This window comes from Lactuca sativa, chromosome 5 (genome assembly GCF_002870075.4).
Source record: "Lactuca sativa cultivar Salinas chromosome 5, Lsat_Salinas_v11, whole genome shotgun sequence".
Lineage (NCBI taxonomy): Eukaryota > Viridiplantae > Streptophyta > Magnoliopsida > Asterales > Asteraceae > Lactuca > Lactuca sativa.
Genome location: NC_056627.2, coordinates 269,666,739 through 269,737,416, shown reverse-complemented (window position 1 = coordinate 269,737,416; position 70,678 = coordinate 269,666,739). Strand labels below are relative to the sequence as shown.

Genomic DNA, 70,678 nt, shown 5'->3' with positions numbered 1-70,678 from the left:
TCAGATATGCTTAATAGTATCCGGTTGAAATACACCGAAGGGGTAAGTAAGCACCCATATATGCTTAATAGTATTCGGTTGAAATAGATTGAATGGGCAGGCAAGCACCCATATATGCTTGGCAGTATGTTTGTTTAGTATGTGGTATTTTGGGGGAACTCACTAATCTTCGTACTTACAGTTTTCAGTTTATGTTTCTGGTACTTCCAGTTCGAAGGGAAAGGGCCCGACCTAATCGCACCGCATCACCCTATGTTTTCCGCCATTTAGTGATTTTGGGAATTTGTACTCTGATATCATATTATTATGATACTCTTTTCCTATTTTGATATTAGTGTCGTGTGATTTGAATGAAACTAAAAAAAATTATCTGTATTTTTGGGATGTTACAATCACCCTATGATTTCCGCATTTTGAGATTTTGGGAATTTGTACTCTGATAACATGTTTTTTTATTGAAAGAGTACTCTGATAACATGTTAATATGATACACTTTTGACTGATTTGATATGAGTATTGTATGTTTCGAATGAATTCAAAAAAAAAGTTATATGTATTTTTGGGATGTTGCACCATTAGTACAACAAATCATCTCAAATGCCACCATCTTGTTCACGACTTTTGGAGTGAGCATCTGGATACTGTAACCATGCTTCTATAGAAGTTCATCCTGGAAATCCGTAAGAGGAAAACGGAGCCCGATGTCAAAGGTTTTTTCAGGTAAACACCAACTTTCCAGCGCGGAGGGGTGGGTGGGGGGGGGGGGATTGGAGGAGGATGTGGAGGAACAAGATCATTGCGTCAGAAACTGGGAACTCTACCCCATCAATCGATGAAAAGTCGTAGGATTCTTTAAGAGTTTTGAACTCATATGCAGTGGGAACGATGTCGGAATGATTAGCCATGAAAACAAGAGAAGTTGCAGAGAGAAGAGACCGGAAGGGCTTAGAAAATGCATGGGAAATAAAAGGAAATAGGAGAAGTTTTATAATAAAGAGAAGAGGCGGGATATTCAAAATCCCTGAAACGACTGACGTAACTGACACACGAAGTAGACGGTCACGTTGCCATAAAAACTGAAACGTCCAGCATACCCCAAAGCGACATGTGTATAAGCAGTTAAGTCCAGAATATCATAGGTAGCCTACTGCAGACGCTACGACTACTGGACTGGGGGACTTGATAATGTGTCCCCTGGCATGAGCCACGACTCACGACAGATACACCATAAGGCGGGTCACCGGGCCGGGATCTTCCCAGTCGGCCGCCCCAGCAAAGCCTTGCGCCCGCAGGCGTTTACTCAGTAGAATGCCCGTGCAGGAATCGAGTCCATAATACTCTTCGCTCCATAACAAGCCCAACGGATTCACAAAACAAGGAGTAAGCTCAAAACATTACCATCTGAACAAATCGTTAGCTCCGACAGAAAGAGAAGCATGATTAGTCAATCAGTGCGCCCGATCCTGTCGAGTCTGACGCCTTTGTCGTGTATGGACTAGCAGGAGGCCTCAGTATAAAAGGTCTCCTCCACTTCCCAGGAAGGCAAGTTATCTCTCTCAGACTCTTACTCTCATTCTCATATAAGATACTAACATGACCGTCAGAGTGTTTTCCCAGGATCACCTCCTAGAGAACGGCTGACGGCCTTGTTTCTTGTTGTGATCTTACATACTACATCAGAGCAGAAAGTATTCTCCACCAAGTGTCTTAGATCGAGGTCGCATCAGAAATCATACAAACCATGAGTCTGATTAAAAGGAAATCATATGTAGATGATTAATGATTGTTCCCGGAGGTGGTCATTGTGGACAGTGAAGGGTGAAGGTCTTAAATGGAGGTGGTCGTCGATGGCTAAGGACATTAAGGTGTGGGATAGTTGGACCTGCCTAATTTTTAAACAATTTTAATGGGGTCATAATAAATAAATGAAAATTTAAATAAATAAGGATAATATAGTCATTTCATTTCGGTAGGGATGAAGCGTATAACTTTTAAACTAACAAGGAACCGTCCAGGTTAATTTTTGAAAATAAAGACTAAACATTTTTTTGATACCTAGGGATGAGCAAAAACCGAACTGAAAATCGAAAAACCGAAAAAAAACCAAAATAATTGAAACCGAAAACCAAAACCAAAGCAATAGCCGACGGTTTAAGTTTGAATTTTACAAAAACCGAAAAATAACGGTTTGGTTTGGTTTTGACGTACAAACCCGCCCATAAAAACCAAACCGACCCACATATATATTAATTATTATGTTTTAAACTTTTAGTTTTAGACTTTAAACTTTATCCCTTTAGTACTTTATGTTTATTTTCAACAAAATATTAATGGTGTTAAACTTTGATCTTTTGAACACTTTTATGCTTTTAGAATACTAAAATTCATACTATTTATTTTAGTATATTTAAAGTAGATACAATACTATTTATCGCAATACTTTCACTGCGTTTGAACCAAAAACTAGAAACAAAAAAAAAAAACGGAGTACATAAATCCACGGTTTAAAACCGAACACCCATAAACCCAACCCGGAAAACCGAAAAACCATGTAAACACCGAACCTATATGACTTTAAAAACTGAAAAACCGACTTTTTATGGTTTGGTTTGATTTTAGCCAAAAGCCGACCCAAACCGACTCATGTTCATCCCTATTGATACCTACATGAAGATGAAGAATGATTCATGTAATATACTCTTATACTATATTTTATCACATTCTTTCAATAACATTTTAGCTTATTTTTTAATCACATTTTAAATTTAAATATATATTATTTAACTAATTAATACTATAGTTTACTAAAAATGCAATTAAACATTTCCACCGAAAAGTATTAATTAAAGAAAATATGTTTAAGTGGATTAAAATAACATTAAAAACATAGCAATCATATAATACTTTAATCATCTTCTTTTTGATCAAACACCACCACTGAATATGGCGGATGCTAAAAACCCACAGATCAGTACAAAGATTTCATAAAACATTTCATATAGAAAGGATGTTAAATTGAACACCATATCCCTTCTCCCTATATATTTATTTATCTTAAACTTCCAATAGCTACCAAATGTGTTATTGCTTATATCTTGACATATAAGTTTATATTCAGTAGATTTCTGATGGTTCCAACCTTTGGACTACATAGAACTTTATATTCCCCAACATCAGCTTCTGTATAGTACAAATATGTAGAAGACACACATAGCAAAAGGTAAAGATAGCAAGGAATATATCTGAAAATACAACTTTTTTTTATTTAGAGTTTTATACAGACAAACACATCCAAGTGTTTTCTGTCATGAAAGCCAAATTAGTTCAACAACATATTGGTAATTTATTAGCTCAAAGTTCTTCTACTCGTCAAGTCCCAATCTCTTCCTCGCCTGTTGAACAAAGCCAAGGACCTTTACCGACTCAGGAAGAACATTAGACACGCTCTCCTTCTGAATGCATCTTTTAACCCAACCAATCAATTTTGGGCACTCTTGTTCTATGTTCAATTTCCCATAGATTTCATAGGAATGAAACCATGTATAAAATGGGATCAAAGACACATCAAGGTACCCAAAACTCTCACCTCCGAAGTAAGGCTTCTCTCCAAGCTCTCCTTCAATCAGTTTAAGGGAATCGATGAACTCTTTCTTGGATGCCTCATGTTCTTCCCCTTCTGCTTTGAACAGCAAATTTCTCCCATTTAGGTATACCTGCATTTTCATAAACCAGGGTTTGACTTCTGGAAGTAATAAATAAAAGATTTAAGAATCACTACAAATCGCCACATAATCCTAAAACTTTTGTGCAACTACGATGAAATAGGTAGATCTGGCTTGAAACTATTCGAAACACAGTTTCAACTGATTTGAGACAACCAAAATCAAAATATTTCCAATTAATTTGGAGGGTAAATCAACAAGAATCCAAATCTGAACCATAAACCATTATCAAACCCCCGTAAATAGGATCGTAAAAATAAATCATACGAAAATCAAGAAAAGTCAAAGGTTACCTTTTTATCAATAAAGTCAGTCCAAAACCTCGCGCACGCTTTGGCATAAGTATCAGAAGGAAACAATGGAGCTTTATCGTTCCAGACTTCATCGATATATTCAACGATGATGCGAGACTCGCAGATCGGTTTGCCGTTGTGGATGAGAACTGGAATTTTCTTGTGAATCGGGTTCATCTCCAAGAGAAGCTGACTCTTGTTCTTCAAATCTTCTTCTCTGTATTCATATGAAACACCCTTTTCAGCAAGTGCTATCCTGGCCCTCATCCCAAACATGCTCGCCCAGAAATCAAGTAGAATCACCTCTTCTTCTTTCGCCATTGTTGGGTACTTGGTGATGTTCCCTACTCACTATATGTTTGTGTGGATGGAAGTGTGCAGATACATTAAGACTATTCCCGATTATAAATAGCACAAACTAGTCAACAGTGTCGTAAAAATTGAGTAATCAAACAATTTTTTTTGTTTTTTTAATTAAATATAATCAATTTTTTTTCTCTTTCGGAAAACTAACAATTTGGTCCATTCAGAATGGTTCATTTAGAACCCAAAAACCGGCTTACTGTAGCCCAACGGTATATATATGGGTCATCCACACAAAAAATCTGGAATACGTGTTTCGTGATTTGCAGATCCACGGTATGATCTATACACATTTCAGACCAAATTTTTAGTATGAATTCGTCAAACCAAGTGTTGTAAGTCAAACCAATAGACCTGCAAGGAAACCGATAAATGATATTGAAAATTATATATCGATTAGTTGCGAATAATAGATCAAATTATTATTAATATGATTACCAAGTTTCGTCCAGAAACCAGATTAATCATTCTCGATTAGATCTGATTATAAGAAAGGTAGAAGGAGAGTATCCTGTTATTGGACGAAATTAAAAGCAATACAATAATGTAAAACCGACATGTTGACGGCTGATCTTGAATTTTCAATAACTGCACGGATTAGAATCATGTCCTTAAAGGTTTTTAATTCGCTTATATTGGTTGTAAGCAACATAGTAAAACCCCAGGATTTAATGCAGATCTATCGATTTTCCAACAACACTAGAAAATGATAAACGCAAAGTGAATACTCGGAAACTGGAAGAAAAAATCGCAGAGAGAGGAGGAGAGCTTAAATTTTCGTGAGTGTCTAATACGGTACCTAGGGACCTGTATTTATAGGTATCGAAACCCTAGAATGCATGAAACGGGCCCTCATAGGCCGATCCCTAGAAACCCTAGGGCGACAGCTTGCTTGTTTTTTGGGCCTTCCAGAATATTCCGACTTGTCCTCCATAAAGTCAATGACGACCAACCATTTGACCGGATCGGTCAAACCGTCTTGACCCGAGCTCGTCAAAAATAAAATCTCCTCAGCTCCCAGCGACCAATGCTTCATGCGGAGTGCAAACTGCACCTAAATCGCACCGTTTCGCACACTTGCAACGTCTGCTAGTGCTAGGCTAGGCTAGGCGTGCACGTGGGCTTGGCCCATTCCTTTGATCCACTAAAGCCTTTGATGACCTGTCAAGGGAATAAACTTATAAACCCAAAAAGGTTTCTTCCTCCCACCATTGTGGGATACAAAGGAAATAAGCAACTTGCAATTCCTGTATATATATATATATATATATATATATATATATATATATATAAAGTTCCAACAATCACCCACCAAGTTGGAAAGTTTCCTTTCACTCATACAAATGATGTCACTTAGGTCTCACAAAGATTAAACCCTAGTTTAATAAGAACAAACAAGAAGAGACCGATTCGATGGTATCCTTATAGATTTAAACCACGAACCTTAATGACCTCTCCGATTTACCCCTACACATCACAATTTGTCTTTGCGTTCTTCCTGAGCGCTAATATGGACATGCACTATAAACCCTTTTCATGAACCTTTAGAAGATAAACCACTAATCGTCACTTAAGGCGGCGCCACCTCTAGATCTATAGGCAAAGTTTTACAATATCTTCGTTGCTTAGATGTCTCCAAAACTTTGTTAGGAGTTGTAACTCAACCTTGTTCTCGGCAATGACGTACTATCCTACCTCACATGGATCTATCATTAATGATAGTACCTTCTATCGTTAGTGACTTTGTTGTTACCCTTTAAACTTGAGAATTAGGAGCATTGATACCAAGTTGGGTTTCCATCACTAAGCAATTCTATTATGGTTTTAGACCCATGACTCTTGTGGTAGATGTAACCAAATCTCTCGTCAGAGGTTTGGTAAACGGATTTGCCAAGTTCCTACTTATCTTGACATAGACAACCTTGATGGTAACATTTTCAATTAGTTGTCTCACAAAATTGTGTCTCAGACCTACATGTATTGACTTCCCATTATATACCGCATTATATACTTTAGACAGTGTGGCCTCACTGTCACAGTACATGGGTATTGAAGGGATTGGAATATCCCACAAACGGATATCCATAAGTAGATCTCGAATCCACTCTGCCTATTTTCCCATCGATGCTAAGGCAATTAGCTTCACTTCCATCGTTGAATGAGCTATCCATGTCTATTTCTTGCTCGCCTAAGAAATTGCACCACCAGCTAGAGTATAAATCTAATCACTTGTTGATTTTGAATCACTGATGTGATCTATCCAGCTAGCATCAGAATAACCTTCAAGTATTCTGTTAGATGGTGAATACGTCAACTCAAAAGTACTTGTCCTTTTAAGGTATCCTAGTACTCTACCCACTGCCTTCTAGTGCTATGTCCGTGGATTAACAGTATACTCACTCAGTTTGCTTACATGGAATACGATGTCAGGTCGAGTGCAGTGAGTAACATACATCATGCTTCCAACTACACTAGCATATTCTAGTTGAGCCACTGCTCGACCAGAATTTACATTTAGTTTCACAATTGAATCACATTTAGTTTCACATTTAGTTGAGCCACTCGGGCCGCGGGCTGGCCGCGGTCACTGTTTGCTCCAAAAGTTTCCAAGTTGCTTCGAACATTCACGCGGGCAGGGCGCGGGTCGCGGGTTGGCCGCGTCTAGTTGCTGTGAAAACCTCTGAACCTTCTGATCTTTCACGCGGGCAAGGCTCGGGCCGCGGGCTAGCCGCTGGTGCTGAACTATAATGGATCAGTGAGCTACGCGGGCCGCGCAAACCTTAAGCCTACAAGCCACGCAGGCCACGGGGCATGCCTGCACATCAAAAATGAGATTTTTCCAAAAAAAAACTTGATTTTTAAGCCAAAACAATCCCCGTAAGGCCCAGTTTCAAAATTTGGAGTAAAACGGGGAACAAATGGTGAAACCTTTCAAAAAAAATTTATTTGAATCCCAAAAAAAACGCTTTGCAAATTGATTTATTTGAATTTGAAAAAGGGTGAAAGCACATTGCTTTCCAAAAATGCCCTTCTTTAACGTCTTTGGCGAGATGTCTTCCTGGATTGTTTCAACACATCGGGACATCCAAATGGATGAATTCAAGAGCATTAGCACTGAAACCTTCATAGAATGGCTTCAAGCGGTGCCCATTGGCTTTGAAAATTTGTCCCTTCTTTTCGCTTTCAATTTCTACCACCCCATGGTTAAAGGTCTTTATCACAACAAAAGGTCCAATCCATATTGACCTTAGCTTGCCTGGAAATAACTTCAATCGTGAATGGTATAGTAAGACCCTATGCCCCGGTTTAAAATGCTTCCGGGTGATGGATTTGTCGTGGAAGAGCTTCGTTTTCTCCTTATAAATCCTTGCGTTTTCATAGGAGTCATTTCTCAATTCTTCTAGCTCTTGGAGTTGAAGTTTCCTATGCCTTCCCGCCTCGTCAATGTTGAAGTTGCATTGCTTGACCGCCCAAAATGCGCGGTGCTCTAATTCGACGGGAAGATGACATGTTTTCCAAAAACCAATCTGAACGGTGACATTCCTATCGGGGTCTTATAAGCGGTCCGATAGGCCCATAAGGCATCGTCAAGTCTCAAACTCCAATCCTTCCTTGTCGGATTCACTGTTTTCTCTAGAATAGACTTCACTTCACGATTCGAGACCTCCGCTTGACCATTCGTTTGAGGGTAGTAGGCGGTAGAGACACGATGGGTCACGTTGTACTTCTTCAATAAAGCCTCCATCATTTTGTTGCAAAAGTGCGTCCCTCTATCACTAATCAAAGCCCCAGGCACACTAAATCTCACAAACACATTAGATTTTAAAAACTCGATAACTGTTTTGGCATCATCCGATCTTGTGGCTTTGACCTCAACCCACTTAGAAACATAGTCAACCGTGAGCAAGATGTAAATGTTGCCAAACGAAACAGGAAATGGTCCCATGAAATCCATCCCCCATACGTCAAAAATTTCACAAACAAGGATTGGAATTTGGGGCATTTGGCTCTTTTGCGAAATGTTTCCCGTCATTTGACACCGTTCATAACTTTTGCAGAACAAGTAACAGTCGTGTGACATGGTTGGCCAAAATAGTCCACATTCAAGAACCTTTCTCAAGGTTCGGCTAGGTCCGAAGTGTCCCCCACAAGCAAATTCATGACAGAATTGCAAAATAGATTGATGCTCTAGTTGGGGTACACATCGCCTAATGATTTGATCGGGACAATGTTTCCACAAATAAGGCTCATCCCACACATAGTGTTTTGCATCACTTTTGAGCTTGTCTTTTTGAGCATGTGTGAATGTGTCAGGATACCTTTTTATGACCAAAAAGTTAACCATATCGGCATACCAAGGAATAGATTGAGTAAGGGAAAAGAGATGCTCATCTAGAAACTCGTCCCGCAACGGGATAGGAGTTTCATTTGAAGTGATCCGGCTTAGATGATCGGCAACGAGGTTCCCACATCCGCTCTTGTCCCGAATTTGCAAGTCAACTTCTTGTAACAGTAGGATCCACAGGATAAGTCTCAGCTTTGCATCTTTCTTCGTCATCAGGTACTTAAGTGTTGCGTGATCCGAATACACTATGACCTTAGTACCAAGTAGGTATTGTCTAAATTTCTCCAAGGCGAACACTATGGCCAATAGCTCATTCTCCGTGGTAGAGTAGTTTCTTTGAGCATTGTCTAGTGTACTTGATGCATAATAGATCACATGGTAGGCCCTCCTATTCTTTTGACCCAAAATGGCGCCTATCGCATAGTTGCTTGCATCACACATGATTTCAAAGGGGAGATCCCAATTTGGTGCTTGCATGATGGGAGCGGATGTAAGCAACTCTTTGATCTTGTCAAAAGCTTCTTTGCACGACTCATTGAACTCGAAATCAACCTCCTTTTGCAAGAGTTGGCACATTGGTCTTGTTATCTTTGAAAAATCCTTGATGAACCTTCGGTAGAAACCTGCATGGCCCAGAAAAGAACGAACTTCCCGAACACAAGTCGGGTAAGGTAAGCTTTGAATAACATCTATCTTTGCCTTATCTACCTCAATTCCTTTTTTAGACACAATGTGACCTAAAATAAGACCTTGACTCACCATGAAATGACATTTCTCAAAATTCAAAACCAAGTTTGTTTCAATGCATCTTTTTAAAATTTTTGTGAGATTGGTCAAACATTCTTGAAAAGAGTTGTCATATACCGTGAAATCATCCATAAAAACCTCAATTATGTTTTCAACGTATTCCGAAAAGATACTAACCATACAACGTTGGAAAGTGGCCGGGGAATTACATAATCCGAATGGCATTCTACGGTATGCGAAAGTGCCAAATGGACATGTAAAAGTTGTCTTTTCTTGGTCTTCCGATGCCACCGGGATTTGGTGAAAACCGGAATACCCGTCTAGAGAACAATAATGGGATTTCCCTTCCAACCTTTCTAACATTTGGTCGATGAAAGGCAATGGAAAATGATCTTTTCGTGTGCTTGCATTGAGTTTGCGGTAGTCAATACATACTCTCCACCCATTTTGCACACGGGTGGGGTCCATCATACCTTTGTTGTTTTCGACCACCGTGATTCTCGTCTTCTTTGGAACGACTTGCCCCGGGCTCACCCACTTGCTATCCGAGATTGGAAAGATCATCCCCGCATCTAGGAGCTTCAAAATCTCTTTCTTGACCACTTCCATCATTGGCGGATTCAACCTTCTTTGCACGTCCCTACTTGGCTTGCATTCATCCTCCATTAAGATCTTGTGCATACAAGTGGAGGGACTCAATCCTTTAATATCTGCAATCGTCCAACCCTTGGCTTCTTTATGCTCCTTCAACACCTTGATGAGTTGTTCTTCTTCAAATTCGGTTAAGTGAGTTGAAATGATAACCGGAAGTGTTTCATTCTTTCCCAAGTAGGCGTACTTCAAGTGTTGAGGTAAGACCTTCAATTCCAATTCGGGTGGTTGAACAAGGGATGGAGGCAATTTTGTATGATTTGGGGGCAATTCAATTTGCTTGACATATAATCTTGTGGATTTCTTCATCTCCATTTTATTTACCAACTTCTCAACTTCCGGATCCAAAGAATAAAGCTTTAATTGCACGGCTAGCTTCCCACAATCGAATCCTTTGCTTAAGATCATCTCCAACATATCACCGTTAGATAACTCAAACAATTCTTGAGTAATTGGCTCAACAACATCAATAAAGTCTAAAGATGAAACATCACTAGGATATCTCATGGCATCATAAATATTAAAACTTATTGTTTCGCCATCAAACTCTATTGTCAAACTTCCCGCATACACATCGATCTTCATCCTAGCCGTCTTCAAAAACGGTCTCCCAAGCAATATTAGAGCTGATTTGGAGGATACTTGCTCATCTAGATCAATCACATAGAAATCCGCCGGGAAGACCAATTGGTTCACTTGCACTAGGACATCTTCCAAAACACCTCTAGGAAAGACACTTAATTTATCCACAAGAGAGATTATGACACCGGTTTAACTTAAGGGTCCGACATTCAATGATTCATACACCGAATAGGGCATGACATTGATAGATGCACCAAGATCAAGCATAGCACTACCAAAAGTGACATCTCCAATCTTGCAAGGAACCGTGAACATTCTTGGATCTTTGCATTTGGGTGGAAGTTTCCTTTGTAAAACCGCGGATGCGTTTTCATTCATCATAATTTTCTCATTTCCCTTCAACTTCCTCTTGTTGATACAAAGTTCTTTCAAGAACTTTGCATATCTCGGGATTTGCTTGATTGCATCAAGTAGAGGGATGTTTACTTCCACCTTTCGGAAGGTGTCCAAAATCTCTTTCTCCTCCATATTCTTCTTCGAAGTTGCAAGTCGGGAAGGGAACGATGGTTGAGTGACTATTGGTGTTACTAGAGGGGTAGTCTTCTTTAGGGCTCCGACTTGTGCATCATTCTTGACTATATGTACTGCAATGGGAATGATCTCTATTTCTTCCTCTTCTTCCCTTGGCTTCTTCTTTGAACTGCTTTCTCCGGCTTGTTTGCCACTTCTCAAGGTCACCACATTGACATTTGGGTTCTTTTCGGTTTGAGAAGGGAGTTTACCACGAGATTCCAACTTGCTGATAGATGTAACTATATCTTCCATTTGTGCTTCAAGGTTGGAGATACTAGTCCTTGTCTCTTTTTGGAATTATTGGGTACTAGTGGCTAGGGATTTGGCAATGTCTTCAAGAGACATTCTGGAGCTACTTGCTTGAGATTGAGGAGGTTGTTAATGATGATGTGGAGGGTGTGGTTTGGGCTGATAGTGTGGTTGTTGATGTTGGTAATGAGGTTGCGGTGGTGGATAGGATGGTCTAACCAATGCATTTTGAGGCAATGGTCTTGGGTTGTAGCTCATGTTGGGATTTGGCTTCCAACTTGAATTATATGCATTTTGGTAGCCGGATGGTTTGTTGTGGTAGTTTTGGAACTCTCCCGTGGCATTCACATGCTCTGCATCTTCTTGAAGAATGGGACACATATTCGTAGGATGTCCCATTGTTGCACATATTCCACAAGCCATCACTTGTGGAGTTTGTCCCATGGCTAGCTTTTGGACAACGGATGTTAGATCTTTTATTTGAGACTCAAGATTTGATGTTCCCACTTCATTGACTTTGTGTTATGTGTCTCTCTTCATGTCTTCGCGCATGCCAAAATGTTGAGAATTCGCGGCTATGGTGTTAAAAAGTTGTCTTGTTTGTTGTGGAGTTTTACTAAAGACATCACCACCACTTGAGGCATCAACTAGTCTTCTCTCCATTGGCAACAATCCTTCATAGAAGTGTTGAATGAGGAGTTGTTCCGGAATTTGGTGTTGTGGGCAACTATAGCACAAGTTGTTGAACCTCTCCCAATAATCATGAAAAGTCTCATTTTGACCTTGACGGATGCCACAAATCTCATTTCTAAGACTTGAGACTCTTGAGGCGGGATAGAACTTATCAAGGAAAGCTCTTGCCATGTCGGTCCATGAGTTGATCGACCCCGGTGGAAAATAGAATAACCAATATTTTGCTCTATCGGCCAATGAAAAGGGGGACGCCCTTAGCTTGATTTGGTCATCGGTTGACCCTTGTGGCTTCATGCTAGTGCAAATAATGTGGAACATCTTCAAATGCTTATGAGGGTCTTCATTCTCCAATCCATGAAAAGTTGGTAGGTGATGGAATAAACTTGACTTCAACTCCGAGCCTCTTTCCAAAACCGGGTAATTGATACCGGTTGGAGTTTTTGTAACATCGGTCTCCATCATTTGCCTCAAAGTTCTTTCGGAAACTTCTCCTCCGTCCGCCATTGCAATTGGTTCAATAATGGGTGGATTTTGTTGTAGGGGTCGTATTTCGGGAATTTCTTGGCGGGGTCGGGACTAGAATCGGGTTCTATATCACTTAATGAAGCGGTTTCAACCTCCGGGTCCTCGTGGGGGTTAGAAGTTTGACCACGTTCAACTCATTTTTCCTTCGCCAAACGTCTTGCTTCTTTTTCGATTTCTGGGTTGTAAATCAAGTCACCTGTACGCTGAGATCTGGGCATAGAGAAACAAACTGATTAAAAATAAACCAGTCCCCGGCAACGGCACCAAAAATTTAGTGGTTGTCGAGGCCAACAAAATTAATAACCCTAAATATTACACACTAAAATAGTGTATAGTGGTAAAGGGGTCGAATCCACGGAGATTGGTTCAATTTATAACTCTATGAAAAATCTCTTTGTAAGAATACTTGTAAATAACAATAAAAATAAAATGGGGGGTTTTGGTGTTTCGAAATACTTGAAACAAACTAGAATTAACTATGATTTAAATAGACAATTTCAACAAAAATAAGGGTTTGATATAAAACCAATAAGGGAGAGATGGTTGACTTAAAGTTTCCTCACTTTGACTTTTGATGAACATATCATTAGAATCCAATAGTGCAATACTTTGATTTAAATCCTTAATTTGGCTATAGTAATCCAAGGAGCTTGAGATTACCTAGACTTTTCTTAATTGTTGAAATGGCTAGAGAAGCTCATAACAATTTCCTTAGTCAAAGTCACTAATTCCAAATAGCATGTAATTAGTGAAAGTCAACTAGCATTAAGAATCAAAAAGTCACCAAATCCAAGAGGAGTCAATTGCTTTCACTACCATGCTGGAGAAAATGTTTTTATGATTGTGTGAAGCAAAAACAACACAAAAATCATTTGTTGCTTGCTAATTTGAGGATCCTTTACTTAATCAAGAAATTAGCCAACTAATCACCACAAACACATTTAAACTCATGAATAAAAACATACTAGTAGTAATAATATGATAAAACACAAAACATTTCCATAAAGATTTAAGAACAAGTTCATGGATTCTTCAACATCCAACAAAAGCTCAAAGGATTCAACAAAAAGTCAACCAAGATTAGTTTAGCCAAGCATGACTAAACTCAAAGAAACAAAGTTAGTTAAGATTGTACCAAACATTTGACAAGAATCAAGAGATGAAAAGAAGATATTCTTCAAGTGTTCTTGGCCTCCAAAAGTGCTCCAAACTCCAGAGAGAAAGTATCAAAATCGGACCTCCAAGATAAGGCTGAAGAGGCACACTAACCTTCCCAATATAGAGCTCTAAGTAAAATCCCGAAATTGCCCTTGTCAGGAATCCATGCGGGCCGCGGGGAATCTTACGCGAGCCGCGTGACTTCGACGGACTTTTTGGGCTTCTTCAAGTCTTAAGCCCCCACAGCTAATCCATTGGCCCAGTTCGAATCCAATCAGCTCCTAGCCTATTTTTCTTCAATATTTCTTCAATTAAAGCCCAATTTGTCTTTCCACATCACTCAAAACTTCCGCAAACTCCTAAACATCGATCTTGTACACTCAAGAATTCTCTCGCGCCCTTTCAAATTTAAATTTCAACACTTCTTCGCCTTCAAGCAATCGACAAGCCTACTCCCTGGATCACCTCCAAAGCTATCAAGCACAACATCCCCTATGCTCCTCAAGTCCAATCGCCTTCCAAAAGATCCCGCACACTCCCGCTCCTCTAGTTTCCTTAAAATCTGCAATAATGCTCAAGAAACTAGAAATTACCCGAAATGGTCATAAAAATAACAAAAAGGAAAATATTCATGGAAATTAATTGAAATGAGAATGGAATGTGCTAAAAAAACTATAAAAAGAAATAAATAAAATGAAGCTATCAGTCACTAGACTTGCCAAGTAGCCCTTATTTCAGAATATATATATATATATATATATATATATATATATATATATATATATATATATATATATATATATATATATATATATATATATATATATATATATAGGAACACTTCTCATTCGAACCCTAACGAATGGGGGAACCCTTGGGGGTTAATTTGCGACTGGAGGTGCAGCTAGAAGCCCTGGAACTCGTGGAACAACCCTAGCTTTCAATTTTGAGAAGATAAAAGGCAATTTAGGTTTACTCTTTACTTAATCTTTTGTTTGAACTATGTGTAAACTATTAGATTTCGTTTTTGATAAACTTTCTGCTGTAATCATGAGCTAAAACTCATATCTTCTATTTAGGGTAGATGAATTTATGACTATGTGATGATTTTTGTGGTTGGATTAATTGAAATTGGTGAATTTGTTTTGTTAAGCTTGTTAAAGCTCCTCATGTGTTAACAACAACTATTTTCTGTTAATTAGCTAAGTAATTAAGCTGCATGAACATCTCTTAACTGCTTATCTCATGTGATTTATGTGAACACATTGTTATGTGCCTAGGAATAATGAATGTGAAACTAGGGTTAACTAGAAAATAGGTAAATTAATGTGTAAGCCTTGTGTGACGAACCATCAACAAGAGGTTAATTGAATTAGTAATTTGATTAGCTAATTACAAGTCTTACTTAACCCGAATCAATAGTCTAGGAAACTCATTAGTTTAACCAATTGGCCAATGTTTGAATTAATTTGTTTTCTAAGGATTAGTAATAGCGAACGTGAACCTAATCACACTAATCGGTAGCCAATAACGAATAATCCATTGCACTTACCATAAAATCAACCATAGGAGTAAATGAGTCGAACCTAAACATAAATTTTCTCCATTATTGAATTTAGTGATTGTTTATTTGCTTTAGCTGTTAGTTGCTTAGTTTGAGTTTTATTTCATTGTTAAGTTTCTAGTCTTGCAAAACTAGAGAAACCCCCCTTTCTATTACTTGTTTTATTTAGATAATATTAGCATTCATTTTAATTGTTTACCGTTCCCTGTGTTCGATACCCTACTTGCTTGAACTATATTACTAATCGATAGGTACACTGCCTTTCGTGTGTTTATTTTGTGTCTAAGTTAGTAGGATTAAAACTAGTTCGTTTCACAAACATCAGGTCTCCTCCCCTTGGGTAGATCAGCTAACTCCCAAGTTCCATTATCCATAATTGAGTCCATTTCATCCTTGATGGATTCCTTCCACAAAGGAGCATCTCAAGACGTCATGGCTTTAGTAAAGGTCTTAGGATGATCATCCAAGTTAAGGGCAAAGATGACCTCTCTCGTCACTTTCTTTTGCGTTCCTTCGACCAGTAAGAATAGAAATCATCTCCATAACTTTTCTCTATTATCGCCCTAGTACTTCTCCTCGGTTCCTCTACGATAGAACGAGGTGAGAGTATTTCTTGAGAAGTACTTGTAGGTGTTGTATGACTGGAGTTTTCTTCATCCCTAGAAAACTTGTACTCAAAGAATTCTACATCTCTGGATTCCACAACAACACCTGATTCAATATCTAATAACCGGTAAGCCTTGCTATTGTGAGCATATCCAATAAATATACTCTTATTAGTTCGTGCTCCCAATTTGGTTCGCTTAGGATCGGGAGTCCGATAATAAGCAACACACCCCCACACTTTCAAATAGTCTAGGTTAGGCTTTCTACCTTTCCACAACTCATAAGGGCTTGTAGGAATCAAACGACTAGTGATCCTATTATGAAAATAGAAAACATTAAATAGTGCTTCCCCTTACAGATTGTTTGGTTGACCCGATTGGTTCAACATATAGTTGACCATCTCACAAAGGGTTCGACTCTTTCTTTCAGCCAAACCATTCTTTTGGAGAGTATATGGTGAAGTTCTCTCATGTTTCATTCCATTCTCCTCATAAAATGTGTCAAACTCTTGGTTGAAATATTCTCCGCCTTTGTCCGAGCGAAGAATTTTGATGTGTCTTTCAAGTTGATTTTCGACTTCAGCCTTAAACCATTTAAATGCATAAAAAGGTTCATCTTTTGATCTTAGCAAATAAACATGTAGATATCGACTGGAGTCATGACAAAATGTGATGAAATACCTTTTTCCTCCTTAAGTAAGTATTCCATTTAATTCACATATATCAGAATGAATCAGCTCAAGTAATGATGTATTTCTCTTAACTGATGGAAATGGTTTCTTAGTAAACTTTGAATTCACATTTTTCAAAATACTTTGAGTCATATTTTAACATTCCTTTAGTTTTCATTTTTTTCAATGTTTTAACATTAGTTTGTACTAAACATTTATGCCATAAAGAAATTGAACAAACAAAATAACCAGAAAATTTCACTTCATTCACATTTGCAACCAATCCACCAGTTACATCATTACTAGCAACACTAGACATACTTGCAACACTTGCACCATTACTATCAACACTATACCCACTTGCACTACCCTCATCACTAAGGCACAAGTGATACATCCCATAATAATTGTTCGCCTTCCCAACATATCTTCTGCCCTTAGTGATCACAATTTTGCCATTCTCAAGCACCATCTTGAACCCACCCTTGTCAAACTTGTCTGCAAAAACCAACTTCTTCGAGATAGTAGAACATGAAGAACATCTCGAAGGGTAACCCATTCACCACACGTGAATTTCAGACGAACATCACCTCTCCCTTGAACTTCAGCTCTGTGACCATCAGCACAGACAACTACCGTTCCTGGTGGCATTGGACGGTAAGTGCGGAAGTCCTCTCGTTACCCACAAACATGCACAGTGGCTCTAGTGTCTACAAACCATCCTCGAGCACAAATTGCTTGGATAAGTGAAGAGACCATGTAAATCTCTCCAATGTTCACACTTGCCACCATGCAAGTTGTAACGCCTGTGTTTCAAGGCTAAGCATTGATGCGATGATGTAATAGTCTAGGTCAACCATTGTAACCCATTTTAAAGTAATAAAGATGAATTAATTGAATAGTATGTGAATTGTGTGTTTTTGTATGCTTATTACTTGTTTATAATAATATAACACATAAAAGATAAAAATAAGCGTAAAAAATAAAATGTTAGATAAGCCCGATATTGATAAAGAAAGTTGTAGTGGACGTGACAAGGATTCCGTGCATATAAAGAGCGTCGAAATCCGAGTTATAACGAAGAAGTTATGGTCTGTCGAAGTTTCACGACAGAACCGGCACGACATTGCGTGACGTAAATAGCGAATTTATGATAGATGATTTTTTAGCCCTAGCGATCTAAACGAAAGTCGTAGTATTTGTTAAACCGAGAGTGTGCATGAAAAGAATGCCCAAATCTGACTTCGTATGAGGAAGTTATGATTTTTCCAAGTTTCGGATCGGCAGTGCACAGCCCGAAGTTCAAATAGTAGATTGGTAGATTGTTGGCCGACACAACCCAAACGAGAATCGAGGATCTCATTAATGGTAGTGCAACGATAAAAATACAGACGAAAATGGACGTCGGATGAAGAAGCTATGAATTTTTAACGGACCAATCCTGTCCCGACCTGTTAAAAACATCACTTTAAAAATAAAGTCAAAATTAGCCGACGGATTCTAAACGAAAGTTGTAGATTATGGTCCCACCTACGTGTGGATATAAAGAACGTCGAAAACGGAGCTCATATGCGAAAGTTATGAATTTTAGAATTCGGGAAGGAAAATTGTGAAATTTGCGAGGGGGTGATGATGTGGCTCGATCTGGGTCGTCGCTTGCTGATCACGGACTCACTTCGGATGGAGACACATGGCCTCGCATACGCTCCGCTTAGAAGGTACGCCCCACATTCGGAATCGCTTGGTCTCGGAAGCTCCACGTCGCCCCAACAGCCTTGTGACATGCGTTGTACGAAGCGAAGGGAACGCCCCGCGTAGGGCCTCAGTACGCCCAGCGTACGTCCGAAGTTCGACCTATAAAAGGGGAGCGAAGGCAACTGACTTCTTCATTCATTTCTCCCATCTTTCTCTCACTAGTTTCTCTCTCTCTCTCTCTCTACTATCCCTAACTCCCCCCTAAAGCCTAGGAAAACCCCTAAGCCCTTGAAGGAAGCCCCGGAGATCCCGAAGGCTCCAAGAAAAAGAGTTTTTCGGCTTGAAACTCTGCCCGTGCAGAGCCCGGTTTTCAAGCAAACTTCCCAGTTTCGTCAAAGAAGATTATTTTAAGAAGCGAAGTAATGTCCGAATCACTCTGTATCAGGTGATTGTATAGTCACTTTCATCTTACACATAGATATGAAGTATTTTATATAAATTATGTGCTATGTGTATAAATATGTTATCTGTTTACCTGAGATGTTTGCTGGATGAAAGATCTATACTTCTTTCTTTCAGATCTGAAACTTTTTCCTTCAGATCTACACTTTCTCATCTCAGATCTAAACTTTTTCTTCAGATCTAAATTGTATACCTTGAAATCTATGTTGGATGAAAGATCTGAACTTCTTTCCTTCACATCTAAACTTTTTCTTCATATCTAGACCGTATATGTATTTTATGCTTTGAAAGTTATGCTGGATGAAAGATATAAGCTTTGTTTTACAGATCTGGACCATGTATGTATTTTATATCTACAAATATGTTACGTAGAACATGGGTAGATAAAATAGTTGGTGTGTGGTGAAATAAAATGATGAGAGGCCTCAATGTTGACATTGATCCAGTCATCTAGCGGAGTCTGTAGGTGTGTATGAACGAAGTGTTCACCGGTGTACTCCATCCCCCCCCCCCCAATGGTTGCCTAACGGACATATATGGATGAGGAATCCCCTTAGCAGTAGTGTGTATCCCGATGAAATTCCTTAGGATAGGTCCCTTCTGATAGATGCTTTAGGAACGTAAGGTGAGGATAACAGGAACGGGTAATCGGGTTTGATGATTGTTGAAAATAATAAACTTATTTATTGTGGGTTGAAAACCCTATATGCTCACTAGGCTCCCCAGCCTGACCCACTCAGTTTATTCTAATACACGTAGTGACAAAAGCATAGTTGGATGACCTGACGAGAGATTATGATTTTGAGGCCAGATTATGCTTTGTGGCCTAAGATGTTTATTTCTTTTTGGTTTATGCTTATGGTCTGTATCGATGATTGACATCCCGAGTTTTTATAATGTAATGAAAATACATTTCTTTAAGAAATGCTTTGATAAATTTATATCCTATTTTGTTTTGAGAACAAATTCCGCAATACTTTTCTTAAGAAGTTACTCTGATTTTTATTAAAAAACATAAATGAAATCGGTCTTTTCTGGCCATAAAATGGGGATGTCACTGTTGGTATCAGAGCATTAGTTTAAGCGAACTAGGAATTTGTAGGATTTCTAAACTTAAACTTAGAATGCTAAGCGATGATCATGAGATGAGTGTCCTCCATATTTTAGACACGAGCACTAGTTTATTTTAGGAAAGATGCCTAAAATGCTTTTATGTGCTAAATTTTTTATGCTTTCCTTATGTGCTATTATTTGTTCGGATCTATGTTTTGTTGCCGATCGGATCCGGAAACCTTATGTGTTTAGGATTATAAGCGTTTGAATACGATATTAGAACTAGCGTGTAATGTTTTGGAGTGATAAGGGGAATTTAAACGTTTATCATGAATAAAGATCTAAATTCACCTAATTTGGTGTATAGATAGAAATGGCAAGAAACCAAAGTGGAGCTGGAGACACAAATGGAAACAGGAATCAATGACCTCAACCCTAAGGGATTGAACAGGTGCCGATAGTAGAAGTTGCACCTGAGCCAGTCACAATGGTTGGAGTTCAAGCCATGATCTGGGCTATGATGGTTGAACAGAGGGAAGAAATGAGACAACCGTTGCAGAATAACAGAAATGAACCTTCAATGTCTGTTGAACAACCAAAACTGAATGACAGAGAGTCTGAAGAAGGGAATAACAGTCGCACTGTCAGTCAAATGGAACCCCCAGTGGTGAAAAGGAATGGCCCGGAGAGGGAAATCGACCGAGATGGACGTATGTATAAGAACTTCTTGGGTGCCAAACCACCAAGTCTTTTTGGAAACCCAAAGCCTGTGGAGATGATGGACTGGATCTCCGAAATGGAGATGGTATTTGAAAGCTGCAACTGTAGTGATAAGCAGAAAACCGTCTTTGCGGTTCGACAACTAAAGACCGGAGTCTTGAGCTGGTGGAAATTGTTGGCGGATACGATGCCATGAGTAGAAACCTTGAAGATGTCTTCAGAAGCATTCTTGGAGCAGTTGAAGATGCAGTACTGCTCCGAGATAGATCTGATCGATCTAAACAATGAGTTCCAACACTTGAAGAAAGGGAAAATGAGCATTGATGACTATGTTACTGCGTTTACCGAGAAGATGAAGTTATTTCCATACCTGGTGCCGACTGAGCTCGCTAAGATAGAAAAATTTGCTAACGGATTACCGTCAGACTTTGGCCCAACAATTAAAATGGCAAACACGTTGAAGGCAGCTGTTAGAGCAGCCAAGAATGTTGAGACCCAGTTAAAGGAAAGGGGTCTAGAAAGAACTGAGGTGGGTGAGAAGAGGAAGTTCGAGGGATCTTCGAGATCCAACAAGAAAAGTAAATCCTCGAAGTCTGGTTCGAGAGGAGGAGGAGGCGAAACAAAATGGTGTGAAAAGTGCAAAAAGAAACATCATGGGAAATGTGACAGGGAGGTCACTTGTTTTAAATATGGGAAGCATGGACACTATGCCAACGAGTATACGTTCAACAAGAAAGTTTGTTATGATTGTAATGAGGAATGACACCTTTTGAAACTCATAAATTCCTCACTCACAATTCAAGCATTAAGTCATATGTGTACAAGGCTTAAAACTTCTAGAATAAACCTTAGCAAGGCTAAAAAGTAACAGAAACTAGTCTGACTTTTGATTGAAGTGAATGACTTTACAAGATAGAAATTTCGGGTTGTCACATCTATCCATTTGTTGGTTTTCATTTTGTTACTAATTTTTCAAAAAGGAATTTTATATATTACATGTCACTTCTATAGTTAATATGTGTATGTGTCGATGGCCTGTGGATTATGTTTTATGTGTTTATTTATTATGCAAATGGAAGATTAAAGTCTTTGTTGGCGTATGAATGGAGAATGGAAATGAATTTGGGTTTGCACGGAAAGAAGATGAAAAGAGGTTGGGTGGGTTGGAGAGGATAGGTTGGTATCGATGGGGCCCTTTATTTACTTTTATTTTTGAACTAATTCATATAACTAATGATAAAAAAATTAAACAAATGGTAGTTTAGTTACTTCACATTGGTCATGGCCAAAACCACAACAAGCTCAAACTTAAATAGATAATCGTAAATGACTTTTTTTTTTTTTTTTTTTTTTTTTGGAATTGAAACCAGTGCTTTTTAAAAACGATATGGACAATTTCGATAACTTACTCGAAAATAAGTTAACTTAAAACATTTAAATTACAATAGTAAAGTTTTAATAAAGAAAAGGCGTGTAAAGTTTTTCCTCAAATAAAATCAACATGAACTTCAATAATGATACACTACACCCTGGACCAAATTATAAATTTTACAAGATAAATATCTTAATAGTGATAAATGAGCACATCTCTAATTTAATTCACTAAACGATGACAAATACTCGAATCAAGTAATGTTTCTACTTAAAGCATATAGTTTTTTAAAATTAGATACGGTGAAAATGAAAATGAAAGAGTCTATTTATAAGAAAAAAATTATGTATAGTATGATTCAGGTTAAGCAAATTGAATTATATATTTATATGTCATTGAATTGTGTTTTAGATAAGAAACGATTATATATGGTTGAATTGTGTGTGTATGGTTACATATCATTATTGTATATTGACAAAATTGCAAAAATAGTCCCTGTGTTATGCATTTTTTTGGGGTTTTAGTCCAAACCCCGACTTTTTTGGATTCGTGGTCCTTTTGGCCATGTTTGTACGTAAATTTGGTCCCTCGTAAAATTGAAATGACTATAATGCCCTTATGATATATTTTTTTATGTTTTTTCTATTTAATTTAAATGAAAAAGAAAATAAATAATTATTTTGGGCCCACATTTCTCTCTTTCTCTCTCTCTCTCTCTTAAAATAAAAAAAACAGACCATTTATCGTTGCATCTTCAAAATCATGTTCATCCTCATACCAATGTCCAAACAAACCTTCATCCTCACCACTCATCTCCCCTTTTCTGCTCACCTGCTTATCTTCTCCGATTTCCAGTGGGGAACACACCCAAATCTCGATTTCCGGTGGTGCTACAAACAGAATGAAAGCTTCATCCCTACCGACTCACGATTCCACCCTTCTCGCTTCCATCGTCGCTCCTACTACCGTTGACCTGTAAAACTCCTTTCGTTCCTTTGGTGCAAGAGAATGAAAGCAAACGACACCCCCACCATCATGTTTGTGAGTTTGTATTCGTTGTTTCTCCTAATCTATTGGTATCTCCGGAATCAATTGAAGCCACAAACAAATTGGGGGCTTTCGAAGGATTTCATCATCTGTGCTTGGATGTTTCTCCCCCCCCCCCCCCCCCCCCCCCCATTTGAAACGTTGGAAGAAAAGGAAGATATATATGATTTCTTCTCCACCTTACTGATTAGTTTCATATCCTTTCTTCTTCTAGTGTTTTTTTTTGCTGTATTTTTTTCGAAAATGGTCTAACAGTTGGATTTGGGAGGGTCGATGGTTGAAGGTGATGGATTTTTATTTCAATTACTCTTTTTTTCGAATTTGATCTAGAAGATGGATATAGGTTTTAAGTTGAACTTGATGGACTTGAAAATTAGGTTAAAAAACTGAAATTTAGGTTGACGGTTTTAAAATTACTGATGTGTGTTGTTCTTGAGTATGTATATTCATCAGTGTGTGTGTTTAGAAAATCATATGTGTTTTTTTCTTGAGTATCTATGTTCATAAGTGTATGTGTATTTTGAAGAAGAAAATCATATGTGTTTTTTTCTTGAGTATCTTCAAATGTTATTAGAAGAAAATCATGTTTGCAGATGGGTTTTAATGTAGGTGTGATGGATTTCCGTTTTGATTTTGTTTTATTGGGGTATCATATGTTTGTTGAATCTAAACCCAGATCTTCATACGATTCATCCCAACATCTGGGTTTGTATGATCGTATTAATATGAGAGAGAGAAAGTAAGAGAGAGAGAGAGAGGAGGGGGGAGGGAGAGAGAGAGAGAGAGAGAGGAAGAGAGAGAGAGAGAGTATGTGGGACCCTATTTTTGTTTTTTATATATAATTATTTATAGGTAAAAAAAAGAAAATGGAAAATAAATATAATAAAGGCATTATAGTCATTTCAATTTTACGAGGGACCAAATTTACGTACAAACATCGCCAAAAGGACCACGAATCCAAAAAAGTCGGGGTTTGGACTAAAACCCCAAAAAAATGCATACCACAGGGACCATTTTTGCAGTTTTGTCTTGTATATTCAAGTGTTATATTTATAGTCCTTTTATTTACACCTTATTTTCTTATTTTCATCCTTTTTATTTTTAAAACATTATTTATATATCGTTTATAATCCGATTTTGGACAAAACTAGATTCTTGTGCGCTCTGGTTTGAAGTTATATGATATTTGATAGTTTTTTTAATCAACGTTTAAAAAAAGACCATATATATAACATCAGTGTTTTAAAGGATATAATATAAACAAAATTGCAAAAATGGTCTCTGCGGTATTTATTTTTTCTGAGGTTTAGTCAAAACCTCGATTTTTTGGCGTCGTAGTTCTTTTGGGCTAATTTCGTTGCGGATTGGTCCCTCTGAAATGACTGTAATACCATTGGATATTTATTTTCTATTTTTCTTTCGTTTTTTAAATCTAATACTTAATTTCTTTATTTTAATAATTAAAAAATAAAAGGGACCCACCTTCTCTCTCTCTCTCTCTCTCTCTCTCTCTCTCTCTCTCTCTCTCTCTCTCTCTCTCTCTCTCTCTCTCTCTCTCTCTCTCTCTCTCTCTCTCTCCCACACACACACACACAAATCATCACTCAAGAAACAATACAACAAAATGGTTGTAGTTCTTCAACCTGATATGAACAAAACCATGGGAGCAGATGAAGCTTTTAAATTTGTTTCAGAATCATGGAATGGTCTTTCTGATAACACAAAAAGAAAATTATACGACCTCCGAGGAAGAAGAACTAGAATGTGTTGGTGGCTTCGATTAATGTCAAAAATAAGAAATCAAACGCCTGTTGATCCAACCCCACCCGCACCTCGTACAGTTGAATCAATATCATCGATCTCAACGACTTCAGGTGTGATTATCTTCTAAATAGTCATCTGCCCAATTCTATCACCCGATTTCACTTCAAAATTAATATCAGAATGGTTAAATGAGACCAGATCTCGAAGCTACAAACAGATGAGTTGTAATATGTAAGAAAACAACCCTAGTATAGTATATAAAAATCAATCAAAGAAGGAATGAATGTACTTTTCGAAACCAAAGGACCTCAAGAAACACTTTTTGAGTCAAACTAGGTCATAACAACAACAATTGACTACTGAATTCACTTGAAACATAGATTCAGCTAGCTCTTAAAGTATCTAAATCAGATTAAAGAAGAAAAATACCTCAGTTTACCAGAACTTCCCCGATGGTTTTGGTGAAGTCAATATCTCCTGATATTCAACAACCAAAAATGGGAAATGGTTGCAACCAATCCAAAGTTGTGTGGTGCAAAAAAACATCTCTGGTTACTTGTACCAGTGAAATCTTTACTATCATGTTGAGCCAATAAATGAATCGAACTCTTATCAAACCCGATACACTTTAGGCAAAAGCTAGAGGAGAGGCGAAACGTGGCTGTGAGAAGAACATATACTAAATTTGGGGCACCAACAGGTAGATCGTATATTAGCAGATCCCAAAAATGTGTTGGGTCATCTATTTCGCCTCCTACTTCCGACACCATTCTTTATATTTAAACATGTACACATCTAAAGAAATTTGTCAGAGTAGAGGTCTTTGGTTGTTATAGATGAGCGGAGGTGGTTTTGGTTATAGATTAGAGAAGATGATGTTGGATATAGATTAGAGGAGGTGAACACGAGATGACTGATGAGAGAGAGAGAGAGAGATATTTTTTATTTTTTAATTATTAAAATAAATAAAAATAAGTTTTAGATTTAAAAAAAATGAAAGCATAATACAAAATAAATATCCCAAGGGTATTACAGTAATTTCAGTTTACTGAGGTACCAAATCTACAACAAAACTAGCCCAAAAAGAGGGCGAAGCCAAAAAAAATGGAGGTTTTAACTAAACCTCGAAAAAAGTATATACCATAAGGACCATTTTTACAATTTTGTCTAAAATATAATAATTTAACAATAAAAATGATTAAAACTGAAAATTTGACTTAAAAATTTTTCTTTCTCATCAAAGTTGTCGACTTGGATGCAATTTGTGGTAAAAGCAATAATTATATTTTGGGGTACCAATTCTTGCTACGAGGTACTAGATATTGCTAATTAATACGTGCCAAATGCAAGTGATGTCATCTGATGCATCAGGTTTTATATTCATTTGGAGCATGATGTTGAGAGTTCAATTCCCTTAAACTACCTCTTGTGGTGCTACATGTGGGAATTTTTTTCCTGGAAATCCCAATGTCCTGTAAAGAAGCTCGAACGCGAGGTACTCGTTGAAATATTGCGAGTAGACTTCCACTTAATTGAAATATTATGAGTAGACTTCCACTTAATTCGTTTGCGGTTTTCATAAAAAAAAAGTAAAAAAATACCTACCTATTAACATGGCAAATTCTGACTAAGGAGTACTAGATAGTAGATACACCAATAAGTCTTTCCATTTTATAATCAATATTCAATAACTATTTGTGAAACTCATGTATTACATGGGCTAATTTAAAAAAAAAGTTAAATATAAATGTCAAAATATTTGAGAATTTTGAATTTATAAGAAAATAAGAAAAATAATGATTTATTATAATAGAAATGTTTTTTATCTTATAAATTTAAACAAAATCTATATATCTTATAAAACAAATATTTTCCCTTCAACCTCATGCATTTGAAATTTTCAAGACTAAATAAAGAAAAAAAAACTAATTAGCTTTAATTTTGGAAATTTTTTAAATTTATAAGAAAATAAGAAAAATAATGAATTATTATAATGAAAATATTTTTTATCTTTTAAATTTAAATAAATAAAAGAAACTAATGAACTTTAATTTTAAAAATTTTAAAATTAAAATGCAAGTTTATTAATGAAATTGATATCAATTCATTACTATATTTATTGCATTATTACATTAAAATATTATTTGAAATTTAATAAAATGATATGTAAGAATTTGAATATAACAAATAGCAAAAAAAAAAAAAATCATTATTTATTAGGGATGATACAAGTTTATTAATAAAAGACAAACACATCTAAGTATTTTTTTTGTTTATTTATTTTTTGTTAAGAAAGCGAAATAAGCAATAACACAAACAACAAATCGGCTTTGATACCTCAAACTCAAAGTTCTACTCACCGACTCCAAAAATGTTCCTTACCTGTTGAACGAAGGCAACTATCTTTAGCGACTCAGGAAGAACATTAGACACGCTCTCCTTGTTCTGAAAGCACCTTTTAGCCCAACCAATCAATTTTGGGCAGTCTTGTTCTACGTTCAATTCCCCAAACGTTTCATAGGCTTGAAGCCATGCATAAAATGGGATCAAAGACGCATCAACGTAGCCGAAACTCTCACCTCCAAAATAAGGTTTGTCTCCAAGCTCTCCTTCAATCAGTTTAAGGGTATCTATGAACTCTTTCCTAGCTGTCTCATGTTCTTCCCCTTTTGCTTTGTACACCAAAATCCTCCCATTGTGGTATACCTGAATTAAGTTAGACAAACGATTCGATAATCTAAAGACCAATATTTCCATCGTATATAGAGGGATTACAAAGTATTCCTCCTCTTTGGATAATTTATAACACAATCAAGACAAGAAAACACCCAGAACGTAGTTCATGACTAGTTAATGAACGTCTTGTGATTTTTTTACCTTCAATGTTACAAGTCACCACAGCTTCTTAAAACTCCTATCCTATGCAATACTACCTATGATGATGTATATAGGTAGATATGGCTTGAAACTAGTCAAAAACTTTCAACTGATTTGAGACAACCAAGAAATATGGAAATATTTGCCATTAGTATATCAAAACAAAGTCAAGGAAAAGTCAAAGAGTTAATTACCTTCTCAATAAAGTCGACCAAAAACCTCGCCCGAGCTCTGCCGTAAGTATCAGAAGGAAGCAATGGAGCTTTATCTTTCCAGACTTCATCAATATACTCAAAGATGATGTTTGACTCGCAGATCGGTTTGCCGTTGTGAATTAGGACCGGAATTTTCTTGTGAATCGGGTTCATCTCCAACAGAAGCTGACTCTTGTCTGTCAAATCTTCTTCTCTGTATTCGTATGAAACGCCCTTTTCAGCAAGTGCTATCCTGACCTTCATCCCATACATGCTTGCCCAGAAATCTAGGAGAATAACTTCTTCTTGTTTCGCCATCTCTGGCTACCTGGGTTTTTGGTGATATTCAGTTAATCAGTTCTTGACTTCTTGGTGATATTCAGTTGATCAGTTCTTCACTAATCACTGTGTGTTTGTGGGAATGGAAATGGGGGCGAAGTTTCCAAGTTTCTTTAAAGGTGATTGTAGTCTATTTCTAGCTGGCTACCTCCATGTGGTCTTCTAGAACGCATCTACAGTCCATTGATCTGTCACATAGAATTTTATATTTTATTCAACTTTACTTCTAACTATCCATACTTCATTGAACCCTTATTAACCCAACACAGTTTAATGATGAAATTTTATATTTTCATCTTTATATTTATAAACATAATAGTTAAAGAAATATAATACTTAAAAATATATTAATTAAAAATTACAAAACCTAAAACATTTAATACCTAAAAATACATTAATTAAAAAAACGAAGCCTAAAAATATATTAATAAAAAAAATGACATCTACAAATTATATTTTATCTTGATCTCTTAATAACGGTTCATCCAAATTTGTCGTCCCTCCTCCGACATGCTACTCGAATATTTGGAAACGTTTTTAACAAGACAGTCGAAATTAATTTGTAATAGTTCGATTAATATAATATTTTATCGAAATTAGTTTGTATTAGATTTGTAGTGAGTATATTTCTTTTTAAGCGAGTTTTTATTTTTAAATACTTCATTTGTATTATTTATTTGAAAAAAATAAAACACATAAAAATTGATTTATTAAATAATATAATACCTAAAAATATGGTTAATTTTATTTGTGGTTTAATTAAAAAAATATAAAAATATAAGGGAATGTGATTACATATATATTTTGTTTGAAATTTAATTAAAAAAGAAAAGATTAATTTTATTTAACCACTCAATGATCATACAACTCTTTAATTCAACCATCCTCCATGTCATCATACACACTATATTCAACATCTATTCAATCATAATCACCATCTATCCAACTTCTATTGAACCCTTGTTGTAGATGTCCTAAGAGAAATTTGATTTGAATGGTTGTATTTTTTATTTATTAAAAGAGAATAGAAAAAACTAACCTAGGTACTTGATTTGCTACAAAATATCTCAAACTTTGTTAACGCCTCAAATGAGCCACGTATCGTTAGAGTTTTTACCACAATAGAATGATGGGGAAATATTTATTATTTTAATGTTCTTTTAAAAATATTTATTATTTTAATTTGAAAACTAATATTATTGTTTCTTTCTTAAATATGTTTCTTTCGATTACCCTGGAACAAGACGGTGAATAGAAAATAATAAAGACACGAAATCGCAAACTGGGGCTCCACTCATTGTCGCTTCTCCATCCATCGTCGACCACCTGTGGCCTCCTCCACCTGTCATCGATGACTTGTGACCTCCTCCACCACCCATCACTCCATTCAGGTATGCAAAGCTTTTATTGATTTTGATCTTCCTGCTCGTTTATGAATAATTGTTGCTTCTCTATTCTGATTCTTCAGTTTTCTATTTAATTTTGCTTCTTTATTTTGCTTTTCTCGATTTTGCTTCTCGTTAGACCAATTGTTGATCAATTTTTGTTTTTATTATTTTTTTAGATGGATTTTATCACAACTTGCTTTTTTTATCTTTTTGTAGATGGATTGATTACAAACATGTTATTATGTTTCTTTTTTCTTGTTATGACAGATTTGTGTAATCATTTTTTGATCAGTTTTTGTTTGTTTTGTAAATGAATTTTATTGTAGAAATGATTGATAATGAGGATTTTTCTATAATCTCTCAAGCTGTTGTTGTGACTAATGTGATTAATATAGATAATGAAGTTGACTTAAATGAAATATTGGAAGATGGAATTGTAGATGAAGATGAAAAGGAAGCATCTTTTGACATTTAATGAATTACTTCCAAATTTAGAACTATTATGAAATAAAAAATGTTGTGCTCGTTCAACAAGACTAAAAAATAGTATGGATATTAAAGAATGAAGAAATGTCAATCTTCGTGGAATTTATAGGCAACTGAGTCATAACTGAAAATAATGTCCGTCTATGCCAAGATAATTAAAAAGAAAATATTTTTATGGTATTGTTGTGGTTATTCACTTTATTTTTTTTATTATTTTTTTCTTTTTTACAGTTAAGGATTTGTTATCGGTTCAAGTTCAAGCTAATTGTGATGTTTTTCTTTTTTGTAACAAACAATGTTTGAGTTTTTTTTTTCTAACAAATAACGTTGAGTTTTTTTTTATCTTAAAAACATTGTATGTGTAATGGTGGAGTTTGTGCACCTTAAAATGTATTGTATGTTTAATTTATGATGGCTAAAACTTGATGGTCAAAGGTTTGTATAAAAAAAAACGGATATTTAAAATAAAAAAAGATAAAAAAAAAACTATTATTTAAAAAACAATAAAAAAAGGTATAAAAAACTGAAATAAAAGTTGTTATTTAAAAAATAAGTAAATAAACAGTAAAAATGTGGAATAAAAGAGAAAGTGAGAAAAATAGGATATTAAAAAAATAAAGAAAAAAAGTAAAGAAAAATGAAACAAAAAAAATATCATTTTGATAAATATTTTTAAAAATACACTAAAATTATAAATATTTTTTCAATCATCTTCTTATTGTCAAAAACTCCATATCATTCCATAGCTCACACTCAAACACTCTTTGATTATCTTTCTTTATCACACTATTAAATCCCCCCCCCCCCCCCCCACCCCACCCCACTTCCTTCTATATTTTCGTGTTTGTGTTCGCTTTTAGAAACGAAGATGATCGATAGAACCAGAACCATTAAAATGGAACCAATTAACAAACCTAACTCGAATCCAACACAACAAATGTTCAATTTGTTCTCAACCCATTTATTTAGCAAGCTAAGTTGGATGGAAAATGTCAATCCATTTAATAAGGGAAATTAAGTAATCTAACTATTTTTTAATGTGTATTTGAAAAAAATAACAATTTTTTTTAGCAAAAATAACTATTTAGTCTACAATAGGCATTCCAAACCAGGTAAAAACACTTTTTTTACCAATTCCGGAACGACATTCCGGATTTCGGACCAATATTCCGGATTCCGGATTGAAATTTTAGATTTCACATTTTAGAAAAAAAAATAAATAAAAAATAATAATAAATAAACTCCGAAATTTCAAGATCAAGTCTGAAATCCAAAGAACAATTCTGGAATTTTGAAAAAAAATCATTTTTTTACTTAAAATTAACAAAAAGTTTAACAAACGTGGTAATGTGAATTATATCCGGTATTAGTATATAAAATTAATAAAATTAGACATCTGATTGAAAAACGATGATATCGAACATTTCGAAATATAGTATTTGAAATCCCAAAAAACAATAAAAAGATTTTTATGAAAATAAAAAAATTAAATAAATAAAAACTTCATAATATGATGAACAGTACTTAGGAATTAGGTATTCCGAAAAAAACTGTTATTTTTCAAAAACTGTAAAAAATTGTTATTTTCTTTAAAAAAATCGTTTATAACAGTTAAATTACTTAATTTCTCTTTATTTAAATAAACATATTGATTTAGGTTGATATTATCAACCCATATAAACCAATTCAACAAATTTCTAGTTCAAGTTATCAATTTATCCCCGTTAAAAATATGTAATCCCCACCTCACCAACAATTACTTTGTCCATCAACAACAATTATTTTATCCGCTTAGGGAGGAAGGAGTCGTGGGGTTTTGAAGTTTGTGTATCCATGGTACTACCAACATGTAGTTCCAAGTAATATCGATTCCAGCGGTTGGAGCAATTTAATTGATCGACGAGCTTTGTTGTATTCAATATGCATGTGCCTTTATTTATCTTTTTCTTTATCTTTTTTTTAATATAATTTTGTATAACTTTATGAAAATGAATACTCCACAATTCATTTAATTCATATAATTTCATTTGTAGTATGGTTTTTTTTAAATAATTTTAATTTATAATATTATTTAAGATATTTTTTTAAATTAGCAAAAAATTATTTTTAAATAAAGAAATGTTATGATTTATTTTATTTTAAAATTTGTAATTTAGAAAAGAGATAATGACTTAAAAGGATAATATATTTTTCGATTTTTACACATTTGGTCACTGAATTTTTTTTTTCGTCCACATTTACCCCTTAAATTTGTTAAACCGTATGCATTCAGTCCTTATGACCGGCTACTCCAGGTTACCCGGTAAAAATGACTTAATAGGGTAAATATATTTCTCACTTTGTACACATTTAGTCGTTAATATTTTTGTACACATATAGTCCTTTTTTTTTTTTTTTTTTTTGCAAAATAAGTTATTTTTTTGTACTCATATAGTACTTATGAATAATTTTTTAGTTTTTTCTCACGAAATCTTACGTGGGACATTCATTAATGAGGTGTATGGGGCTTTTGATGCTTATATCCATATCGCGATCTCGACTATTTGGTTGCTTAGGTCATATATTCTGAACGTCGTAACTTCTTCATATGATATCAGATTTTAACGATCGTTATATCCATGCGTTAGTATTTTAGTCTACTACAACTTTCATTTAGATTACTCAAATTAAAAAATAATATATTTTTACTTATGATTTTTATATCCATACGCGATGGCGGATTTAGTATGGTCCCGGTGTTGCACCGACAACACCTGTTTTTTCTGTTCGCAGTGGAATTTTTATTTTATTTTATTTACGTTTATACCTATTTTCCATGTATCGGAAACACCTATTTCATCTCGGCAACACGTATTATGTATTACTGCGTCTTCCCATGTCCATACGTTTTTTTATAAATGCATGTATGTATGTTTTTTAAAAAACCGTTAGTAAAAATATATTACATCTTAACAGGAGTAATCTTAATGAAAGTTGTAGTAGACTCAAAAAATGAACACGTGGATAAAGATCCTTAAAATATGATATAGTATGAAGAAGTTACAATATTCAAAATACAAGACCTAAGCCAAACCACAAGACGTACGCAACCAAGCAGTCGAGATCGAATTGGACATAAGCATCAACAACCCCAAGCACCTCATCAATGATTGTCTCACGTAAGATGTCGTGAAAAAAAACATTAAAAAATCATTAATAAGTACTGAACGAGTACAAAAAAGAACTTATTTTGAAACAAAAAAAAAATGTTAAGGACTAAATATGTACAAAAATATTAAGGACTAAATGTGTACAAAATGAAAAATATATTACCCTATCAAGTCATTTTTCCCGGCTAACTTGGAGTAACATGTCATAAGGACTAAATGTGTACAGTTTAACAAGTTTAAGGGGTAAATGTGAACGAAAAAAAAAAAAAAAAACACTCAGTGACTAAATGTGTACAAATTAAATAATATGTTACCCTTTTAAATCATTATCCCTTTAGAAAATATCAAAATACTTAACTCATGTCTAAGGATTTAACTTTCAATAGTTTTAAGGTAAATAGTTTGGAGTTTGAAAGTTTCTTTACGAGTCAATTGTTTAATGTCATTGTAATTGTTTCGTTAGAATTTAATTGTTCACTGTTTGACGTGAGCTCCTGCTTTTGCTTACAATATTATTATTACTTTTCTCTTTTTTTGGTATTTTCATATCCGGAAGATGATAACCTTGTAAATATTTTAAAATGAACTCAGTATTAATCAAATCTTGAAATGAAAGCCAAAACAATAATGAACTGTGAATTGAAAAACGTTAAAAAGCATTCAAGAAGACATGGAACCAAAATTGAGAGGATCTATAAAGGATGATGGAGTTATTCTCTTTTAACCCATTGAGCTTACTGTCATATCATATATATCAGTTTTTGTTTTTTTTTTTTTTTTCATTTTACCAACCCACAACGCATGTAAATCATATTTTTTTTAACCCACTTAATTAAAAAAAAAAATACAAAACAACTAAGATATAAGTCTTAAAATACATGATAAGAAAGAGAGAGAGAGAGAGAGAGAGAGAGAGAGAGAGAGAGGTTAGTAAAACCAATTAAACAACCCGAGGGAGTGATACAGGTGATAACTTTATTGCTAATTAAGATTTTACCTTGATGGTTTTGTATTTTTTTTAATTGAATGTGTTGAAAAAAATAAAGTTTCAGTGTGTTGTGGGTTGAGAAAGATAAACAAAAATAAAAAAGAAAAACTGATGTGACGATGGGTTGAGTGAGTTGGGAGAAAATGACTCCCTCCTCTCTAGGAAACATATGGTCGTCTTCTATAAACTTGACATATTTTTTACTTACCAAAGAATTTAAAGGATGTTTGGGATTTCATTTTGAAACTCAAAATGTATTGTATGCAAAAGTACATATTGACTTATGGTTGTAGGAAAATAAGTTTTTAAAAAATAATTGGATTAGCTTTTGTAGTCGAAAAAGTTAATAAGTCAATATGTTATTTTTTTTTAATATTTGTCTTAAATTATACATCTTTTAAAAAGTATTTTAGCTTTTACAATCTAAAAAATCACAAGGAGTTTTAAAAAATTAGAAATTCTAACTTAATCAAATCTCCTTTTAAAATGGTTGACGAAAAGTTATTTTAAAATCATTTTCACATTGACAAACACTTTTTTTTGACTTTCTGATTTTTTTAAAAGTCCATAAGTCAATAAGTGGTCTTTAAATAATCTTAAACACCCTCTTAGGCAATTTACAAATCTTCTCTTATGATTATCTTCTGACCAAAGATATCCTAATTCTCATGAGCAAACCTATAATAACATGGAAATTAAGGGTTATAACCACATTCAACTTTAAGAAAACGGGAGGATCGAACTAGGGTTTCAGGTTAAAGGATGTGATGTGGGTTTTGAGGGGTTGAAGAAAATGATTGGGTTGAAAGTTATATATATTTCTAGGGCTTAAAACGTGACGTGGCTATTTTTATTTCTTATTTTGTGACTTGGAATCCATGTAAGGTAAGATCGAAACCAATCATCCTTGGTAAAAATGTAGCAATGCTATAACAAAACCAAAAATTAAATTTTGTAATTAGAGGCTTAATAACTATATATATATATATATATATATATATATATATATATATATATATATATATATATATATATATGGTTAGGTTATTTTGTTTTCACTATGTATTGTGTGCATGTATGATTGATTCTGAACCAATCATTTTAGTTATTTTAAAAAAGTAATTAATGCATATTACATGTTGAAGATATAATGGATATTAATTACATCTTCAGCATTTAATATGCATTAATTACTTTCTTAAAATAATTAAAATGATTGGTCAAGAATCAATTATACATGCACATAATAGATAATGAAAACATTTGAACCTAACTCTCTCTCTCTCTCTCTCTCTATATATATATATATATATATATATATATATATATATATATATATATATATATATATATATATATATATATCCATTGTTTGTCATATTATGATATTTACCTATTTAGAAACAGAAGGTCATTATTTCACTTTAGTTTTTAATTTATCCTTTAAATAAAGATGGTTTGACTTTTATACTCCTAATTTAATTAAAGAGGAAGAATGATGATGGGGTATAAAACTCAATACACGCTTATTTTAAGTGGATAAATTAAAAACACAAATAAAAATATCACATTCCTTAAAAAATGATTTTTTTAACATTGCAATAAAATAAACCTATTATAAATATAATTTACAAGGACGTTCATTGGTTGAGAGTTATTTGACCATAACCTTGATTGGATTTATGAGGGTATTTGGATAGGGAAAAAAATAATTGTTTATTAGCTTATTGCTTATTCTCATCACAATAAGTTAATTTAAGTATTTGTATAGGATGCTTAAAAAATCAGCTTATTGTGGTAGGAATAAGCAAAATAAGCTGATTTTAATAAGCAATGGGAGAAATGCTTATTGCTTATTGCTTATTTTTAATGATTTCGGAAATTACCTAATTACCCTTCAAAAAAGGATACATAAAACCCATAAACCCTTCAAGATCGATCGTTTGCTTCACCAATATTGTTGTTGTCGATCGCTATTCCACAGTCTCCCTTGGCCATCGTCCCTGGAAGCCATCGACAATCAGGTATGCTGCTTTGTTTTTTTTTTTTTCTCTTCTGCTATCGTTCCCTGCAACATGTTTGCGTTTTTTTTAATCGGTGATACAAACACAGACAAGGAACCATTGATTGTTCTTTCTTACTTCATTCTTGATTGATCTTTTTATTTGTTGCATACCTGTGATATTGTGTTTTTTTTTCTCTTACCTGTTAAGAAACTGCCACTAACCTGTGATGGTTGATCATAACATGCCTCTATGATTATTCTTGCTTTTCTTCATCAATTATTGTTGTTGTTATTTGCTATTATTGATGGTAGTGATTATTATTTGTATTCAAAAATTTCGTTGCCTATATTGATTCAAAATTAGGTTGAAATTTAAGAAGTTTCTTCATTCCTTATCATGATTTAATATAGGTAATGGACACTGTCAATGTTCATGATATGGATATTGATACACCCAAAGTGAAAGTTACAAATAGGTTTAATTGGGATCCTCATGCATTCAAGATATTTCTTGAGGAATGTATAACCGAGCTAAAAAACAGGAATAGACCGGGTACTTATTTCAAACAGCCCACGTGCCAAAATATATGTAAGAGGCTTTTGGAACGAATAGGTAAAGAATTGGATAAAAATCAAATGAAAAACAAATGGGACATTATGCGGAAAGAGTTCAAATATTACGACCGTTTAACAAGACTAGAAACGGGAATTTCAATTGATCTCATGAGAAATACAATCTCAGCATCAAAGGAATGGTGGGATGAGAAAATAAAGGAAATGATTAAAAATTTTATCTAACAATATATTATTTGTATTGTGTTTTTCGTGACATTCTCAATTTGTACATATAGGAAGATAAAGAGTTTGCTAAGTGTAAGGATAAGAATTTGGATGTATATCATACATATTATGAAGCTTTATTTCGGGATATTGTAGTTGTTGGAGACAAGGCTAAGGTACCTTGTGAATTTGGCAACAGTACCACTCCGAAGGATGTACAGTATGTGGATATTACGGATGGAAAAGAGGATACTGACGAAGTCCACTTATTTGATGATGTTGATCCTTTTATCACAATTGATAGTTCTAGTATGAATATGAGGGGAAAGAAATTAACTCCCAGGCTTGACAAGAAAAGAAAGTTTGAAGGAAAAAATGAAGGAAAAAGTATGGCAAACTCGTCATATGAAGAGAAACTCGACATTGTTTTTGATGTTCTGTTAACAAGGAGCACTCAACCCTCAAGACAAACCACACGGTCACCCACAACAGAAGAATGCATGGCAAATGTCTCTACTTTCCCGGGTTTTGAAGAAGGCTCAATAAGATATTTAGAGCCGTTAGAGGTCTTTTTAAAAAAGCCATCTCGTCAAAATTTTATGGTTCCAAAGAGTAATGAAACAAAGATGGAGTTTCTCAAGAGGCTTATAGAGAAAGAGAAGTAGTTGAAGTTGAAGACGTACTCTACTTTTATGTCATATGTTAGACTTATCCTTTTATGTCATGTGTTAGACATACTCTAATTTTTTGGTCAATTTTGCCCTTGCCACATGATTATGTTTTGTTTCCTTTTCAACTATTATGTTAAATTTAAACGGTTGTTTTGTGTTTGTTTTATGCAATGTCGTTTCATGTTTGTTTTGTGGTCAATTTTGCCCTTGCCCCTTGATTTTGCTCTTGTTTTCTTTTCAATGATGTTGCCATGATTTTATCTAATATGTGGTAAATTTCAATCTTACCCTTGTTTCCTTTTCGTTATTAACAGGTTATATTCATGGCCATTGACAGTGAAAGTGACAACTCATATGACAATGATGACTTATGTGATGAAATTGAAAAAAATGAAGAGATTCAAACACTTCTTTTATGTGGGCTTGCTGTCAAAGGGTTACTATTGACTCAGAAATCGAAAAACGTGCGTAGACGTCATCGTTCATCTTCGCGCACAAGAGGCATGCTTACCAATGAAATACTTAACGATCATGAGAGCCGATGTTATGAACTTTTCAAATTAGAAGTCTCGGTTTTCAACATGTTATGTAGGGATCTTGTTGTACATTATGGGTTAAATAAATCACGTCGTGTATCTATTAAAGAGTCCCTTGGTATTTTCTTGTTGTACTTAGCGCATGGATGTGGAAATCGGTTAGTTCAAGAGTTCTTTAATCATTCTGGAGAAACAATCCATAGGCATTTTCATAAAGTCTTGGATGTTGTGGTTAACATAAGTAAGGACATCATCAAACCAAATGCTAACTACAACGAAACTATACCAGAACATATTTTAAATAATCCTCGGTATTATCCATACTTTAAGGTAGTTACTTATTTGCAAAGTTATGTTATTTGGTGAATTTCTGTAATTGTAAAAATAATTGGTAACTTATTATATTTTTTGAAATTGTAGGATTGTATTGGTGTCATCGATGGAACACACGTGAAGGCATCTGTTCCGCAACATGACCAAATCAAATTCATTGGGCAAAATAATTGTGTTACTCAAAATATTATGGCAGCATGTGATTTCAACATGTGCTTTACCTTTGTGTGGGATGGATGGGAGGGGATTGCACATGATACGAGAATTTTCAATGAAGCGCGAAGGAGACATGAAGTTAAGTTTCCACTTCCAGCCGATGGTTAGTATCATTACTTATTAATAGAAGTTTTATATTTTCAAACGATATAAATGAATAACAATCATATGCTTTATTTGTACCTCTATAGGTAAGTATTACCTTGTAGACGTCGGATATCCTAATACAAAAGGTTATCTTGCTCCCTATAAAGGTTCAAACATCCGTTATCATATTCCTGATTTTCGACGTGGACAGACTTCTGCCTCGCGAGAACCAAAAGGCTTCAAAGAAAAATTTAACTATTATCATTCATCACTTCGCAATATAATTGAACGAACTTTTGGACTCTGGAAGGCTTGATGGGTGTTACTAAGAGATATGCATGTAAATTTCGACTTCAAGACCCAAGTTAAAATTGTGTTAGCTTCAATGGCGATTCACAATTACATTAAAATGAGCGGTAGTGGTGATGCAACATTTCAAATAGCGCAAGAAGAGTCTTATATTCCGTGCAATGATGAAGGACCCAATGATGGTATTGAGCCACATAACGAAGTATCAAGTAGACAACGTAGAAGTGAGGATATGTATATGAGTGCAGTATGCGATATGATTGCAGGACATATTTTCTCAAGGTCAAACACTCGTGCACGTAATGACGTATGATTTGTTTTGAAACTCTTTAGTATTTTCATTTTATGGTTTAATGTAGTAGCATTGTGGTCTAATATATGTTGTTATTATTATTTAAAAAAATGTTTTGTTTTAATAAGAAAAATATGTAGTAGCATGATAATTGTTTTTTTTAGTTCTTATGAATAAGAAAACTATTATTATTATTTTTTTTAAAAAATGTTTTGTTTTAATAAGAAAAATATATTAACAGGAAGCCATTTTTGGTCATTTTACTCATATAAAATATTTTGTTTGCCAAACACTTAATATTTTTTATTGTTTATTGTTTATTCTCACCACAATAAGGTAATCCAAACACTTTTTAAAAAACTGTTTATTCCCACCGCAATAAACAATAAACTAATAACCTAAAAATATATTTATCCAAACACCCACAAAGTACATCTTGAAAGCGTACGTCACCGCTACATTAGATCCACATGCTCGTGATTGTTGCAATCTTAGTTGTTGTTTTCCATCTTTTTTCTAATTTTTCAAAAATGAATTTTATCTATTACACGTGAATTATGTTAATATGTGTCGACGAAGAATAGCGTGGATTTATGTTTTTATTGATGAATGATGGGGAATGGTTGTGGATTTGTGTTTCCAACGAACAAATTTAATTTAAATATGTGAGGGTTTCGAGAGGGTCATGTAGAAATTTTACTTTTTCCAATTAATTTAAATAACTAATAAAAAATTAATATATATAACTAATAAAAGAAATCATATAAATGATATTTTATTCATTTGGCTAAGGATCAAAACCACAACAAAGTCCAAACTTAAGGACAAAATTGTGAGAATAATTCTTTTGAACTTTGAATTACTCTAAAATGTATTAACAACCACAACAAATGACAACAGTTAAGGGTTGTTTTTTTTTTTTTTTTTTTTTTTTTTTTTTTTTTTTTTTTAAAGGCATATTTAAAATTTGTGTGGAAGTTAAGGCGTAAAATTGATTATCTTTATTCTTCACAACATTTACCTTTTAATGTTTCTATGCATCAATGGCGACTCCAAGTAATATAAGTGCAAGGGGTGCAACCCATAAACATTTTTGTGCAAACTAGGGCTATTTGGTAGCCTTTTAAAGGCAAACTTTTAATTTTTCAAATTAAAAGTGTTTTGTAGCATAAGGATAAAAGTCTATTAATTTTGTAAAAACTTCTTAAACTTTCAAACTTAGACTTGTATCTAGGGTAACAATGGATGACACGACAAAAATACAAGATACGAAACAAAATTTGGATGAACCTTAAATTCGAATTTGTGTTCCTGTTAAGTAAAAAAACACGATATCTTGTCGTGTCGTGTTCGTGTTCAAAATTCAAAACGAAGTTGACACGATTTAACATTTATTTGTCGTGTTTTTCATGTTGTGTTATGCATGATTAAATATTAATTAAATAAACTAATTGTTATATTATAATATATTTGTTGTGGCGCGTCGTGTTTGTTGCTATTTAACTCGTTCGTTTTCGTGTTAGTTAAAAAACCACAACTCGTGTCGTGTCGTGTCGTGTTCGTATTATATAAAACATTGTCGTGTCATGTCAGACAAAAACACGACATGATGGCCCGATTTGCCACCCCTAAGGTTGGGGGAGTGGTGTCACGAGAACCGCACTCCCTTTTCTGACACGTAGGAGTCACATAGGTGACACACCATTTATACCACACAAAGTATGGTTATTTACCACACCTAGGGTGTGGGAACCATGTTAGAGCATCCGGTGTACATTGCACGAATCGGTCCGTGGTCTACTTGGCCACGAACCACGGCCGTGCACACCACCCCGGTGGTTTGTGGTGGCTCGTGGTCGTGGCCATCCGTGACCCGGACAACAAACCCAAACGCCCAATCTAATTCGTTTCTTGTGTAGCCGTTGATTTGTATCCGTTACTAGCCGTTGTTAAACGGCTAAATTTGTAAAAAAAAATAAATAAATAAATAAATAATTTATTTACCTATAAATACCATACTTTTACTCCTTATTTTTTACATCATTCTTTTCTTTCTCTATACACAAACTACACACTACATCTTCACAACCAAAAATCATAGATCCCAACCAAAATACCCCTCCAAACTACCGAAATCGCAAACCCGATAACGCTTTTGCGTTAGACACAACACCTCGACAATTCCCGACGATGGAGTCACCTCAAGGCGGTTTTATCAATCTACTTCAAAGTGGTTCCCCTATCCAACAAACACCACTTTTCCAACAACAATATCAACCTTTTCCGGCTTTCCAACAACAACAAATGCAACAACAATACCAACAATTTCAACAATTCCAACAACTACAACAACTACAACAACAATCATCACAACAACAACCACCAAGCTCACAACCACCACTTTCGCCGGATTTTGTTCCGGAAACGCAACCTTCACCACCACCTCAACCAAAAAAGAAAAAAGGAAAAAAACCGACCCGACCCACTACCAATCAAGAAAGGGTCCCATGGACAAAAGAAGAAGAAGAAAAGTTAGCGGAGGCATGGGTGGCGGCTTCCGAAGATCCAATTGTAGGAGATAGCCAGACGTACGAAAGTTTTTGGGAAAAAGTCCGAGCCATTTTTTACGAGTTAATGGAAAGTGAAGCTCGAAATGCCGATCAAATTACGTCGAAATGGCGAGATATTCGATTAAAATGCACCGATTTTGGAGGAATCTACAACAATCTCCTAAACATACGCAAAAGCGGCTCGAACGATTTTGATGTTTTCAAGGCGGCCATGGACCAATATGAAAAAACAACGCCTACACGCAAAGCTTTTCCGTATATGAAGTCGTGGCTAAAATTGAAAGACTCCCCAAAATGGAAAGAGCAAACGGAAGGAAGTTCCCAATCTTCCGGTTCAAAGCGTTCGAGAAACCCCGATGGAGCTTCTCAACAATCGGACGGCCGAACACACATCGACATCAACGACGATCCGATAGATCTTGAAACCGACCAACCTCTTCCTCGGCCCGTTGGAAGAAATAAAGCAAAAAAAGCGGCGTCAACATCTTCGAATTCTAGTGTTATGGATATGTTCGGCGATAAATTTGATCGATATGTGCAGCTTCAGGAAACGAAGGCCGAGGTGATGACTCGGATGGAACAAAAAATGATCGAAGCACAAACATCATTTCAAGAGGCACAAGAGACACTCCAAACAAAAACCGATATGGAAATCTTGAAAATGAAAGCGGACGACCTTGAGGGCGAAGACTTGGAACTTTTTCTAGCAATGAAAGAGTCGGTTCGAGTCCGACGTAGGCGTAGGGGGTAGTTTATTTTATGTATGGTTGGAATTTTTAGTTTTTTAATGTTTTTTTTTATTTTTTTTAAATTAACTAATGTAATTTTTATTTTGATTGTTATTTTTATTTTATTTTTTAATTTCAATTAATTTAGTTTTTATTTAATGTAATTTGGTATTTTAATTTAATGGAAAAATAGTATTAAAAAATGTTTTTAATGTATTTTTGAATTAAATTTAAATAAAAAAATGAGGTGGAGTGGTGTTTTAATGTATTTTTGAATTAAATTTAAATAAAAAAATGAGGTGGAGTGGTGTGTTTAGTGGTAAGTACCCCATGTATGTGGTAGTGGAATGTGGTGATGATGTGGCACCCACCACATATGTGGTATGTGGTGGGTATAACGGATGGCCTTGGAGAAAGAAAGAGGTGAGAGAAAGGAGAAGATAGTGAAAGACACATAACAAGAGAGATAGAGAGAGAGAGAGAGAAGTGCAACAGATTTTGGGAGAGGTGCAGTCAAACCACACCCAAGACCGCATAGGGGGGGGGGGGAGGCAGTGTTCCCATGCCTATGTAGCAGGGAGTGCGGCCAAACCGTAGTCCACTCCCTTGACCCTAATTGTATAAAAAATAATGTTTCCTTCCCTCTTTTACCCTCGTAAGCTAATACGCGCGCCTCCAAAACAACACACCCACCTTCAGATCATCTCCTCCCACCTCTGACCATCTAAAGCATCGATCTCCTCCTCCCACTTCCTCATGTCGTCGACCTCCCTGAAATCGACTCCCACAACGACTTTCGACGCTGATCTCAAACAACATTGCTCCTTCTCCTCCCTCCCATCCCTTATCCCACCTCTCCAATCTACAATCGTTTGCTCCCTCTGGAATTGATATCACCACCAAAAGTTGTGTCGCCTCAGCTAGCACCGCAAGTGATGACGACCTCATGTTGCAGGTAAGTTTTTTTCTTCCTAAAAATAGATTCTCTATAAATAGATCGATTGTTCTTTTTTCCCCTTGAAAACCGATTCTTAGAAATACATCGATTTTTTTTTGCCCTAGATATCGATTATTTGGTTTTGATTTTCTTTGCATTTCATGTCAGATCTGGATCGTCATATGATACATGTATTTGTTTCTAGATTTATGTCTCAAATTGTTTATATATTAAGATAGAAGATGATAAATTTTGATAAAACCTTTTATTACTAGTATCAAGTTTCTAGAAAATATGAATAGTATTTTAAATCTTAAGATAGAAGATGATAAACGGTTGTTATTTTAGGGATTTTTTTTCAAACTTTGAGCTAGGGATAATGATTCATATTATATGGAGTTTGATACATAAGTGATGGCACATCATTATCTAGCAATTATGCATGAACTTTGTGTGAATTGGAAGTAGTTTATATAAATTATAAAAATCGGAGATTTTAACATATTATCGATTCTAGCAACATACTTTGAAAAGTTGGTGATGGATTTGGTATGTAATATATATATATATATATATATATATATATATATATATATATATATATATATAATTAGGTTCAAATGTTTTCAATAAGTATTGTGTGCTTCTAACAACCAATCAAAATTAAGAAAAATAAAATTCAATAATCTACCCTAATAAATGAAAATGACTTTGCCACATGTCCTTCTCTCATAAAATTAGCCACATGTCATTTTGTCATAATTTGAGATATATTTATTTTCCACTTGTCATTACTTTAATTTTCATTTTCAATATATCATTAATTTAGTTTTCATAAATTAAACCTACCATAATGACTATTAATTTCAAATTTTAAATTTTAAATTTTAAATTTTAAATTTCAAATTCAATTTCAAATAAATTTACAGTTTAAACCTTTGTGTTTAACATTTTGTTATCATTAACCCGTTTAGTACACACTAAACACATAATTTTAATTTATTTATTTTTTGCATGTTTTTTTCTCATAATTTTCACTTATTTCAATTTCAAATTCAAATAAAATTTCTATTTAATCGTTCGTACTTAACATTTTGTTTTAATCAACCCGTATAATATACGGGTCTCACAACTAGTAAATAATAAAAGGGTGTAATAGTAATTTTGTCACACTTAATTATGGTAAATATTTAAAACATTTAATATCCTTTAAATTAGGGTGATTTGTTTGTTAACCCTACAAAAACGACGGCCATTCATCACCATCAACATTGTCGTATTCTTTGTTTCTCCTCACCAAGTCCGACAACCATTGCCGCCCAATACCATCGTCGATCACCAACGTCATCATCTTCATATGTTGTCGAGGAGAGGTAAACTAATCTAACTTGCGATTCTGGAAGAGATGAGGGGCGGAGATGCAATCTGCACTAACGATGATGCGATTCTTGTGTGTGTAATCGAACCAACGGTGATGCGATTCTGCGGGTCTCGATCTTTCTCGTTCCCATGAAAGGTTTTGCGATTTTTTCCCTGCAGTATTTGATTTCCTATTCTTGTACATCTTGATTGCTTGCAATTCTTCCTCTGAATGTTACTGATTTACGTTTCTTCACATGGATCTTCCATTTGATTTATTCACTGATTTTCGATACTTTTATTTCCGATTATCCTTCCTGTTGATTTCTGATTTCACTAGTATGCCCATTGTGCTCTCATTCTTCTTTAATTTTAAATATTCATCATTCAAGTTGATTTTGTAATTTAGAATCCAACTTAAATAATGATAGATTGTTCTTGATTTTCTATTTGTTCTTTGATAGTTGATTGTTCTAAATTTGTCTTCGATGAAAAGGATTAAGCTGACATTCTGTCAGAATTTGTATGAAAAGGGTTAAGCTGGAGTTTTTTTTTTCATATCAGAATGCAAACACATGTTCATTCTATTAGAATATAAATATTACATAAGCCATGTGTTCCTAATAATTCCAACAAAATACATTTATACATGTTTTAGAATGTTTATGCATAAAGAAGAAAAAACTATGATTTAAGTGCATTCTATAATGTATTCTGTAAAAATTTATTTATATAAATGCATTCTGTTAGAATTTATCAGAATTTATTGTTTTATTCTATTTAATGCACTAAAAATTTTAATATCTGAAAGTTGATTATGTTTTCTTTGTGGATTTAGGTTTTGAAGAAGTTGCCGTTAATGTGGAAAATGAAGGAAACATGGAGAACAATAGTGCATATTACGTCAGAATTTATAAATTGTTTCTTAACAATAATATTCTTTCGGAATGGAATAGTGTTTTTATTATATTTTGATGTTTTTTTTTCTTTTTTAACCATTTTTAGTTTTAATCTTTAAGAGTAAATGTAATCCTTAAACAATTGTTTGTCATAATTTTTTTAGAATGAATGTAATAACTATTTATAGTCTTATTCTTTACAGATGAATGTAAATAGTGATTCTAAAATAATAAAATTTGTATTCCTTGAAAATGTTATTCTTGATAATATGTTGTATAATTCTTTAAGCATGTTTAATATAAAAAAGTATCTTGAATGAAACCATATTCTGCAAGAATAAAACCGCAAATATATTTACTAGTTTATTGTTGACTTTTTGTCATTCTGGCAGAATAAAATCGGTTATTATTAAAAATAATATTAAAATTTTAATTATAATTAATTTAAAAAATTCAGATTTTTAAAAATAATGGAATTAATGATCCCTTAAAATCTGAAAATTTCCTTTTTTTAAAATAGGTTAATTGACCAAATTACCCTTTTGCTAAAAATTTTGTGATTGTATGATACATGCTACCCTATTGTAATATCATAGACCATCAGATCATGACTGTTGATTCTTTTCATCCGGTGGTCTAGATCTGTGCATTCTGGCACATAATAGTTAGTAAAAACAAAATAACCTAAGCATATATATATATATATATATATATATATATATATATATATATATATATATATATATATATATATATATGTGTGTGTGTGTGTGTGTGTTTAAAATGATTTTTGGAAAAACTTGAATTTCAACCCAAGCCTACTTATGTAAAGATCATCCATCCAATTTGCGTTAATGATTACATAACTCTCCACTGAGTTTATTTGTTTCCTTGTTGCATTCGGATTTATAGGTTGAAATGTTTGAAAGAAAAATTTGAGGAGATATCGTGTTTATCTAATAATGAAGAATGAGTACAAATTGATCATCAACAGTTCGATTGCAAGTTCGTTGTCATCTATTTCTCAACATTCAATGTCAAATATGTTATTTTTTAACATTGAAATCCTTGGGATATAAAAAAAATGATGTTATATTTGTAAATGTATCTCAAAAAAATCATTATAAATTATTGAGGATAAATTTTGATTTATGCTAATTTTGATTTTGTATGGTGTTTATATTTTTTTAAAACTTATTCAACAAAAAATAATATAAAAAGGTAAAATAATTATTTTTATAGTTTCGTAGAGGTCCAACCAAATAGTATATTTAAAATTCAAACCCTTTTACAAAATTAAAAACTTTTACGAATTCAGATTCTGCCAAAAACCAAACTCCAAATTCCAAACATGGCAATATTCTGTTTACAAATACATCAATCAGTCCTTCCAATTCAAAATCGAAAATACAACTTTATTTATAAAAGTCAAACACAACATTGATCGAGTACATCCAAAGTAAAACAACAAATCGGCTTTGATACCTCAAACTTCTACGCATCAAGTCCAAGCCTCTTCCTCATCTGCTGAACGAAGGCAAGGACCTTTAGCGACTCAGGAAGAACACTAGACACGCTCCCCTTGTTCTGAAAGCACCTTTTAGCCCAACCAATCAATATTGGGCAGTCTTGTTCAACGTTCAATTCCCCATATGTTTCATACGCATGAAGCCATGCATAAAATGGGATCAAAGACGCATCAACGTAGCCGAAACTCTCACCTCCAAAATAAGGTTTGTCTCCAAGCTCTCCTTCAATCAGTTTAAGGGAATCCATGAACTCTTTCCTGGATGCCTCATGTTCTTCCGCTTTTGCTGTGTACAACAATATCCTCCCATTGTGGTATACCTGCGTGCATTTCCATACACAAAGTCAGACAAAAGGTTCGTATATATGGTGGAATTAGAAAGTATTCCACAATTACAATCCAAAAGTTTCTTCTTTTTTTTCGCTTGCTTTTTCACAAATAGTTTCAAATGAATTGAGACAACCAAAATGGAAATTTTTGCAAGAATCAAGAAAAATCAAACGTCAACTTAAACTGCGCGAAGTAAATATATCAAAAGAAAATGAAGAAAAGATGAGAGTTACCTTCTTGTCAATAAAATCGACCCAAAACCTCGCACGAGCTTTGCCGTAGGTATCAGAAGGAAACAATGGAACTGTATCTTTCCACTCTTCGTCAATATACTCAACGATGATGCTGGACTCGCAGATCGGTTTGCCATTGTGAATGAGGACTGGAATTTTCTTGTGAATTGGGTTCATCTCCTCGAGAAGCTGACTCTTGTTCCTCAAATTCTCTTCTCTGTACTCATATGAAACACCTTTTTCAGCAAGGGCTATCCTGACCCTCATTCCATACATGCTTGCCCAGAAATCCAGTAGAATCACTTCTTCTTGTTTCACCATTGTTGGGTTCTTGGGTTTTTGGTGATATTCAGTTATTCACTAATTGGTTTGTGTTTGTGTGGATGGAAGTGCGTAGATATATAATGTTGGATACATGGATTCAGCCGTTCAGGTCATTCAAATATATAGTATTAATTGTTATTATATTATAAGTGAAAGATGCTTTGAGTTTGATTTGTGACTTGTGAGGCGCAAGAGATAATGACATCAGGGATGATTTCATCAAAAGTCACTGCTTCAATATTCTAGCTGTACTTATTTACGATTTTGGAAAAAAAAAATTGTATTGTTATTCACTAACTTTACTCAGTAAATTTACTAAATAAAATTGAATTGTATCATCGTCCGATCATATTTTTTAAATTGTAGCAAGATAACCATAAATGACGCTACATAATATTTACAAACCCACGATAAAATAGATAGGTTTCTTTTTGCCAAATAACACCCTATAATAAACATAGGAACATGGAAAGATAAATAACAACTCTCTTATGAATGAGGTAAAATAAAATAGATACGTTTCTTTTAAATGAGGCATTTGATATAAATTTATCCATATATCATTTTTGTAAATTTATCTGCTTCACCTCCGGTTAACCATGTCTCCACCTTGGACCACTCTTATACCACCTATCCTCTCCACCACTAACCACCAAGAACACCGGTCACAAAGTCCTGCCTTTGCCAAGAGCAATCTACACACCACCATCACCTACATATTTCTGATATACCACTTTAAACAACCTGATGCCACCAAACGTGAATCAGAAGAAGAAAAGAAAGTGGTTTATTTGTGTTGTTTGTAGGGGGAGGGGGGACACAAACAATATAGAGTACAAATGTTTTATTGATGTAGTTCCCACTATTTATTGATGCGGTTTATTAGAACGAAAACTTAGGAAGGAATTGAAAATTTGGAATGAAAATTTATAAATTAGAGGATAGAATAAATAAATTGTGCGGTTCTCACATGCTTTATTGATGTGATTTCCATTTGAGTTTAATAGAGCGGTTTAGAAGTAATACATCAAATTATGCCTTTTTAATGTTTTTTATTGTGGGTATAGGAAAACCGTACCAACAAATGTTTTAAATGGTAACGTTCCTTAGTTTATTAATGCGAAGTGTTTTAATGGTGCTTTTAGGAAAAACCACACCAAAAAAAATCTCATCACACTATTAAATATGTTTTGTACTACTGTCTTTCCCGGCTTGTTCTTGGCTCCCGTAAATCTTGATCTTTGAGGGTCATCCGGACATGACAAGGTTTTAACAAAAACCGAAAGGTTAGGAAATAATATATTTGAGAGAGAGCATGCTCATCCAAAATAATTACACATGAAACGTTGGTCGGCCTTTTCACGTTCTATTTGGATATATCTTCTTCGTTTACGTCGATCACTTTTCGCTTTCTGGCTGGTAATTGTTTGTTCTAGCATATTTTGTACGACAATAGCTACTTTTTTTTTACTTGTAATACGTTCCTGAGTACGAGGGAGATGATGATGACAACATTTTTTATAAAATGACCGGAGGTTTTGAGAGACGTATTGAGATTTGTATGTATTAAAATTTGGAGGTTTGTATGTGTATTTGTAATCGGTTGATAGATGTAAAAAATGATTTTTGTTAACCGTTATATTTTTATAAAAAATGATCCATTTAAAAATAAAGTTTGGTAGAAACATTAAAATAATCAAAAAGCCCTCACTATCCTCGTTTTCTCTCTCCTCTGTCTTCTCGTTAGATTGGCTAGAGGGAAGACGGTAAAAACAAGAAAACTCGACATCAAATTAAAGAGATTTTCACAAGAAAGAGAAGTAAAAGACACCGATACATGATCGAAAGTTTAACAACATATATACAATTGGAAGTTCTACTCATCGACTCCACGTATCTTCCTCATCTGTTGAACTAATCCAAGCATCTTTAGCGACTCAGGAAGAACATTAGACACACTTTCCTTGTTCTGAATGCAAGTTTTAGCCCACGCAGTCAACTTTGGACACTCGCCTTCAATGTTCAATTCCCCATATGTTTCATAGGCTCGAAACCGTGTATAAAACGGAATCAAACACACATCAACGTAGCCAAAGCTCTCACCTCCGAAGTAAGGCTTGTCTCCAAGCTCTCCTTCAATCAGTTTAAGGGAATCTATGAGATCTTTTCTTGCTGCCTCATGTTCTTCACCTTTTGCTGTGTACAACAAAGTCCTCCCAGGTTGGAATACCTGCATTTACATACACAAAGTTAGACAAAAGATCCGTTAATCAAATAAAGACCATTTTCTTCGTAGATGGAGGGAATACATAGCTACATACCCCTGAACTGTAAATTAACTCCGACGTATAGAATATTAATAATAAATAAATCAAAAGAAAATCAAGAAGAGTCAAGAGTCACCTTTTTGTCAATAAAGTCAGCCCAAAACCTGGCACGAGCTTTGCCGTAAGTATCAGAAGGAAACAATGGAGATTTGTCTTTCCAGATTTCATCGATATATTCAACAATGATGCTAGACTCACAGATTGGTTTGCCCTTGTGTAAGAGAACCGGGATTTTCTTGTGAACCGGGTTCATCTCCAAGAGAAGCTGGCTCTTGTTCCTCAAATCTTCTTCTCTGTGTTCGTATGAAACACCCTTTTCAGCAAGTGCTATCCTGACCCTCATCCCATACATGCTTGCCCAGAAATCCAGTAGAATCACTTCTTCTTGTTTCTCCATTGTTGAGTTATTGAGTTCTTGGTGATATTCAGTTATTCAGTTATAAATATGTGTTTGTGTGCAGGGGGGAGTTTTCCAAGTTTCCTTATAGATTATTGTATTCTAACCGGATCTTATTATAAGCCAAATTCGATTTGAGCTTGACTGGTTGTATTTTTTTTATTTAGACTAGATTAAAGTATAAGATTGGTCAATTGGTATGTCATTTTATTTGGACTAAATTCTTAAAATATATTTTTTCTCTTTGGTTTTTGTATAAAACGTCTAAATAACTAATTGTAATTTGCCCTTGATATAATTTTTTGTTAGTTATGTAGAAAACATAACATTTTGGAATTTTTGGTTTAAGCTTAAACTTTTTTTTTTTTTTTTTTTTTTAAAAAGCACTCCTAGTTTCTCAAAAAATTCACATGTCAAATGCCGTTTTCTTTAAAGAAAAATTCCAAAATGCTTTATTTGCTAAGTGACGTTTGTTAAACATTTTAAAATCATGAATTCACTAACTTAAAGCTTTCTTATCTTATCTAACATGAATGATATATAAATCAAAATGGAGATGGCACTAATGACAAGAAGAATAATACCTGATCCAAAAAGCAAGAGTTCGAGATAGGGAAAGACAGTAAGAGTAAAAATTAAGAAAGCTTGATCCAGAAAACATGAGTACGAAAAATGCCATTCTTGCTATAAGTCGCAAGTTTTCTAGCATGTGTATTTCTTTATTTGAGTTACAAAGACCCATTTAGATTTGCCAAATCTAAATCATATTGCGTTTATTAAACAGCTAGATAAGTTTTCTTAGTTTGATGATAAGGATGAAAAGAGTTTTTACTGGTTCCACCTTTTTTGGTGAAACAAAAAGTTTTAATTTTAGCTCATTAACATCAACCTCAATCCATATACATAATAACAAACAGAGTAAAACTTGTTTAGGGCCTAATACCATATGCACAGCATAAGCAAATCCCGATATAATCACATTTTCAGTTATTCAAAAGCAGGCAAACCACTTCACCTCTTTCTTTATTCTCCATCAAAGATAGTTAAGAGATTTATACATGTCTAGATTTATATTATGAGGTAAACTAGATACATCATCAGAACACAGCTTTTGAAACGTATACCACATAAAAATAAGTGGGAATTAAAACCCTAAATTACATAAACTCTTTTTCAGAAACATATACATACAGATTATTGTATCACACCACATTTACCATCTCGTATCAACCCATAACCTCACTGTTGTTTTATATATTCAATCACCTCCTTCTGCGCTTTGTTCCCACCTGAAAAATTAATCATATAAACATTTAACATATATATAAGAAAACTTCAACAACATAATGCCCAAAACCTAACATGAAAGGATTAACATTGAAACTAAGATTTCAATGGAAGAAAACTGATAAAACATTAATGCCATATTTTCCAAGAATATTACCTTCACATCAGTATGTCTAGAGGTAGCATGGGAATTTTGGAGCAGCTTTTGTTCTTCAGATGAACAATTCTGACAAAAGAAATGCTCAATCTGTTTAGCATCCTCTGGCGTCATGTCTATACAAGCAGGATGAAACCTGAACCAAAAACAGTAGAAATTTATTGTTTTTATTTTGCTAAGGATTTATTATCGAATTCGTAGGCCAACAAGAACATGATTACGCATGGAAAAATGGTAACTTTTAAGCCAAATGATCACCCAATTACTGAATTGAACTTAATTACAAATCCCCAGAAAGATATGACAGAATAAACCTACCAATCGGTGCAGCCATCGCATTGAACCATCAAGTCATCGGGATTGTAAGGCATCTCACACTTACAGTATCTGCCATGTTAACAAGAACCACTTAACATTCAGATGAATGTATTGAATTGATCAATAGTGACAAGAAAAAGGGTAAAAATCAAGCTTTTCACGAACTTTAATTAAGAAATGTGAGGAGAATTGCAGCAAAAAAGGTTACGGTTATACATACACGGCGACTCTATCGGGATTGAAAGCTCCGGTGGAAGAATTATACTCGAAACGACAAAAGTAATCGTCGTTACCAACTGAGTCAAGCTTTGTATAGCTCTTGAAAGTGTGAACAGTACACTTGCCTTCGATTGTATCGGCGCTCTGAACATCATGGTGATCGGAGAGGAAAAGCTCTTTAGTGCCGTGAAACTGTCTCCGGCCACCGATCGATTCCTCCGGTCGGTAATACCACTGTATGTGAATTTTCACGTTGCTTCCTTTGGCGTCCGATTCGAGCTTCTCCACTTTTGCTACATACGACAGCTTCGATGAATCGGAAGGGCGCATCAACACACAATCGCCGGCTGATTATGATAGGAAAAAAAAAACAGATCGTTAGAAGAAATCGATAAAGAGATGGAAGATGAGATTGAGAAGGAATAGGTGAAGGTACGTTTGATGGATTTATTGGAGCCTTTGATGGTGTAAGAATCTAGGGTTTTTCTGGTGGTGCGGGTTTTTGCCATTGACGGAGAACGACGGAGTTAGACAGACATAAAAACTTAAGAACAGGAACTCAAAATCCGTAGAGGACTATTTTCTATAAAAACTAAACAGAATTATAAATCACCGTCAAAACCTTAAAAGTTCGTCGGTGAAAACCAAATTTGGGAAAAATACGACGAGTGAAACCGAAAACCGGTTTACGTTGGTTCGTTGGTAACTTATCAATTCAGTTTCGATTTGCAACTAGGTTGATCGTAAATCATGTTTTTTAAACCAGATTCAAATAGAGATTTCCTTTTTTTTAATTTGAAAAATACACATATATGTAATGACATAATTTGAATATAAGACTGTAAAAGAAAAACTGAATTTCTATTTGTTTTGTTTACATTTAATATAGTATTTATTATTTATAGAAAAATATCGTCAGTCAATCCGACCCATTTAAACGTGTTTGGAAATTTGTTATAGTTGATTTTTCAGGTCATGGATTTAATCATGAACTAGTGGGGTGTGTTTATTTTTTTCAACACAATGCTAAAAACTAAATTTGAATCAATGAAACAATAAATAATAGGATTCATTTTTTTTATATACTTACTTTTTTCATTATGCACTTCGATCATTGATCACTCACCACCGAAACATTTCGCCGGAATAAACCCATGGCAGCAGCTAATCGATGGTAAAACAAAAGGAAGGAAGGCAACTAACGGTGTCAATCACAGGGGATATCTGTTGATTGCTTTGTTGATTTCTTTCTACGGATTTTGTCATATTTGGGCTAATTTTTTGTTTCACTAAACTCTTTTTTGCCTTGGCACTTGGCCACTTGGGTTTAATAAGTTTTGACCATTTATGGAGCTAGTTTGTAATTATATTTACAACTTAGAAAATAACTTTTTCTTAGGGTAGCATACATTTTTTCCGGAATATCATCGCAACATAAAACAAAATTTTCCAAAAAAAAATTACACTATTGAATATATATATATATATATATATATATATATATATATATATATATATATATATATATATATATATATATGTGTGTGTGTGTGTGTGTGTGTGTGAGGGCATTCTGAGCTCTACAGTGGATTTGCCTATGGTGTTTATACTACAGAATAGAATGACTAATGAATGAAAATGATAACGCTATTCATTTGAAGGGATACAATGAAATTGATCATTATATTTTATTGTCTAAGTTTGGTTAATCGAAAAAAATAAAATAAATCATTCAATTATGTTGTTTTTTTATTAATAAATATAAATTTAAATAGTATAAAATGCTCAGCTCCATTTCGTAAGGCAACCAAACAAGATTTTTTTTTTCATTTTGTCATAACATTTCATTTCGTTAACTCTTGAGTTAGTGCATACCAAATGTTGCCTTATTGACAGTATCAAAAGACATTTATACTTTTAAAGGTACATGTTATTGTAACATACCAAAATTACCAAATAAATTTTTTTTTTGTTTTTAAGTCAACTAAAACCATCAATCATTCAATTCAAACCATCAAAAGTATGACAATGTGGAAAAATAGTCATCAGAATACAGTCCCAAAATCATAAAATGTTAAACACTAGTGGATGCGATGCAATCATGTCGGACCCTTCCTTTTGAACCAAAAGTACCTGAAAAACATTTAAACATGAACCGTAAGCACAAAGTTTAGTGAGTTCCCCAAAATACCACATACCATACATACATATTAGCCTAAAGCTGTAACACGTCTATTTCACCCATGAGTCCCTTCCAACTCTATTAGTCCCTTCCGATCTCAAAGTCCCTTCGACTCCCTCAGTATCTTTCAACTGTATAAGTCTATTTCACCCCTACATCTAAGCATGCAATCATACTAGCAAGAGTCACAAAGACAACAAGCACATACAGGAATATCAATAAGTGTCACAAAGACAACTATTATCCTACAACATAATCCAATGGGTCGGCATTGGAGCCTTCGACCCACAAGTACAATGAGGAGACTCGCCCCAATTTGATGATAAACAAATCACACACTCGAACTGCTGCTACCACAGCTTCTCACACTGAACATATCTAAAATCAACCTTCATTAATAATTAGGGTAAACCCATAATCAATGGTCCAAATCATATTCTATCTTACTAAGGGTAAAAGACCATTTTACCTTTCTCATACTTGACCCAACTACTAATGGCCCAAAACCCAAAATGACCCAAGGCCCAAATAGGCTTCTGGGAGTACACCATACGTACTCCATAATTACGCCCAATGTACTGGGTAATCACAGAAAAGGATTTTGGGCCAACCCGTTACGCCATGCGTACCTAAAGGGTACACCAGCGTACTCCACTATTACCCAAATATCACATTTAAGTTCTTAATGCTTAAACACCATATGCCCAAATTATAGATCTTAATCTTGGGAAGGTCTTAACTGATAAACTCAACAACTTTAAGCTTTTGTATAGCTTAATAGAGCCCAAAACCAAACCCTGGGTTCATAAACTCATAAAATGACCAACAATTCATGCATGGGTGGACTATAACCCCAAAGATTCGATTTTTATGACTTAATAACCTCATAAATGGATAAAAATGATGCTCAAGTCTTCTGGAGTAGCTCATACTCACAAGATCCAAAGCCATGGGATCAAAACATGCCAAAATATAACCCAAATCTAGATCTAAACTAAGGAGACATAAAGTTTAGAGCTTTATACCTCCAGGTGATGCTAGATGAAAAACAAAGTCTGGATCCACAAGCTCCAAGCTCCCCAACACCTCTCCAATGGATTCTTTCTTCTTCAATATGCACCAAAACACACAGCTCAAGAACCTTACATTGTGGCTAGGGTTTCGAAATGACAGAAAGGGGAATGGAGGTTGGTGATAAAGGATGCCTCAAGGGTTATAAGGCCTTTAAATAGGGCTTAACCCTAAAAAGTAGGGTTTGAGTTCAACGGAATTATGCCCTACATACTACATGGAATGCTCACGTCCTATTTCCTTAACTATGCCCTGCGTAGCTACAATCTATGCCCTGCGTAATGGACCAAAATGTAACAATTTAATAATTTAAGCCATAAATGAAAATATCTGGAACACGGGTGTTACAATATTGTAAATTGAAGATTGCAAACAAATCAAAATGTATTATATTTAAGGTTATCAAAATAAGTTAAGAAAATATTCTCTAAATATTTTGTAACTATGTTACTATATAAAGAGCCAAACATGCCATAGGTAATGATGAAACATGAACTTTTTATGCATAACATGCATGGCATTCTCTTATTATTATCAAGGTAGCCTTGAAGGGTTTGATTCATTGAATTTTTTAGGACAATTTTTTATATATGACATTTGTATGTGACATATCACTTTAGTCTATAAAATACCAAAAGTCATGTTGTACATTTTTCAAAAAATTTCGATAACAAACTAGTTTTTAACATTACAAACAAGCTTAGTCATTTAACTTGTAAACTAATTGAATGGATCAAAGTATCAATAATGGTTTGCAACAAGAAATCAAGATCCGAAACTTGCTTAATTCGGTATATTAATTTTTTCCATTAACCGAAAATAGGGTTTGAGTTATGGTAACAAATTGTTTCTGGCAACAGTTAGGGGAGACCCACATCAAAAACGATGTTGGTGACTAATATAAGTATCAAACAGGAGGTGATATTATGGTAGTGTCTCACATTATCTTTCAGTTTGTCTCTACCTAAGTGTGTATATAGAAGTATAGAACCTCAATTTAATTATAAATCTCATCTCAAGATCAATAATAAATCTCTCTTTTGCCTGTGGACACGATTATTCCTAAGCATTTGAACCATGAAAACTTTTTCTTTATTTTTTCTTTGCATATTTTTATTGTGTGATTGTTGTTCGAATGCCTAACAACTTATATCAGAGCATATTATAAGAGTCTTGATATTATGGGTATTTAGGAATGTTAGATTCGAGACATCGCTTGACTTGAATTAGACTTTGAAAAATACATTTCAAACGTAAAGAGAATGTTAATATGTGTGGGATAATTAGACAGCCAAGGATATCATGTTGATTTTGGTTGTCACCAATGGATGGTGACAAAGAGAAGTTAGTAACTTATTGCGGTAAAAACTGAGGAACCTTATACAATATACATGGACCATGGTTGAGGTTGAGGTTGTACTAGGTGGAGCAAACATTGCTATTGAAGATATGGTTGTGTCTACTCTATGACACTTGGACATATGAATGAAAAATATATAAAGATCCTAGATACAGAAGACAGATTTTCATATTTGAAGAATGTGATATGGATTTCTATGAGCTATGTATCATCGGTACTCATAGAAAAATTACCTTTATAAATATGGGGATGTCACCTAAGGTTGGAAAGTTGGATTTGGCTCATGTACAAATTGTACAAACCTACACCAGTTTCCTCAATAGGAGGATCATTATACCATGTTGCTTTTATAGACAATTCCATGAGAAAGGTGTGCATTTATTTTCTTGAAGATAAATATGAGATCTTCAATACCTAGCTTTATATATAGAAAATCAATGTAACTGTAAACCTCATCCCGACGAGATCAATAATAAATCTCTCTATTTTGCGTATGAACGTAACACTACCTGTAATCTTGTGAACAATGTAAATCTTGTCGATCTTCTTTTTTTTCCTTGTATCTTTTAATTGTACGGTTGTCATTCGAATAACAAAAAAAATCAAAATTAATTATTTGGCTGAAATCGCCGCAAGACCTTCCATCACAATATCTAGCAGGACACAACTAAATATATCACGATTTTATCGAGTTATTTGAGCATAAATTTAATAGAGGATCCTTTAGTTAAGTATATAGGAAACGAGTTTGAAATATATGATAAAAAGTCAAACAAACATCACTTCGGAACCTTGCATAGTTGCACATATGTTAATGTTCTTTGTCAAACTCAAATCAAATTTACTTGATCAAACACATTTATTTTTTGTTGAATCTTGTGTCATGAAAACATATCCAAATTTAAACTAAACCTAACTTCATCGGATCTAGTTTCAGCTTGTTTTGTTTCTACCAACTGGTTGTTAGCGATTGCACTACTTAAACAGTTACCACCAACATCATTAAAACCAACTAACTCCTCTCTTCTAGAGCGAGAAACATATACTTTAAGAGAGAGAAACATATAAATATATTATAGAAGAATATGGAAAAGATAGAATTTCTTTAACAACATTGAAAAAAAAGTGACTATTTTTTTGGCTTTTTCATAAATGGGGTTTTGCATAACTATTGGTAGCTTCTTATTGAAATCACACTATAATTTCTGTTTAACTTTTTATTTAATTCATACGTACTTTCGTACAATTTTACCTTGTTTTGTTTTATTGCAGTAGAAAAGAAAGAAGGGAAATCTTTTTACAGAAGATCAAGTACTTGTTGCTTTTATATTCATGTCCTTTTTCCCCAACAGTTAATGTTTCACTTCATCAACTGTTTGTGTGAATCCATATTAAATGTTTCTTCATTGCAAATGAAAAAGATAGAAGAAAAACATGTCAACTTACATACCAAGCTTCAACAATGAAAGAATCAATCAACCTTCTTCTCCGGAATCACCGATTCCTATTGAAAATCTCATAATGTGCATTCCAAACGTTGGTGGAGTCCATGATTCTGGCGTTTCACAGCAACGATTTTGTGAATCAAGTATTGGTTTGTTAAGAGATAGTACGAGTCATGAAATTATGGATCAAATGGTTTCGAGCATTCCGCCCTATGGAATCAGATTCCATTCCGATCATGATCATTGCGTTAATACTATAGTTGATTTTCCTTTGGCATATGAAAATAGCCAAGATTCCAAGAGTTATCTACATGGAATTGGGAATGTGATTTCTGATTCCAAGTATCTAAAAGCAACTCAAAACCTACTTGATGATGTTGTTAATGTCAAGAAAGCTATGAAACAACACTGTAAACATGATTCCATGAACAATTCCAAAGACGCCTTCGGGATATTGAAAAACAGATGTGAATCCAGCCCAGTCTCAGCTTCTGAAAAACAAGATTTACAGAACAATATGACTAAGCTATCGTCTATGCTGAATGAGGTAAGTTTTTGTCTTATTCTTTATAAGATGGCTTGCACATGTTTGAATCCATTGACTTGGTTGGTACTTTAGAAAATTTTCATAGAATTTGGCAAGAATTGGGATTCCAAAGTCCAAACTTTAACTACTTGTTCTTATAGGTTGATAGAAGATACAAACAATACTATCATCAAATGCAGATTGTTGTATCATCATTTGAGGCACTTGCTGGATGTGGGGCTTCAAGCCCCTACACCACGCTCATTCTCCAAACCATATCATGCCAATTCCGGTTCATAAAAGATGCAATTAAAAGCCAGATAGAAATCATATCAACAAGGCTTTGCAAGAGGGAATTGAATGAGGAGGGAATTGGGATTCCGAGGTTGAGATTTGTGGATCAGAAGGTGAGGAAACAGCATAGACATATCTGGAGACCACAAAGAGGGCTTCCTGAAAGCTGTGTGTCAATCCTACGTGCATGGCTGTTTGAGCATTTTCTTCATCCGTAATCACACTCAACTTATTATTTTTTTGTCAAATTGTTTGTTTTTGTTACTCATTGATTCCAAACATAGAAAACAAAGATTTGATTTAAACATGATTTCTTGATTTGTACTAGATATCCAAAGGATTCAGAAAAGAATATGCTAGCCAGACAAACAGGCTTGACTAAAACTCAGGTAAGCTTTTCATGCTTTTATTGAAATAATCATCACTCATCACACAATCACACTTTGTTACTTGAAATGGATCAGGTCACGAATTGGTTCATAAACGCTCGAGTTCGCCTATGGAAGCCAATGGTGGAAGAAATGTACAAACAAGAATCCATAGATTCGTCATCACCCAAAGTTGCATGACTTTTTTAAATTTTTAACGCGAGTAGGTTTTACTCAAACAGTTTTTCATGTAAATTCTTAAAATCAAATCTAGTTTTTACTTCTTATCATCAAACCAAATAAAAATGAACACATGTAAAGAAGAGTTGCATATAATTCATTTTCATGCATTTGCAAAAAAAAAAATCAGCCAGCACCTACTGTCAAAATGTCAAACAACCATTTCACAGCTACCCTTTGCCAAAATCTAAACAAAAAGTTTTGCACATTCTTGGTTCCTACCTTTCTAGTTACATGTTTTGACTATTATCCAAATCCAAATCCATTTGTGATCATCTACACAGAGAGCGAACACAATAATCAATAACTTATATAAACACAAAAATCAATGCTTTGATAATTAATTAAACCACTAACCTTTTATAGATAGCTGTCACGTCCTCATTCAACCACGAAGTTTCCAAAAACGGATCCCCACAATCTTCAACACTCGTTGTTTCCATCTCAAAGTCATGATGCCCACAATACTCGTTCCATTCAAACCACATTTTAGCAATCGATTCCTTTTTGAAACAGGTTTCATGATCATCAGCTTCAGGTGAATCCGCTGCAATCAATCGGTAAGTGTACACTTTCCTTATTTGCCCCGGTCTAAACGCACGCCCAATCGCTTGTCGCGTAACAGACGGATTCAGATGAATGTCTAAAATAATTATCCTAGACGCCCCCACAAGTGATATCCCCTCCCCACACGCTTTAATTGATCCGAAAAACACTCTGGAATCCGGGGAGTTGTTGAATTGATCCATCGCTATCTCACGTTCGTCGTTGTCATGGTCTCCTGTGATCATGAAAACCTCTTTTCCCAGACTCCAACCTTTCGTCTTCACTGTTAATCGAAGTAGAAACTTTAAAGGTAACAGATATTGACCGAATACAAGAAGCTTTTCGCCTTCGGATTCACATAAACGGAGTAAGTTGAGATAGAATTTAGCTTTTACTCCTTCTCTTTCGTCCAATTTCTCCAAAATCTCATCGATTTTACTAATGTCGTCGTCGTTTTTGTCCTTGGTGGTCTTCAATACAGATTTGAGCGCAGGGTGGACGTAAATCGCGCTTCCGTCTGAACTTATTTTGAATTTCTTTTTCAACTTTTTCAACTCTGTCACATGGCGTTGTTGTTTGGGGCTGAGGTTAAGAAAAACAGAAAAGTCAACGAGTCCAGGCAATTCGTCTAAGGAATCGCCTTTGTAATAGTGTAAAACTTTGTTCGTCATATCACGTAAATCTTCAATCACAGTCACCTTCCTCTTAAAATCCTCGTCTTTTAACAAAGTATGTTCAACCACCTCGTAGAATTCGTTATCTGTACTCTTTTTCAAAAGGTTTCTCCGGCTTTCAATGGGCACCCTGCTCAGAATACGTCGTTTTATAGCTTTGGAATTTTCCATTCGTAGAAACTTGGGACGTACGAGGTTAAGGATGTTGAAAACCTCTCTGACATGGTTCTGATACAAGGTTCCGGAAAGAACCACCTTCCTAGGGGTTTGGATTTTTTCAAGAGAAGTGAGAATGTTAGTGTCTTGGTTTCTAGGGGTGTGACCTTCGTCTAATATGAGAAGCGAAGGGTATGTTAGTAAAATCTCTTGACAGCTAACTGTAATTGAGCTTGTGTCATCATCGCATACTATCGAGGAAAACTGTTGGTATCCAAGAAATAGAATACTTCTCTGATTAGCCCATTGTTTTAACACTTCAAATTGCTGTACCCTACCCTCAGCTTTTACAGAGTACAAGTCAAACAACGGGAGGTCCTCCACTTGCCATCTAGTAAATTCTTTTTTCCATGTTCCCAAAATACCCCTTGGGAGAATCACAAGTGGTCGAGCATCAGGATACTTAGCCATAAAGCTTTGAATAAAGCTGATAAGCATGAATGTTTTCCCTGATCCTGGAGCATGTGCAAGAATGCATCCTCCAGGGTTGTCACACACCAAGTTGCTTAAAAGAAAATTGAAACCCTCAATTTGATGCGGTTTCATTTGCTTTTTGTGTCTTGGATGAGCTATTACTTCACACACTGAGAAATCATTTCCGGGTAGCTTAACTCCATCAAGAACAGGATTAGCTCGATCTCCTCTTTTTGTTTGGCTTTCATAGTGATAAGTTCGTGTACTCTTTATGGTCTGAATAGAAATTAGAAAGTAAGTTGTCATGTTGCTCATGATACATAGAAACAAGAAGAAAACAGAACAAATAAAAGGGTGAAGTGTAAACAAGGAAAGTAAGTTACTTTAGGACGCTGGAATTCGATTATGGATTCGATTCTTCTGTCGATTATTCCACACACACGACATACAGAACCAATATCTTCTTTCAAAATAAATGTATGATCACAGTCTTTTCCCTCTTCATTTGCATTTTCATGAGATGCTGGGATTCTATCCTGAAAAATATAAACACAGGAAGGAAATGTAACTAAAGATGACAAGAAACAAACAACACATGAATAATTGATTATTATTATTATTACCTTTGAAGACTCTAATCCGATTGTCATTTCTTTCCATATATCGCCTAGTCCATCAAAATCAGCTTCAGGTTGTTCGTCTGAATCGTCATCTTCAACACCAACATACTTACCCTTATCATGCTTCTTTCCTCCACTGTCCACGTCATCATGCTTCTTGTCATTGTCCACATCATCATGTTTTTTTTCACTATCCATGTCATCATCTTTAAAGCTTTTTTCTTTTTCGACACTAGGCACCACAACAGTTAATGTATCTCTATCTCCCCCTTCCTTTGTGGCTTGGTCAAGAGCATCATCTCCACCCTACAGAGTAATGAAACAAAAATAATGTAAGAGAGAAACATGTAGTTTAAACGATTCAAATCAGAACAGACATCTTTTCAACAAACTGTGTATTATAAACACAAATGGGCCTCTACTTAACAAATTGTAATGATGATTTAGACTGAATCATATGACAGGAAAAACTTACCAAAAGTTGTTCCATTGGCTGCTCAGTAGGCTCATTGAGTAGTGTATCATTGTATGCTTTTGAAGGAATCTTGAGTTCTATATCCTCGTGTGGTTTTGAAAGAATCATGAGTTTGGTATCCTCTAATGGTTTTGAAGGAAACTTGAGAACCGCATCTTGGAATGATTTTGAAGGGATTTGAGATGTGGGTTCATCGTCATCATCCGAGTCAATGATAACAACCAATTGTTGTGCTTGTGCATTTGTATCATGCTTTGTGTTTTCAATTGCAATGGAAATATCCTTCCCAGGCTTCAGATCCAGTGAATCAACTCCAAGTAAAGGAAACTTTCTAAAAGTAGGCATGAACATCTGCTTCTTTCGTGAAAAAAGATCTTCTATATCTTTTGTAACAGAACCATACTTAGGACTATCAAATCCTAGCACAAAATCTCTGATGGCAAACGGATCTGTGTGATCAAAGTTCTTACGCTTGCTTTTAGTTTTATCAGACATGTATACATGTTTATATCTAGGACTCGGTGATATAATTTCTCCATTGCTGTCCATAGTCTGTCGCCCTTTGACTGTTTCAGAAACAAATATGCAAAACCCGTAAATGTATGGTTGCATTCATTATATAATCGACACAAACTATTTATTTGCTACTTCCAAAAGTTACCAAAACAGGGGTGGCTGTGGTGAAGAGACTAGATATAGCTAAATTCAAAGCTCAAGATGTGTTGATAATAAAGATCTTCATTGCATTGTTATTGTCCATAGATGTAAATAAGTAAAAAGTCGGTTATAGTAAGTAAACCACTGCTTATGTTTCTCATAGTACATCAATGATTTGCTTAGTATAGCTGATCTTTTGTTTACTCGGATACATGGGCAACAACAATGCAACCGGAATCTTTATTTGGAACACATCTTGTGCTTTAAATTCAGGTATATGTGTTTTCTGGAAGAGATTGTGTAATAATAAATAATTAGTATATTCAGTTGCAATAGATTAGGCTGCAGAACATGACATTTGAACTTGTTTGAAATTTAATAACCTGAGCATAAGTTTTTTTTTACAAAAGCTGGATATTTAAAAAACTAATAGGATAGAAGAACATTGAGATTCTTCTGGCATGGCCTGAAGACGAGAGCAAAAATCTCACATATTAGGTCAAAAGACGAAACGAATATGTAACTTTATTTTAATCTTTGATAATCCGATTGTTTAGTGGTCTGAAACTGATTAACAAACCCTTAATATTTTCAGAATCTTATGCAAACATTTACAGAACTTCAACTAGCAGTAATCAGTTTCAAAACGAACATACAAAAATTGCGAAGGTTCATAACGCGAAAAATGTAATAAAAAGCAAACATATACATGGATACAGGCATTCAGCGTACCAGAAGGCGTACAGACTCCCCGATGATGCGTTTCTGTCCCGTCATCTACCTCCATTGACAATATTGCAGCTGTAAAAACAGAAAGGAAGGGAGATTTCACTTTTGTTTGCTTTTTCGAGCTTAGGATTTCAAATAAACTCATGCATTTGCAGAAATATAGTGAAATAAGACGTAACGAGAGCTCAAAAACTAATAGAAAATCTGATTATGTACATTACAACCAACACTTACACATTGTTGATTCAACGGAAGTCGTGAAAGGGGCGATTGTATCGGAGGGAGACGAAGGGGAAAGAGAAAGTTGCAGTGAAGTTTTTTTCGACGGTTTTTTCAGATGATGGGCATGTTTCGCGTGCTACTCTGCTAGACCGTACGTTACTGGCACAGGACTGCAGCGGCGGCTAGGATGTGTACACGTGGAGAGACGGTGGTGGCATCGACGGTGAGAGATTCGAGGCAAAACGTCAATCGAATGTTCTGCGGAGCATGGAATCAAGTGAGGAATTTCTATTGGAAAAGGGGCCTTGATACGCCGCTGCTATGACAGTCTATGGAAAAGGACACGATTTTGTTATTAATTAATATAAAAGTTTTATGTCGAACCAGATTTTATATTTTGAAGCAAAGAAATGTTGTCATATTTTGAAGTTAAATTACTCAAAAAAAAATATGTATTTGACCTGAATAACGTTTATATCGAACTAGAGTTGCATATAATATCTATCTTAATAAATAAAAATATTTTTGACATATGTCTCTTCTTTGAAACTTTTGCCACATATAATACAGTAAGATTTTTGAATTATTTAAATTTTACATATCATATCATTATCAGATATTAATTTTACTAATTAATATATCTATTATATATTTAAATTATTCATTGTAATAAATGTGTAATTAATACTATAATTATTAAAACATTTATTATTTCACATAAATATATATATATATATATATATATATATATATATATATATATATATATATATATATTTAAATTTTACATGTTATTATGTGGTATTTTTTTATTAATAAAGAATTAATTAATTTTACTAATTAATACATCTATTATATTTCTTCTTTTTTAAACCAGCCAATAAAATTATATTAATGAAACAAAAAGAAACAAAGGGAACATGAGAAATAAAGACAGCCACAAGTCAATGACAAAACAAAAAATCCAAAAACAAAATCAAATACATCTACTATATATGCAAAGTATTTATTGTAGTAACCGTATAAATCAACACAATAATTATTGAAGCATTTATTATTTAACATAACAATATTTTTCTCCATAAAATGAATATAATAATAAATAGGTTGTGTTTTTCGAACATTACAAACATTTATTATATACTCCGTATTTTTTATTACATGAATAAAAATAATGAAATGTTATAAATAATATTGTTAAATTGAGATATAATAATTTTAGTGGTAGGGTCAAAGATTAAATTTTTTGTAGCTAATTCCCTTTTAATCTTATTAAAATTTGAGATGATATAGACATGAGTAAAAACGTATGGTTGGCCAATTATTATATATGGGTCTATCTATAATATCTATTTTTAAAATATGTCATAGTTTTTTTTATTAATATAGATTGAATTATTTACTTATTCATTATATCGTTTGTATTTATGTAAAAGTATTTATTTTAAAAAAATATTTAATGTTTACACACTGTTATTAAACTTTTATTTTTAATAAACTCGTGTAGTACACGGGTCTCACACCTAGTAGTTATTATATTTTAAATATAAGACAAATATATATTATTTAAAATAACTAAATATTTGTTATCAACCATAGAATAATAATTTCTTACGTTACTTTTTTTATTTGGAAAGAAAACTTCCCTAACGAGGGTTTTCGTACCAGCTTTCGCACACCGACTAATCCCCCGTTGCAAATATGAGGCTATGTTTCATTCCTTGCAGTCACTGCAAGCGAACCTCTATAGCCATAAGGGTTGAGTAGTGTCAGAACTTGAACATTGGTCAATATGTTATCCACCATATCTTCCATATTTCTTACCAGGTCACTAAAACCCAAGTGGTTAAGTTGTAATTGCATATTTTGATTATTTTAAAATCTACTCTAATAAATAAAGATTTTTTTTTGTCAAATGTCACTCTCTCATTAACTTGGACACATGTTTTTATGGTATTTTTGAATAAATGTTTTTCCATGTGTCATTTTCTCATATTTTATCTTTTCTTAATTAACTTATAACATTTACACCTCATTTAATAATTAAATTGTCTTAATTAAAAATAGTCAATAAATTACAATATTACTACTCATATATTGTATTTAATATGTTTCATTTTAAATTCAAATGTTAAATTTTAAATTTCAAGTTTAAATAAATTTTTGTTTAAACATTCATATTTATTTTTTTGTTTTATCCAACTCGTATATCATACGGGTCTCATAACTAATATATAATAAAATAAAATGTATTAAACAAAATAATCTCAATAATCATTAACAATAAGTTGTGTGTAGAAATTTTAAGTATAATTTCTGATTTATCCATATATTTCATTATTATTATGGTTAATTTATTTATATATAAATTTATTAAAGATAAAAAGAAAAAAAGCATATAGCTACTTTTATTTATCACTTTCTACAAAATAGCCAATAAAAAAAACTAAGAAAAATTCATTTTTAGCCATGAAATCGCAGGTGAACTTACCTCACTTACGATTTCACAAACACATTCGCGATTTCACTACCTACCTGTGATTTTGAGTTGTGTATAAAGAAAATTCATTTTAGTCATTTTAACAAGACACAAAGTCACAAGCAACATATGAGTAATCTCTCTTCAGCCATCGGAAGACTTGTCTAAGCCTTTTAAACTAAAAAAATGTGGCAAAACAATATTTTAAGGTTTATATATATATATATATATATATATATATATATATATATATATATATATATATATATATATATATATTGGGCTACTAAGCAACAAAATCACAGACAGACCACAAAATTGCAACTCAGCCACTAAAATCGCATGCAGGCCGATCGAGACTTCTATAAAAAAGAACAACCACAATCTGATAACAAATTTGAGTCTGAATCGATGCTTGCATGTTTTGCAACCGTTTTTGAGAAGAGACATGACACAACTGATGCTACGATAAGAAATCAACAGGGTGTCATTAAGAACATTGAGATTCAACTTGGGCTATTAACAACACTTGTTAACGAGTGGTTACCACCCAAGAATCCCGATCCAGAACCACAACCTCATGTTATGGCGATATTTATTAAAGAATAGGGTGTGAATCTATGAATCTCGATGATCTTATTGATATGAGGATCCCTCAATATATACAGTAGGAATAGGAGAGATTACAGGGATATACAAAGAGATATTCTAGGAAATTGCTAATCACAATCAATTTACAATAAATACAAATATATATGGAGATATGTTATGTTCTACTAATAGTCCCCCGCAGTCGAAACTATAGCTGGTCGGATGGAGAGACTGGATCGAAAGCGAGTGAAAAGTTGACGAGGTAATCCCTTTGTGAAGATATCAGCATATTGGTAATCTGCCGGAACATGGAGAACTCGAAGAGAACCCATGCGAACTTTTTCTCGGACAAAGTGAATATCAATTTCAACATGTTTTGTGCGTTGGTGTTGCACGGGGTTTTGTGTGAGATAAACGGCTGAGAGATTGTCACAATAAATGATTGTGACTTGGCGTACTGGAAGGTGTAACTAAAGAAGCAAGTTTCGTAGCCAAGTTGTTTCAGCTGCAGTGTTTGCGACCCATTTGTATTCTGCCTCAGCACTAGAACGAGAGATTGTGGGTTGACGTTTAAATGACCAAGAGACCAGGTTATCACCGAGGAAGACACAGTAGCTAGAAGTGGAGCGTCGGGAATCCGAGCACCCTCCCCAATCTGCATCAGAATATGCAGTAAGTTTGGCAGATTTAGAAGGAGTGATGTATAGACCGTGGTTGTTGATTCCTTTGAGATACCGCAGAATGCATTTGAGAAAATTGAAGTATGGTTCACGTGGATTATGCATGAAGAGACACACTTGTTGGACAGCATATGCGATATCTGGTCGTGTGAAAGTGAGATATTGGAGAGCACCAGCTAAGTTGCGGTAGAGAGAGGGGTCGGACATTGGTTGGCCAGCAGTGAGGCTAAGCTTGGAGCCCCATGTCGGCAGGAGTGGTACTTGGTTTGCAGTTTTGCATGTTGGCACGTGTTAAGATGTCGTTGATGTATTGAGCTTGAGAGAGAAAGAGACCACCATTTTGATGTTGAACTTGGATGCCGAGGAAGTGATGAAGTTGGCCGAGGTCAGTCATAGCGAATTCTTTAGACAATAGGCCAATGAAACGCCGAAGAAGGGATTCACTTGAGGCAGTGAGGACGATGTCATCTACATACAATAAAAGATATGCCATTTGGTGTCCATGCTTGTAGACAAAAAGGGAGCTGTCACTGGTGGTGCTTTTAAATCCACATGTTTGGATGAATGTTGCAAATCTTTGGTACCAAGCTCGTGGGGCCTGTTTAAGACCGTATAATGATTTCCGTAAGCGGCAAACTTGTGTTGGGTTTTTGGTATCGACAAACCCGAGTGGCTGGAACATATAGATAGTTTCATTTAAGTTCCCATGTAGGAATGCATTCTTTACATCTAGCTGGTGAATAGGCCAAGATCGTGACACAACAAGGCTAAGAACTGTTCGTATCGTGGTGGGTTTTACCACAGGACTAAAGGTCTCATCACAGTCGACGCCTACTTGTTGGCTTTTCCCATTTATGACTAGGCGTGCTTTGTATCTTTCAAGAGTCCCATCGGCATGAAACTTGTGCCGAAATAGCCACATACAACGTATAACATGAGCATCGTTTGGTTGAGGCACTAGATCCCATGTGTGATTGTCTATTAAAGCCTTGTATTCGTTGGTCATAGCTGAGTGCCAGTTAGGATCAGATATTGCCATTTTATAGGATTTGGGTAGGGGAGAAATGGCTGGGTCAGTGGAAGTGGTGTGAAGGTTGAATGGGGTTTTAGGTTTTGTGATTCCGGCTTTGGAGCGTGTTGTCATGGTGTGGGTGGAGGTAGGAGGAGGGGGGTTTGATGGGGGATGTCGTGGCCGTCTGGAATATGTGATGGGGAAGGATGTGGCGTTTGTTGTGGATGGAGATATGGGATTTACTGGGGTTGTTTCAGGCGAATGATTTTCGTGTGGTTGAGTGGTTGTTGGAGCTTCAGTGTCGGGGCTGGGGTTGGGGTCGTGTGAAGGTGAAGAGGTAGGTTGAGTAGGGGATTGAGGAGTTTGATATATAATGGGTGAGGGATCGGTGTCTAGGAAGGAATAATTAGGTTGCGGGTTTGGAGTAGAGAAAGGGAATGATGTTTCATCAAATGTGACGTGACGAGAAAGGAGGATCTTGCTAGTGGATAAGTCAAGGCATCGATAACCCCGATAGTTGGCCGGGTATCCGAGGAACACACAGGCGGTGGATTTAGGGAAGAGTTTATGTGGGCGGGTGGCAATGAGGTTGGGGTAGCATGCACAGCCGAAGACCCGTAGGTGGTCATATGTAGGGTGTTTTTGGTAGAGTGCGGAAGTTGGAGTGTGGAAGTTGAGTAGTTTGGTGAGTAAGATGTTGTGAAGGTAGGTAGCTGTATGATGGGCGTCAACCCAAAATGTAGGTGGGAGGGAAGCATGG

At 34.6% G+C, this 70,678-nt stretch overlaps 9 protein-coding genes and 1 long non-coding RNA gene across 12 annotated transcripts; 4 read left to right on the top strand and 6 right to left on the bottom strand.

The window, feature by feature from the left end:
• Positions 1–3,239: 3,239 nt before the first annotated feature.
• Positions 3,240–4,400, bottom strand: LOC111912450 (glutathione S-transferase U25). The gene is made up of 2 exons (XM_023908185.2): positions 4,016–4,400; positions 3,240–3,713 (listed from the first exon to the last, which is right to left on the bottom strand). The coding sequence occupies exons 1-2, from the start codon at positions 4,334–4,336 to the stop codon at positions 3,363–3,365; spliced, it is 672 nt and encodes a 223-aa protein (XP_023763953.1). The 5' UTR covers positions 4,337–4,400; the 3' UTR covers positions 3,240–3,362.
• A 20,305-nt stretch (positions 4,401–24,705) lies between these two features.
• On the bottom strand, positions 24,706–28,387 carry LOC111912448 (probable glutathione S-transferase). Of its 2 annotated transcripts, none has more exons than XM_052771656.1 (3): positions 27,926–28,387; positions 25,284–27,560; positions 24,706–25,061 (listed from the first exon to the last, which is right to left on the bottom strand). In XM_052771656.1, exons 1-2 carry the CDS (start codon positions 28,241–28,243, stop codon positions 27,207–27,209), a joined length of 672 nt encoding a protein of 223 aa, XP_052627616.1. In that variant the 5' UTR covers positions 28,244–28,387; the 3' UTR covers positions 24,706–25,061; positions 25,284–27,206. The 2 variants fall into 2 exon arrangements, with proteins under 2 accessions (XP_052627616.1, XP_023763952.1); XM_023908184.3 differs by having other exon boundaries at positions 24,706–25,015.
• Positions 28,388–28,449: 62 nt separating this feature from the next.
• LOC122198317 (uncharacterized) lies at positions 28,450–30,008 on the top strand. Its single transcript, XR_006192847.1, has 2 exons — positions 28,450–29,655; positions 29,869–30,008. It is a non-coding gene; the product is annotated as an uncharacterized LOC122198317 (long non-coding RNA).
• Positions 30,009–36,694: 6,686 nt separating this feature from the next.
• LOC111912482 (uncharacterized) lies at positions 36,695–37,725 on the top strand. The gene is made up of 2 exons (XM_023908222.1): positions 36,695–37,021; positions 37,132–37,725. The coding sequence occupies exons 1-2, from the start codon at positions 36,695–36,697 to the stop codon at positions 37,723–37,725; spliced, it is 921 nt and encodes a 306-aa protein (XP_023763990.1).
• A 3,969-nt stretch (positions 37,726–41,694) lies between these two features.
• LOC128126012 (glutathione S-transferase T3-like) lies at positions 41,695–42,825 on the top strand. The gene is made up of 2 exons (XM_052763682.1): positions 41,695–41,810; positions 41,892–42,825. The coding sequence occupies exons 1-2, from the start codon at positions 41,695–41,697 to the stop codon at positions 42,823–42,825; spliced, it is 1,050 nt and encodes a 349-aa protein (XP_052619642.1).
• A 4,491-nt stretch (positions 42,826–47,316) lies between these two features.
• On the bottom strand, positions 47,317–48,508 carry LOC111912446 (probable glutathione S-transferase). Its single transcript, XM_023908182.3, has 2 exons — positions 48,089–48,508; positions 47,317–47,845 (listed from the first exon to the last, which is right to left on the bottom strand). Exons 1-2 carry the CDS (start codon positions 48,407–48,409, stop codon positions 47,492–47,494), a joined length of 675 nt encoding a protein of 224 aa, XP_023763950.1. The 5' UTR covers positions 48,410–48,508; the 3' UTR covers positions 47,317–47,491.
• Positions 48,509–50,183: 1,675 nt separating this feature from the next.
• On the bottom strand, positions 50,184–51,440 carry LOC111912447 (probable glutathione S-transferase). Its single transcript, XM_023908183.3, has 2 exons — positions 50,816–51,440; positions 50,184–50,642 (listed from the first exon to the last, which is right to left on the bottom strand). The coding sequence occupies exons 1-2, from the start codon at positions 51,134–51,136 to the stop codon at positions 50,289–50,291; spliced, it is 675 nt and encodes a 224-aa protein (XP_023763951.1). The 5' UTR covers positions 51,137–51,440; the 3' UTR covers positions 50,184–50,288.
• Positions 51,441–52,116: 676 nt separating this feature from the next.
• LOC111912445 (chromatin remodeling protein EBS) lies at positions 52,117–53,807 on the bottom strand. The gene is made up of 5 exons (XM_023908181.3): positions 53,554–53,807; positions 53,119–53,464; positions 52,899–52,967; positions 52,581–52,716; positions 52,117–52,425 (listed from the first exon to the last, which is right to left on the bottom strand). Exons 1-5 carry the CDS (start codon positions 53,624–53,626, stop codon positions 52,399–52,401), a joined length of 651 nt encoding a protein of 216 aa, XP_023763949.1. The 5' UTR covers positions 53,627–53,807; the 3' UTR covers positions 52,117–52,398.
• A 5,230-nt stretch (positions 53,808–59,037) lies between these two features.
• LOC111912480 (BEL1-like homeodomain protein 7) lies at positions 59,038–60,586 on the top strand. The gene is made up of 4 exons (XM_023908220.2): positions 59,038–59,722; positions 59,863–60,209; positions 60,324–60,384; positions 60,460–60,586. The coding sequence occupies exons 1-4, from the start codon at positions 59,165–59,167 to the stop codon at positions 60,562–60,564; spliced, it is 1,071 nt and encodes a 356-aa protein (XP_023763988.1). The 5' UTR covers positions 59,038–59,164; the 3' UTR covers positions 60,565–60,586.
• Positions 60,587–60,672: 86 nt separating this feature from the next.
• Positions 60,673–65,610, bottom strand: LOC111912444 (protein CHROMATIN REMODELING 35). 2 transcript variants are annotated; one of them, XM_023908179.3, is made up of 7 exons: positions 65,169–65,607; positions 64,938–65,006; positions 63,549–64,114; positions 63,077–63,379; positions 62,837–62,989; positions 60,961–62,729; positions 60,674–60,879 (listed from the first exon to the last, which is right to left on the bottom strand). In XM_023908179.3, the coding sequence occupies exons 1-7, from the start codon at positions 65,170–65,172 to the stop codon at positions 60,876–60,878; spliced, it is 2,868 nt and encodes a 955-aa protein (XP_023763947.1). In that variant the 5' UTR covers positions 65,173–65,607; the 3' UTR covers positions 60,674–60,875. The 2 variants fall into 2 exon arrangements, with proteins under 2 accessions (XP_042758807.1, XP_023763947.1); XM_042902873.2 differs by having other exon boundaries at positions 60,673–60,879; positions 62,837–63,379; positions 65,169–65,610.
• Between the last annotated feature and the right edge of the window lie 5,068 nt (positions 65,611–70,678).

Excerpts from the sequence above, each read along its gene's own strand:
- LOC111912447 (XM_023908183.3), bottom strand. The coding sequence starts at position 51,136 with ATGGAGAAACAAGAAGAAGTGATTCTACTGGATTTCTGGGCAAGCATG. Across the intron at positions 50,643-50,815 it reads CTGACTTTATTGACAAAAAG|GTATTCCAACCTGGGAGGAC; the intron begins GTGACTCTTGAC and ends ATGTAAATGCAG.
- LOC111912450 (XM_023908185.2), bottom strand. The coding sequence starts at position 4,336 with ATGGCGAAAGAAGAAGAGGTGATTCTACTTGATTTCTGGGCGAGCATG. Across the intron at positions 3,714-4,015 it reads CTGACTTTATTGATAAAAAG|GTATACCTAAATGGGAGAAA; the intron begins GTAACCTTTGAC and ends ATGAAAATGCAG.
- LOC111912446 (XM_023908182.3), bottom strand. The coding sequence starts at position 48,409 with ATGGTGAAACAAGAAGAAGTGATTCTACTGGATTTCTGGGCAAGCATG. Across the intron at positions 47,846-48,088 it reads TCGATTTTATTGACAAGAAG|GTATACCACAATGGGAGGAT; the intron begins GTAACTCTCATC and ends AAATGCACGCAG.
- LOC111912445 (XM_023908181.3), bottom strand. The coding sequence starts at position 53,626 with ATGGCAAAAACCCGCACCACCAGAAAAACCCTAGATTCTTACACCATC. Across the intron at positions 53,465-53,553 it reads CTCCAATAAATCCATCAAAC|CCGGCGATTGTGTGTTGATG; the intron begins GTACCTTCACCT and ends TATCATAATCAG. Across the intron at positions 52,717-52,898 it reads TGCGATGGCTGCACCGATTG|GTTTCATCCTGCTTGTATAG; the intron begins GTAGGTTTATTC and ends TTTTTGGTTCAG.
- LOC111912448 (XM_052771656.1), bottom strand. The coding sequence starts at position 28,243 with ATGGCGAAACAAGAAGAAGTTATTCTCCTAGATTTCTGGGCAAGCATG. Across the intron at positions 27,561-27,925 it reads TGGTCGACTTTATTGAGAAG|GTATACCACAATGGGAGGAT; the intron begins GTAATTAACTCT and ends AACTTAATTCAG.
- LOC111912444 (XM_042902873.2), bottom strand. Across the intron at positions 63,380-63,548 it reads AGCCAATGGAACAACTTTTG|GGTGGAGATGATGCTCTTGA; the intron begins GTAAGTTTTTCC and ends ATTACTCTGTAG. Across the intron at positions 62,730-62,836 it reads TCGAATTCCAGCGTCCTAAA|ACCATAAAGAGTACACGAAC; the intron begins GTAACTTACTTT and ends ATTTCTATTCAG.
- LOC111912480 (XM_023908220.2), top strand. The coding sequence starts at position 59,165 with ATGTCAACTTACATACCAAGCTTCAACAATGAAAGAATCAATCAACCT. Across the intron at positions 59,723-59,862 it reads TATCGTCTATGCTGAATGAG|GTTGATAGAAGATACAAACA; the intron begins GTAAGTTTTTGT and ends TTGTTCTTATAG. Across the intron at positions 60,385-60,459 it reads CAGGCTTGACTAAAACTCAG|GTCACGAATTGGTTCATAAA; the intron begins GTAAGCTTTTCA and ends GAAATGGATCAG.
- LOC128126012 (XM_052763682.1), top strand. The coding sequence starts at position 41,695 with ATGGAGTCACCTCAAGGCGGTTTTATCAATCTACTTCAAAGTGGTTCC. Across the intron at positions 41,811-41,891 it reads GCTTTCCAACAACAACAAAT|CTCACAACCACCACTTTCGC; the intron begins GCAACAACAATA and ends ACAACCACCAAG.
- LOC111912482 (XM_023908222.1), top strand. The coding sequence starts at position 36,695 with ATGGACACTGTCAATGTTCATGATATGGATATTGATACACCCAAAGTG. Across the intron at positions 37,022-37,131 it reads TCATGAGAAATACAATCTCA|GAAGATAAAGAGTTTGCTAA; the intron begins GCATCAAAGGAA and ends TTGTACATATAG.